The 69,285-nt window shown below is 55.7% G+C and overlaps 2 protein-coding genes across 6 annotated transcripts in view; one reads left to right on the top strand and one right to left on the bottom strand.

Annotated features, from left to right (window-relative positions):
- The first annotated feature begins 13,718 nt into the window (after positions 1–13,718).
- Positions 13,719–43,284, top strand: Cep72 (centrosomal protein 72). 3 transcript variants are annotated; one of them, XM_078018648.1, is made up of 12 exons: positions 13,719–13,827; positions 17,671–17,798; positions 20,801–20,993; positions 23,827–23,935; positions 29,983–30,161; positions 31,529–31,738; positions 32,684–32,988; positions 36,300–36,438; positions 37,382–37,578; positions 38,794–38,920; positions 41,260–41,371; positions 42,576–43,284. In XM_078018648.1, the coding sequence occupies exons 2-12, from the start codon at positions 17,739–17,741 to the stop codon at positions 42,739–42,741; spliced, it is 1,797 nt and encodes a 598-aa protein (XP_077874774.1). In that variant the 5' UTR covers positions 13,719–13,827; positions 17,671–17,738; the 3' UTR covers positions 42,742–43,284. The 3 variants fall into 3 exon arrangements, with proteins under 3 accessions (XP_077874774.1, XP_077874772.1, XP_077874768.1); XM_078018646.1 differs by having other exon boundaries at positions 13,739–13,867; positions 37,415–37,578; XM_078018642.1 differs by having other exon boundaries at positions 13,739–13,867.
- A 3,629-nt stretch (positions 43,285–46,913) lies between these two features.
- The window catches only part of Tppp (tubulin polymerization promoting protein), a 36,516-nt gene continuing 14,144 nt past the window's right edge, over positions 46,914–69,285 (bottom strand). For all 3 annotated transcript variants that reach the window (XM_005340736.5, XM_078018658.1, XM_078018656.1), the window contains exons 2-4: positions 60,076–60,393; positions 51,852–52,005; positions 46,914–51,481 (exon numbers count right to left, since the gene is read on the bottom strand). In XM_005340736.5, the coding sequence (XP_005340793.1) occupies positions 51,287–51,481; positions 51,852–52,005; positions 60,076–60,393 (667 nt within the window). In that variant the 3' untranslated portion in view covers positions 46,914–51,286. The remainder of the gene's footprint in view (positions 51,482–51,851; positions 52,006–60,075; positions 60,394–69,285) is intronic.

The following is a 69,285-nucleotide window of genomic DNA, read 5'->3' as shown; positions in this document are numbered from 1 at the left end:
CGCAGGGACCTGCAGCTGGGCTCCAGAGCCCTGCCACAGCCCACCTGCCGCCCTTTCCTCTGGCTGTCTGCTGCCCGCACGCTTCGGCCAGGGGGTGCTCTGTGTGTGCACCCCCATGCTGCTGGAGCGCCTCTGCATGACACGGGTCAGCAGACATTGCCTGGTCAGGCTGTCCCCCAGGAGGCCCCCCCAGTTGGGATTTCTCTGATTTGATCTGGTCTTGGGAATCTAGAATTGCCTGCAAATGTCATTGCTGCCTGACTCTCTGAGGGCAGCCAACCTATTTGGGTTGGTTAAACATCTAGGGGACCCAGTACGGCTCCTGCTGGAACTCTGCAGCAGACCAACTCACTCAGGCATGGCTGGATCCAGGTGTTAAGTGACAGACTCACAGAGCTCCCTGCCCAAACATTAGCCTAATTTCCTGCTGCCACTTTAGTAGCGGGTCTGCCCCTCCAGGAGGTGGCAATGCTGTCTGACCACAGCAGTCATAAAGTCTGCCTCTTTCCCAGGAATTCACAGGCTTAGAGCTCTCACTGCACATTTCCACCCCTGGCACCCTCTGAAGTGCACGGACTGAGAATGAGAGGAGCAGTCCCAAGGGAAAATCAAGGTGCTGGCTCCAGGTGAGGGGAACAGGTGCCGGACACATCACACACTGGGAGTGGTGAGCAAGGGCAAAGAGGAATGTGTCCCTGTGTCCCAAGCAATTTCCTGGTATGCCTGGAGGGGCAGATCAGGGGCTCCGCTGGAACAAGTAGGACGACACCTTGCAGATGGGGAGCTGGGACTGTCCCTGCAGGTGAAAGAGGCTGGGAGGGTTGCACAGGAGATGGCCAGACCTGCAGGTTAGTGAGGTCACCATGGAAGCCAGAGGCTTATGACATCAGCACTTGTACAGAGCCTGGCAACCATGATGGATGGAGGATGGGTGGATGGATGGATGGTGGATGGTGGATGGGTGAATGGTGGATGGGTGGATGGTGGATGGTGGATGGATGGATGGTGGATGGGTGGATGGGTGGATGATAGATGGGTGGATGGTGGATGGTGGATGGATGGATGGTGGATGGGTGGATGGTGGATGGTGAATGGTGGATGGTGGATGGGTGGATGGTGGATGGGTGGATGGATGGATGGTGAATGGTGGATGGTGGATGGGTGAATGGTGGATGGGTGGATGGTGGATGGTGGATGGGTGAATGGTGGATGGGTGGATGGTGGATGGTGGATGGTGGATGGGTGGATGGTGGATGGGTGGATGGATGGATGGTGGATGGTGGATGGTGGATGGAAGGATGGGTGGATGGTGGATGGTGGATGGAAGGATGGGTGGATGGTGGATGGGTGGATGGAAGGATGGGTGTATGGTGGATGGGTGGATGGTGGATGGGTGGGTGGTGGATGGGTGCATGGTGGATGGGTGGATGGTGGATGGATGGATGGTGGATGGGTGGGTGGATGGATGGGTGGATGGTGGATGGGTGGATGGAAGGATGGGTGGATGATGGATGGGTGGATGGTGGATGGGTGGATGATGGATGGGTGGATGGTAGATGGGTGGATGGAAGCATGGGTGGATGGTGGATGGGTGGGTGGGTGGATGGATGGTGGATGGATGTGTGGATGATGGATGGGTGGATGGTGGATGGGTGGATGATAGATGGGTGGATGGTGGATGGGTGGATGGTGGATGGGTGGATGGTGGATGGGTGGATGATAGATGGGTGAATGGTGGATGGGTGGATGGTGGATGAGTGGATGGATGGGTGGATGGTGGATGGGTGGATGGAAGGATGGGTGGATGATGGATGGGTGGATGGTGGATGGGTGGATGGTGGATGGGTGGATGATGGATGGGTGGATGGTGGATGGGTGGGTGGATGGATGGGTGGATGGTGGATTGGTGGATGGTGGATGGGTGGATGATGGATGGGTGGATGGTGGATGGGTAGATGGTGGATGGGTGGATGGTGGATGGGTGGATGGTGGATGGGTGGTTGGATGGATGGGTGGATGGTGGATGGGTTGATGGTGGATGGTGGATGGGTGGGTGGTGGATAGATGGGTGGATGGTGGATGGGTGGATGATGGATGGGTGAATGGTGGATGGGTGGATGGTGGATGGGTGCATGGATGGGTGGATGTTGGATGGATGGATGGGTGGATGGTGGATGGGTGGATGGTGGATGGTGGATGGGTGGGTGGTGGATAGATGGGTGGATGGTGGATGGGTGGATGGATGGGTGGATGGTGGCTGGGTTGATGGTGGATGGATGGATGGGTGGATGGTGGATAGATGGGTGGATGGTGGATGGGTGGATGATGGATGGGTGAATGGTGGATGGGTGGATGGTGGATGGGTGGATGGATGGGAGGATGGAAGGATGGGTGGATGATGGATGGGTGGATGGTGGATGGGTGGATGGTGGATGGGTGGATGATGGATGGGTGGATGGTGGATGGGTGGATGGAAGGATGGGTGGATGATGGATGGGTGGATGGTGGATGGGTGGATGGAAGGATGGGTGGATGGTGGATGGGTTGATGGTGGATGGGTGGGTGGATGGATGGGTGGGTGGTGGATGGGTACATGGTGGATGGGTGGATGGTGGATGGATGGATGGTGGATGGGTGGGTGGATGGATGGGTGGATGGTGGATGGGTGGATGGAAGGATGGGTGGATGATGGATGGGTGGATGGTGGATGGGTGGATGATGGATTGGTGGATGGTAGATGGGTGGATGGAAGCATGGGTGGATGGTGGATGGATGGTGGATGGATGGGTGGATGATGGATGGGTGGATGGTGGATGGGTGGATGATAGATGGGTGGATGGTGCATGGGTGGATGGTGGATGGGTGGATGGTGGATGGGTGGATGATAGATGGGGAATGGTGGATGGGTGGATGGTGGATGAGTGGATGGATGGGTGGATGGTGGATGGGTGGATGGAAGGATGGGTGGATGATGGATGGGTGGATGGTGGATGGGTGGATGGTGGATGGGTGGATGATGGATGGGTGGATGGTGGATGGGTGGGTGGATGGATGGGTGGATGGTGGATGGGTGGATGGTGGATGGGTGGATGATGGATGGGTGGATGGTGGATGGGTGGATGGTGGATGGGTGGATGATGGATGGGTGGATGGTGGATGGGTGGATGGTGGATGGGTGGATGATGGATGGGTGGATGGTGGATGGGTGGTTGGATGGATGGGTGGATGGTGGATGGGTTGATGGTGGATGGTGGATGGGTGGGTGGTGGATAGATGGGTGGATGGTGGATGGGTGGATGATGGATGGGTGAATGGTGGATGGGTGGATGGTGGATGGGTGGATGGATGGGTGGATGGTGGATGGGTGGATGGAAGGATGGGTGGATGATGGATGGGTGGATGGTGGATGGGTGGATGGTGGATGGGTGGATGATGGATGGGTGGATGGTGGATGGGTGGGTGGATGGATGGGTGGATGGTGGATTGGTGGATGGTGGATGGGTGGGTGATGGATGGGTGGATGGTGGATGGGTGTATGGTGGATGGGTGGGTGGATGGATGGGTGAATGGTGGATGGGTGGATGGTGGATGGGTGGATGGTAGATGGGTGGATGGTGAATGGTGGATGGAAGGATGGGTGGATGGTGGATGGGTGGATGGTGGATGGGTGGGTGGATGGGTGGATGGGTGGATGGAAGGATGGGTGGATGGTGGATGGGTGGGTGGATGGATGGGTGGATGGTGGATGGGTGCATGGTGGATGGGTGGATGATGGATGGGTGGATGGTGGATGGGTGGATGGTGGATGGGTGGATGATGGATGGGTGGATGGTGGATGGGTGGTTGGATGGATGGGTGGATGGTGGATGGGTTGATGGTGGATGGTGGATGGGTGGGTGGTGGATAGATGGGTGGATGGTGGATGGGTGGATGATGGATGGGTGAATGGTGGATGGGTGGATGGTGGATGGGTGGATGGATGGGTGGATGGTGGATGGGTGGATGGAAGGATGGGTGGATGATGGATGGGTGGATGGTGGATGGGTGGATGGTGGATGGGTGGATGATGGATGGGTGGATGGTGGATGGGTGGGTGGATGGATGGGTGAATGGTGGATGGGTGGATGGTGGATGGGTGGATGGTAGATGGGTGGATGGTGAATGGTGGATGGAAGGATGGGTGGATGGTGGATGGGTGGATGGTGGATGGGTGGGTGGATGGGTGGATGGGTGGATGGAAGGATGGGTGGATGGTGGATGGGTGGGTGGATGGATGGGTGGATGGTGGATGGGTGCATGGTGGATGGGTGGATGATGGATGGGTGGATGGTGGATGGGTGGGTGGATGGGTGAGTGGATGGTGGATGGTGGATGGAAGGATGGGTGGATGGTGGATGGGTGGATGGAAGGATGGGTGGATGGTGGATGGGTGGATGGAAGGATGGGTGGATGGTGGATGGGTGGGTGGATGGATGGTGGATGGATGGGTGGATGGAAGGATGGGTGGATGATAGATGGGTGGATGGTGGATGGGTGTATGGTGGATGGGTGTATGGTGGATGGGCGGATGGTGGATGGGCGGATGATAGATGGGTGGATGGTGGATGGGTGGATGGTGGATGGTGGATGGGTGGATGGTGGATGGGTGGATGGTGGATGGGTGGATGTTGGATGGATGGATGGGTGGATGGTGGATGGGTTGATGGTGGATGGTGGATGGGTGGGTGGTGGATAGATGGGTGGATGGTGGATGGGTTGATGGTGGATGGTGGATGGGTGGATGGTGGATGGGTGGATGGATGAGTCCCAGTTACAGGGCGTCCTCTATGTCACACTGTCACAAGTGTCCTGTGATCATTCATTGCTGTTGACCTCTCACCGTGCCTAATTGCAGATTAAACCTCGTCCCCGGTGCACATAGGTAGGAGGAAACTCGTATTTGATTGAGCGCTGTCCAGTTTCAGGCATCCACGGGCTCCTGGGAAGTGCCAGGGATTAGGTGCAACTGGGTATTGGGTCTCCTGTCTTGCTACAGGAGCTGGGCTTACAGAGGGGCCCTGGGGGACACAATTAGGTAGTGACAGAGCTGTCCCCAGGATCTGTCTCCAGCTCCAGTTTCTATTTCATCCCAGCCCCAAAGAAACAGTCCCTTGCCTGTAGGAACCTGAAAATGTCCTTGGGAAGATAAGTGCCTCTGGAATGGGCGGGTGAATGGATGGAGACTCGTGGGCTTGGTATCAAACCAGTCAGAGAAGTTGCCAGCAGTGGTCAGATGCGCCCCTGGTACCCCAAAGAGCAATTTCCTCATGAAGAATGTTGCTTTGCTTTAATGCATTGTGATGAAATCTTAATTTATATTTAAAATTATGGTGCTATGGTTTGGATATGCAGTGCCTCCCCAAAGCTCCTGTGTTCAGTGAGAAATGATCAGAGGTGACATAGTCAGATTCTGAGAGCTATAGCCTAATCGGTGGATTAATCCATGGATGCATTAATAATTTGTTGAACTAACTGGAGGAGCTGCAGGCAAGTGGGGCGTGGCAGGAGGAGGCGGGTCTCTGGGGGCTTCTGTAGGGTTTGTAGTCTGTCCCTGGGCCTGGCCCTCTCTCTGCCTCCCATCTGTCATGAGCTGCGCTGCTTTCCTGCGACACACCCATGCACCACCACGTGCTGCCCCACCTCAAGCCCAGAGCCAGGGGCCACCATGGACTGGGCCTCTGACACTGGGGGCCAGATGACCCTTCCTCCTGGCCTTGTTGTCAGGGTGGGGTCAGAGAAGTGCAGAGGGGAGGACTCTGGTTCCACCTGGGTGAGGAGTGCAGGGCAAGTGCTAGATCACCAGCTCTCGGAGGACGCAGCACAGGACACGTGCAGGCGGCTCAGAATGCAGCGCCATTGCCGTCACTCCACAGAAGTGAGACCCTGGTGCCCCGACACACAGGAGGTGGGCCAGGGCACGAGGCTTGAGCCACGCACTCTCAAGAGGAGCACGAGAAGCGGCTGGAGGAGTAGGCACTGAAGCTACCACTGATGTCACCCAGCTCAGGGGTCAGAGTGCAAAAGAGAGCAAAGCCGGAGCACAGAGGGAGGGCTGGCAGGGGCCCAGTGACTGCCACACTGCAGGTGGGTCACAAAGGGCACAGTGCCCGGCAAAGAGGCAGAGGACCTGGCCACGCCGTCCAGCCAACCCTGCCTGGACACTTGCCCTGGAAAACTGGTCTTGTAGCAGAATTTGCCCACCGTGCACAGCAGCTCTGCTTCAAGCATATGAAGAGCGACTCATATGAGTCCCGTTAACACCCACACAACAATAACCCAGCCTGCGTGTGCAAAGAACCCAGCCGTGAGCCACTGAGTACGGAAAACACCTGCTTACGAATCTCAGGGACATGTCCGCTCTGCCTTGGCCCCCCAGTCCCTGTGGCTCTTCTATTCAGTGGCATTAAACTAGCCACTTTCCATATTAAATTGTGGATAAGATTTCTTAAAACACAACTCTAAAGGGGCTGGGGCTGGGGCTCAGTGGTAGAGCACTTGCCTGGCATGTGTGAGGCACTGGGTTCGAGTCTCAGCACCACGTAAAAATAAATACAATAAAGGTCCACTGATAACTAAGAAAATATTTTTAAAAAACCTTAAAACTAAATTGAGTGAATTATGTACAATAGCCACCATGTGGTCTGGCATTGGGCAGGTCTGTGCGAAGGCAGACAGAGACCAGGGAAAGATAGGTAAGGAAATGGATCTGGTGGACACCAGCAGGTCAAGAAGAGATGAAAGCCGAGTGGGTGAGAATGAAACCTTGTTGGGCATCCTGGTCAGTGCAGGCTCCCCTGGCCACCAGCTCTTTCTCTGCTGGAGTGCTCCCAGCCTCCGTCTGTGCTGCCCGACCCTGACAACGGCAGTAGCAGCGAGCCAGGCCAGGGCTCCTGGTGTGTCATCTGCCCTTCCTCAGGCCTCAGCTGCTCTGTGTCTGGCACTGAGGGCAGGACCTGCAGCGCGGGGCACCCAGTGGGTGTTCCCCAAGTGGGCAAGCCATGAACAAGCTCCAGAGCACTGGCCTCGTGCCCCGGCCTTGCCATGGACACAGGAAGCTGGAGAGATAGCAGCTGGAGCAAGGCCAGCCGTGGGCTAAAGGTCAAGGCTGCATCAGGACACTGGACAGGGCGGAGAGAGCTGGGGAGCAGGAGGAGCGGGCAGGAGGGGGTCTGGACGGAGGAGCGAGCCGCGGGGGACTCCCTCCTCCTGGTGCTGCCTGGTTCCTCTGGTACTTTGCTCCCGGCCCACAGCCCAGTGCACGTCCTGCCTGGAGATTCCGAGAAGAGGGTCGGCAGATGAAAAGCTGGTTTCCAAACATGCCTTGGTGTTGGTGAGAGCTCAGGGTGTGCACCTGGCTCCACCCTGGGCCAGGTGCGGCCTCAGGACTTCAAAGGTCCTGAGGAAGAAAGAGGCTCCGAGCTGCAGGTAGGTGAGGCAGCCCATTGTTCTGCTGACCTGAAAAATCAATTGGGCTCAAGGGAAAACATTTATTTAAGGAGCAGAAACCTGTGGCTAATTGTTTTATAAAATGATATTGTTTCCTGTGTCTTAGAAAAAGTCATCTGCAGGAACTGAGCTCTGAAAATGGTCATTTGAGGCTAGATAAGTACAGAAAAGAGCAGAGTGTCTCTCGGGGCAAGACAGCCCCAGGGGGAGAAGGAAACATGCAGGCCAGCAAAGGGGCGCAGCCCTGGCAGTGGGAGGGGACGGTCAGAACCAGGCAGATCATGGGTTTCTGGGAGTCTCCCTTCACCCCGTAAAATGGGCTCCAGAGGGTGGGGGCCCCCTGGCCCCTGACTGAGATAATACCCACAGCCTGGGAAAGACACACTCAAGTGTCTGCAGGCCTGCTGTCTCATGGAGCATCCCCAGGCACAGGCTCTGGACCCACAGGGTGTGCAGGTTCAGTGCCCGACTCTGGGTCAGTCTGGAGGCTCTGGGGTGGAGCAGGAGGAGACACTGCTGAACCAGAAGGGAGGAGCACGGGGTCTGGCACCCCTGCCTGGGTGCACGCTGGGCTGGTGGCAGCTCTTGAGAGGCAAAGGGGACCAGGACTCTGAAGCCATGTGTCCGTCCTCACAGCAGGCTCCGGGCTCCGATGCAGTTGGTGCATGACCAGAGCTCTGCAGAGCAGCAGCCCTTGCAACCAAACTGCCCTAACCAGCCACCCCTGGAGCTTAAGTGGGACAGCCGCCCTCCACCCTCGACGAACACTCTTCTGAGCTGGGTTGATGAAGGCCGTCCCCTATCTGCCTCCACCACCTGGGGGCCCTGGGAGTCTGAACATGGGAAAGTTTTGAGAGTCAATCTAGGGTCTCCTGTCTCAGACCTAACAAAAACAGGTTTTAAAAGCTGGAGGGTATGGAAAGGGGGGTCTTGATGTTTGTGCCTCACAACAAGAGACATGGGATCCTCTGGCAGAACTACAGCCCTGCACATAAGGCCCTCCTGAAGAGGCATCTGCCTGCATCCTACTGAACAGGAGGATGGTGCCTGCTCTTCCTCCTGGCCCAGGTCAGGTCTACCTGGCGCAGCCCTCAGCACGTGAGCTTGAGGCCTGGCTGAGCTGCCCTCGGACCAAAGTTCCTCCTCAGCCACACACTTGACAAGAGACCTTCATCTCAGTGCTCCAAGTGTCCTACCTGCACAATGCCCACTTCTAGTGGACAGAACCAGAGGCCCTGGCTGCTCCCATCATGCCCATGGAGCATTGGCCCAGGATGGCTCCCACAGGGAACAGCGTTCCAGCAGAGCAGGGCAGATGCTGGCATCCCCAGGCCAGGGAGTGCAGCTCAGGAGGAGGTACTGGGTATGGAGAGCTGGTGGGGTGGAGGGAGCTAGGTGGTGTGGCAGGACCAGGTGGGGTGGAGGAGGCTTCAAAGCCTGGCCACTCCCTGCCTGGTACCGGGTGACCCTGAGCCCCAGGCTCTCTGGTGCTCTGGAGAGGAGAAGCAGGCTGCACTGGACAGAGCTCTGCCCTCAGAAGGGCCTGAACTCCACAGAGGACGCCTGGCTCCATCTGAGGCTGGGCCCCTGGTGCCTGCACCTCTGCATGGTCTGCCAGGCCAGGTCAGACGCTGGTGCATGAGCAGGTGGGGGAGACAGTGGGGGGATCGGCCTTCTTCCCCCTCCACAGGATGAACTTCAGCTCCTGCTCCGCAGATCCGCTGTCCCGTGAAGCAGCGCTGGCCTTTCTGTTATGGGTGAACACTCCTCAGGGTGACTTGTGGGCAGTATTCCTGGGGAGGGGGAGCAGTTTTAAGGAGATTTATCTGAAAACAACTTTATCTGGGTGTCAGGTAAAGGATGGGAGTGGCCCGCCTGGGCCTCCCAGCCTTCTCTGGGGCCAGGTCCTGCTGACCCATGGCTGTTCATCCCCAGAGAGACCTGGCCTCTCAGTGCTGCTAGAGGAGGGCCTGACTGTGACTGTCCTCAGCACGGGGACGGGAGGGGAGGCTGTAGTAATCCCCACTTTGTACACAAAATAAATTTCTCTCTGTGATAGCTGTCCCTGGGTTCTGTTCTGATTCAATCCCAACCAAGAGGGGGATCCACGGAGTCTGTCGACACCTGCAGCTTGGGGCTCACAGGCTGGGGGATCCAGGCTGGGCACATGGGAGCCTCCATGGAAGAAGGTTCTAGAAAGCTGAGTGAGGCACCAGCTGGAAAAAGCAGCACTCAGGAAGCCCCTCCCACTCATGTCCAGCACCCATCTTGGCGTGGTCCAGTAGTAGAGCCCTACTAGAAAGGGCAAGGCCTCCGTCAGCTCCTGAAAGCCTGTGGCCTGGGCTTCAGCAGTGACTGCGATTCTCCAACAGACACCAGGTCCAGGTGGGCTGGGTCCAGAGACCTTCCGACCGCAGGGCTTCAGGGTGGAGAGAGGAGGAGCAGCAGGCAGGGCTGGGGCTGCCCTGCCTTCCTGACACCCGCAGCTCAGGCAGGATGCCAGCGAGTGGCCACCCAGGGGCAGCCCCTTCTCTCTCTGCATCCCTCTGAGCCCCAGGGACTCATTCAGGGTGACTCAGAGACATGGACGAAGAATCAGCCCTGAAAATGGAGCCCCTGGGATGCCAGAAACATCCAGAAGGCTCTTCCACAGGTGCTGTGGCGAGGCCACCGGGCAGAGGCCTGTCTGGAGACGGCTGTGCCCAGCCCCGAGTCACTCCATCTCACACAGCAGCAGTGTGCCTGAGCACTCCACCCAGAGCAAGCGCAGAGGCAGAGTGACTTGGTGACTGTGAGCACACTGGCATCTGCCAGATGTTGGACCCACAGAAGGTACAGGAGAGTGGCTGCAGCCATGGAGCCCAGCCACCAGAGAAGACGGATCTGGAAAGTCCCCAAAAGCCCACGCACGAAAGCAGAGCCCCAGGGCAGCAGGTTCCAGGTGGGGCTTTGGATCAGGAGCTCTGACCTCATCACGGGGTTAATCCAGGTGGCTGGGGGGACTCCTGGGGGTGGACCTAGTCGGAGGACGTAGGTCCCTGGTCATGCCTTGCAAGGGTCACCTTCTCCCGGGCCCTTCCTCTTTCATTCTGTCTCCTGGCTGCCAGGAGCTAAGAAGCTTTTCTCCTCCATGCCCTCTGCCATGGTGCCCTGGAGCCAGCTGACCCTGGAGCCAGCTGACCCTGGAGCCAGCTGACCCTGGACTGAGTCCTCTGAAGCTGAGCCCAGATAAGTTTTTCCTCCTCTCAGTTGTTCTTGTCAGGTACTCGGTCACTGTGAGGAAAGGAAGCCTAGCACACCTAGGAACTTGTCAAATCAGATCACATGCACAGGGCTGCACAAGACTCCAGGCCCGTGAGCTCTTCAGACCCAGCAGACAGGGCTGGAGCAAGCCCCGCACCAAGACCATAAGGTGAAGGGCACCCAAGAAGCGGTAAGTGGCACACACCAACCTGTGGTCTTGTCAGACCGTCCAGTGAACCAGTCTGCAGTCCACTTGCCAGGAATTCTGACTCTGTCCCTGGGCTTCAGCATAGCTCCAGCTCCCTGCTTGACATGGTGCACTGGGAGACTGCCTGTGCTCTGACCCTGGACCAGCGTGAGTTCTGCCTGTTCTTCCTCTTATCTGACTACCTTCAGCATCTGCCTTTGCTCTCATTCTGCCTCTTTAAAAACCTGTGGTGGTGTATACCTGTAATCCCAACAGCTGGGAGGCTGAAGCAGAAGGATTGAAAGCCAGCCTCAGAAAAAAGCAAAGCGCTAAGCAACTCTTGGACACCCTGCCTCTAAATAAAACACAAAATAGGGGCTGGGATTATGGCTCAGCGGTAGAGTGCTCGCCTAGCACGGGCAGGACCCGGGTTCGGTCCTCAGCACCACATAAAAAAAGAAAAAATAAAAGCATTGTGTTGTGTACATCTATACCTAAAAAATAAATATTTTTTAAAAAATAAAATACAAAATAGGGCTGGAGGTGTGGCTCAGTGGTTAAGTGCCTCTGAGTGCAATCCCCAGCCCCCCCCTCCCGCCAAAAAAACCCAAAAACAAAACCCAGAAAAACCCAAACCCGCCACTGTCAACCCTTTCTTAGCCCCCAAAGCACTGTGTGAAGGGTGATGCTGGCTCAGGTGACAAGACACTGGTGAGTAAGACGGAAATGGAACAAAGGACCGCGAAGGCCTGAGGCCACACAGTGGGCCACGAGTGGAGAGTGTGGTGGACAGTGAGGTGGCCTGTGACCCTGTCAGTCAATACCGCCCCACACCTGGGAGGACACAGCATGTCCTGTCCATGTCAATGGCCTGGGACCCACTAAGTGAGAACTGGACCCTCCTCCAGAACATCCAGCACTTCCTGCCCCTGGTGGCTGGAGGTGAGGGAGCCTCTGGCCTGCGGACAGCATTCTTCCTGCCAAGGAGACCTAGGGGCAAGGGGCAGTCCCCGGAAGGGGCCCCGCCTGAGTACTGCGTGCCGCCTCCACTGCACCCATCAGCCTTGCTCTGTGCTCTCAGGGCCTGACTCCAGGCTGCAGAGCTGCTGCCACTCACTCACAGCACACCAAACAGAACTTGGGGATGTTCTCCAGCCAGACTTTGCAGTGGGGAAGTAGAGGCAGGCACTGTCTAGAACTAGAAGATGGCTTATATAAACTTAGGTTGGGTTCAGGGTTTTTTTTGCAGATGGTGTTTAATGAAAGATATTAAGAAAGCTAGGAGCAGGTATCTGTATGATGATGTTCAGCACAGTCTGTTGAAAAACATGCACAGAGTGTACAAACCACTGAGGATGTAGGTGAACATGTGACCTCTGGGGGACACAGAGCAGATCTCCGTCCTGCAGGGATCACTTGGCAAAAAACATTATTTCCAAAGTTTCTGTAGAGTAGAAAAGCTGGCTCCCACAGTGCCACCGCAGACATCCCTGAGGTCCCCCTGGGGCTCTGACTTTGTGGGGCCTGTGCAAGAGGAATGAGCATGTCTAGAGTCTGGCTCAGGCCCTGGGGTGCTACTCCTCCTGGGTACCAGTGGAGTGGCCCCTTGCTGGCCTTACTTGCTTCTGAGAAGCTAGAGTCTCTGCTCACTGCATCCAGGTCTCCGACTGCACAACAGTCTACTCAGTGACACCAGGACAACGAAGGGACTCAGAACCCAGCTACCCTGAATTCCCTGGACCTTCTGGCCTTGCCAGAGACGGGGAACATGGTGCAGTTCTGCTCTGTGGCCATCCCTGCTGGGGTTCAGGCACAGCCAGGAGTTCTATGAGTGCCCAGGTCCACAGGAAGACATGCTGTTGCATGGGGCCTCTCATGCTGGATGGGCCATATCTGGTTGGAAGCTCTGTTCTCCTCACCCAGATATTCTGTGCAGCCACCCTGTAAACACCTCCTTAAACACTTCTGCTTAAACGTCCTCGTGTACACCTCTGCACCCACTGTGCACACTCCCTGTACACCACCTCTGCACACACCCCTGAAACCACCTGCTCTCACTCTGCACACACCCCTGTAACCACCTGCCTCCACTCTGCCCACTCTGTCCACTCTGCAGGCCCACTGTGCACACATTCCTGGCCCCACTCTGCACACATCTCTGTGCGAACACCCTGCACACACCTCTGCACACACCAGCACCTACCACTGCGTGTTTATCCTGCTCTGTGCTGTACCACCCGGCTGTCACCAATAGGCCAGTCGAATCTGTACCTCCAGACACCAGGAGAGGGTCATCCCAGGGCCCCCCACACATGCTCTCGATCGGGAGAGCCGCTGGGATACCTGGGCGTCCTGATCAGAATGGGCTCTTCCTGCTAAACAGCCCAACTCTTTCGCCTTTTCTGGAAGGATGCAAAGGGACAAACCTCTGCATCAGGACAGGCCGCAAAGGCGCTCCACGTTGGAACAGAGGATTCCCAGTCTATCCAGAAGAGAAGGACGACAAAAGGAGGACCTGCTGGACCGCCCCGCCCTCGGTGGACGTGGGGGTCCCGGGGGTCGCAGCTCACCGGCTGCGGTGCCAGGCCGGGACCACCCCTACCCTGACCCCGCCTCTGTTGACTCCAGCCCCCGCCCACGGTCTGGCCCCGCCCCGTCCCCACAGGCGAGTCTGCCCCGCCCCCGCGCGAGCTCGCCCCGCCCGAGTCCCGCCCCTCCGCACCAGGCCCCGCCCCTCCGCACCAGGCCCCGCCCCTCCGCACCAGGCCCCGCCCCGCACTGCTGTCCCGCCCAGGTCCCGCCCCTCGGCTTTGGCCCCGCCTGCTGGTCCTGTCCCCCTGCGCAGGCGCGGCGCGAGCGGTTCGTTTGAAATCATGGCGCCGGGTCCGAGGCTGGTGCTGTCTGAGGAGAAGGTCCGGGAGCGCAGCGGCCTGGGGCCTCACCGCGATCTGGGTGCGCCGCGGGCTGGCGGGCGGGCGCCGGAGCTCCCCGGAGGCGGCCCGACGGTTCCCCCGCGGCGCCAAAGCCTTGACTGCCCAACGGTCCTGCCTGGGCGGGCGGGGGCGGGGGAGGTGGGTCAGGTGTGTGTCCAGTGGGTGCAGCGTGTGTCCAGTGTGGGTCCAATGTGTCAGGTAGAAGCCCAGGGGTGCAGAATGTGTTCAGTGTGTGGCCACTTTGTGTCCAGTGGATGTGGTGTCCAGTGGATACAGCATGTGTCCAACATGGGTCCAGTGTGTGTCCAGTAGATGCTGTGTGGTTCCAATGTGGGTTGCAGTATGTGTCCAGTGGGCACAGTATGGGTGCAGTGTGGGTTCAGGGGTGCAGTGTGTGTCCATGTGAGTCCAATGGGTGTGGTGTGGGTCCAGTGGGTGCATTGTGTGTCCAGTGTGTGTCCAGTGGGCACAGTATGGGTCCAGTGTGGGTCCAGGGGTTGCAGTGTGGGTCTAGTGGGTGCAGCATGTGTCCAACATGGGTCCAGTGTGTGTCCAGTAGATGCTGTGTGGTTCCAATGTGGGTCGCAGTATGTGTCCAGTGGGCACAGTATGGGTGCTATGTGGGTTCAGGGGGTGCAGCCTGTGTCCAGTGTGAGTCCAATGGGTGTGGTGTGGGTCCAGTGGGTGCATTGTGTATCCAGTGTGGGTCTAGTGGGCACAGTATGGGTCCAGTGTGGGTCCAGGGGTTGCAGTTGGGTCCAGTGGGTGCAGCATGTATCCAACATGGGTCCAGTGTGTGTCCAGTGGATGCCATGTGGTTCCCATGTGGGTTGCAATATGTGGCTAGTGGGCACAGTGGGCTCAGGGGGTGCAGTGTGGGTCCAGTGTGGCAGGTGTGGGTCCAGTGTGGATCTGGTGGCTGCCTGGCTGCCAGCACTGCCCTGTTGCCAGCTCCAGGAAGCAGGCCTGGGCCCTGCCGGTGCTGTGCAGGGCTCAGGGTGCTCTCTGCCTGGGTTGCACCTGCTGCTGGGTTGCTCAAGGCCTGCCGAGGACCTGCGTGCCTGGTCAGCAGGCATGAGGTGCTTTTGCATTCTTGTTCTGTTCTAGTTTGGGCTATCAGGCCTCCCTTTCTGTGTTTTAGAAGAGGTTGGGCAGAATTTGTTGTAATTCTTTGAATGTTTCAGCAAAACCATGTGGATGCGGAGATCTCTGTTTTGAAGTTTTTAAATTAGAGATTCAGTTTCTCTGTTAGAAAACTATTTACTTTATGAATTTCACCTTCAGTGAGTTTTGGTTGTCTGGGTTTTGCAAAGTTGATTCATTTTCCGAAGTTGTCAAATGTGTGTGTGTGTAGTTTTGTTCATGGCACCCTCTTACTAGCCTCTTGATGTTGGTGGGGTCTACAGGATAGCCCCTGTTTCATGCATGACATTGATGGTCTTTTTTTAAGTCTTGCTTCAGGTTTATAAATGTTATTGATCTTTTCAAAGGGCCAGCTTTGGGATGGTTGAGTTTTCTGCAGTATTTTTCTAATTTCAGATTTCAGTGACTTTATTCTTTATTATTTCCTTCTTTTCACTTATTTTGCTCTTTTTCTAGATTTTTAGATGCAAACACAGTGAATATTGATTTGAAACTCTTGTTTTTCATTTAAGTAACTTTAGTGATGTATATTTCTCTCTGAGCATAACTTTAGCTGCATCCAGTTTCATTTTTGTTTAGTTTAATGTGTTTTAAATTTTTCTTGAGACTTCTTTGAACTATGGATTATTTAGGATTATTTTTAAAATTTTGTGTTTGGAGATGTTTCTATTTTCCTGTTATTGATTTTAGTGTGCTTACATTATAGTTGAAGAACATATTCTGTACAATTTAAATTATTTTGAATTTGTGAAGGTTTCATGGTCCAGTATCTCATCTGTACTAGTGAATGTTCCACTTGAAAAGAACGTGTGTTCTGTTGAGGGAGTGCCAAATCAGTGTTGGTGTTGGTGAGATCCTGCCGGCTGATGTTTCTCTGCTCAACCAGCAGGATTTTCTGTTCAGCGATTCTGTTAACTACCGAGGGAGTTTTGAAATGCCTTACTACGACTTGAATTTGTTGGTTTCTCTTTTCGTGTGATTTGAAATTCTGTGGTTTGGCACCCTGCATTTTTAGGACGTTTATCTTTTGGTGGACTGAATTTTTAGCATATGTAGGGTTCCTGTTTGTCCCTGGGGAGGCCATTTACGTTTACTGTAATTATTAATATAGCGGAACTCTAAAGGGCCATTTTAATTGTTTTGTGATTGTTCCTATTATGGTTTTTTTAACCCAAAGCCTGGGTTCTTTCTCCCTCCAAGTGTTGGGGCCAGGGGACGCCACTGAGCCCTGGTGGAGCAGTGAAGAAGATTTTTATTCTTGGGCTGAGGCTGTGGCTCAGTGGTGGAGCCCTCACCTAGCATGTGTGAGGTGCTGGCTTCGATCCTCAGCACCACATAAAAATAAATAAATATGGGCTGGGGATGTGGCTGAAGCAGTAGCACGCTCGCCTAGCATGTGTGCGGCCCGGGTTCGATCCTCAGCACCACATATAAGCAAAGATGTTGTGTCCTCCGAAAACTAAAAAATAATATTTAAAAAATTCTCTCTCTCTCTCTCTTTAAAAAATAAATAAATAAATAAATAAAGGTATTGTGTCCAACTTAAAAATATATATATATATATATATATTTTAAAAAGATGTTCTTGGCTAAGAACAGGAGACATGGGAGATAAACATGCAGATCATCTTCCCCCACCTCTTGGAATCAGAAATTTATAGACATAGGGGAGGATAAAGAGGGAAGGGATGGAGTATGGAGGGGGATTATGAAGTCCTGCACTGTAATGAGTGGAAGTGGCCCTCAGTCAGGTTCAGCACCTGCAGAGGATGGACTCCTGGCCTTCAGCAGGCCGTGCTCAGAGATGAAGGGGGTTAGAGTGAGTAAGGTTCAGCACGGCCAGCCAGGCAGCCCAGGACCAGGGCAGGTAACCAACCCTGAGTGACTCTATCCGTTTAGGAGGTTACTGTATCCCCTATAAGAAAATATGGAAATACATAAATACCTAAAGAGATGAATAAAGGAACTTTTATTTAACATAGTGGGATAAATATATTAAGCATTTTATGCCTTTCCTTTCAGTCTTTTTGTGTATGGTTAAAGAAAAATATTGTTTGGTGACACTTGTTAAAGAATAGTATGGAATACTATCCAGGACCTTTGAGGGAGGTACTGGGTATTTTGCAGTGGTATTTTGCAAGGGTATTTTTCATTGAGGGGAAAGATTGGATTCAACTCTGAGTAGTGTGGGCAAGTGAGAATTTATGGCCAAAGAATAGGGTGGGCATCAGTGGATGGGAATTACTAAGAAGAAACAAGAGGGACCAAAGGGGTTCTTGCCGAAGGTGGGCCAGTATCAGAGCTCACCTGGGAAGGGTGGAAGGTAAGGGACCTGAGGTGCTGAGGGTGAGGGATGTGGAGGGCAGGAGGTTCTTCTAGCGTGAAATGTGCAGATGGGCCTAGGACAGGGTTTAGGAACCTGAACTCAAGTTTGGTCAGGCAGAGATACCTTGTTATTACCTACTGTGTTTACTTTACCTTATTTTGAGACAGAGTCTGCTAAGTTGCCCAGACTTACCTGGAAGTTTTCATCCTCCTGCCTCGGTCTCCTGAGTAGCTGGGATTATAGGCATACCAGCTATCTGTTATATTTCTAAAAACTAAGAATGGGAACACTTTTTATCATAATATTATTTTCAATTAGAAAAGGATTAAAATCTCATAACTTTCTGCACTTAGCTGAGCTTCGGTCACTGTCTATCCCTGGAACGTACCAAGAGAAGATCACCCACCTTGGAAACTCTCTGATGCGTCTGACAGTCCTGAAGTCTTTGGATCTCTCACGCAACTCCTTGGTTAGTCTAGAGGTGAGTTAGGTTTGTTTCTTAAAAGAAAACTTATTACTATGAGTATGAATGGAAAGTATTTCATTTAAAAAATGTAATGCGTGTTTTAACCAAGCACGTCATACTTGTAAACCATTCTCTTGGAGTTCAGGACACTTAAACTGAACCCTGAAGCACTGCATTGTCACTGTGTTTACTGTGAGCTAGACCTCTCACACTTCACTGTATACCCTTAATGCTCTGAAGACCAAGGACTTAGCTCTCTGAGGATGGATTGTGGTTTTAGTCAGCTTTTTTGTTGCTGTGACTGACAAGAACAATTTTAAGGAGGAAAAGTTTATTTGGGGGCTCATGGTTTCAGAGGTTGTAGTCCATAGAGGGCCGGCTCCATTTCTCAGGGCTCAATGAGGCGGAACATCGTGGCAGAAGGGTGTGAGGGAGGAAAGCAGTCAGGACATGGCCACCAAGAAGCAGAGAGAGTGACTCCTCTTGCCAGGGACAAGACGCATTCCAAAGGCACCCCCAGATGACCCACTTCCTCCAGCCAACCTCACCTGCCTTCAGTTACCACGCAGGTAACCTGTCGGGATTAGCTCACTGATTGCAATAAGGCTTTCGTGACAATCTTTTCACCCCTAAATTCCTTGCAATGTCCATGAGCTTTTGGGGGACACCTAATATCTAAATTATCATATCTTTAAAAGGAATGAAGAACGATTCCACAGACAAGTGTGGGTGCCTGTCCCACGGTGTCCCCTCAGGAGGTTTGTTTTCGCCACTTTCTGCACTCATGTCTGCCCTTACGGCCTGACTTGGTCTCTGCCCTCCTGGGCAGTGCCTTGAGCTCTGTTCCTGGCAGTGTGACCAACAGGGACTAAGAAGCCACCCAGATGTGAAAGACCTCTACAGTGAAAACTACGGACCAACGGGAGGATGGAAGGACCTCCCGTGCTCCTGGACAGGCAGAATCACTATTGTCAAAATGGCACACTACCAAAAGCGTTATACAGATTTAATGCAATTCCTATTAAAATTCCAACGATGTTCTTCATAGAAATAGAAGAAACAGTTATGAAATTTATATGGAAAAACGAGAGGCCGGAAATAGCCCCGACAATCCTTAGTGAGAAAAGCTAAGGGGGTGGGGGTGGGCATCCCAACACCAACCTTTGACTATACCACAGAGCCAGAGTGACAGACACGGCATGGACTGGCCCACAACAGACAGGGGACCAGGGGACAGCGTGCGAGACACAGAGACACCCACGTGAATACCGTTACCTGACATGAGACAAAGGGGCCACAAACATACCCTGGACAGCCTCCTCAACAAATGGTGCTGGGAGACTGGAAACCCACAGGTAGCAGAATAAAGCTGAATCCCTGTCTCTCACCCTGCACAGAACTCAAAGAGGCCAGGACCAGAGGCCTGTGCCTCCCAGAGGGAATGTAGGCCCAGCTCTCCATCACGCTGGCTTAGGAACCGACTTCCTAGACGAGACCCCTAAGGCACAAGGAAGGAAACCAAGAATCAATAAATGGGATGGTATCAAACTTCTTCTCAGCAGCGAAGGAAACAGTAACATGAAGAGAAAATCTTTCTACCTGCACCTCAGGTAGAGCATTAATCTCCAGGATGTATAAAAGGCTCAAAAAATGTCATACCAAAAAACCAAATTCCCAATCAAAATAAATGGGCAAAGGAACGGAACAGGCACTTCACAGAAGAATAAATACAATCGATCAACAAACATGAAAAATGTTTAACATCTCTAGCAATTAGAGAAATGCAAATCAAAACTTCTCTAAGATTTTCTCTCTCTCCAGTCAGAATGGCAATTATCAAGAATACAAGGAACAGTAAATGTTGGCAAGGATAAGGGGGGAAAGGTGCACTCATACATTGCTGGAGGGACTGTAAATTGGTGTAATCACTCTGGAAAGCAGTATGGAGATTCCTCAGAAAACTTGGAATGAAACCACCATTTGACCCAGCTATCTCACTCCTCAGTTTATACCCAAAGGACTTAAAATCAGCATACTACAGTGACACAGCCACATCAGTGTTTCTAGCAGCTCAATTCACAGTAGCTAAGCTATGGAACCAACCTAGATGCCCTTCAACAGAGGAATGGATAAAATGGTCTGTGTACTCAATGGAATATTACTCAGCCATAGAAAAGAATGACTGACTTTTGGTGGTAAATGGATGGATCTAGAGACTATCATGCTAAGTGAAATAAGCCAATCCCCAAAACCAAGGGCTGAATGTTCTCTCTGATGTATGGATGCTGACCCACAACAAGTGGGGGAGGAGAAGAATAGAGGTTCAGGGGATTAGACAAAGGGAATAAGGAGAACGGAAAGGAAAGACAGTGGAACGAGTTGGACCTAACTTTTCTGTGTTTATATGTGAATACATGACAGTGAAGCTCCACATCACGTGCAACCACAAAACGGGGTCTTAATTAGAATAAGTTATGCTCCCTGTATGTGTAAGACCTCATAATACGTTCTGTCATCACCCAGGTGAGACAGGGAGAGGGATGTGTGAACACTGCTCTGGATTCGATTCAGAGAAGGGGTTTTTGCCCTAAAAGACATACGGGACATTACATGTACTTTTGGAGACCACATCTGACCTAGGACTTCAGAACCCGACCCAGGGCTTCAGAGCCTATCTCAGCCAGATGCTGCACCCTGTCCTGGCTCGTCTCCTGACCACCCTAGCCTCAGTTTCCAAATCTGTAGAATGGGGCACAAATCATTCTGACCCTGTTGGGTTGTGCACAGAGTAAATGAAATTGTGCGAATCTCTCAGCTTGGGTCTTCCCGAGAGCTTGGGCAGTGCCAGCTGGGCTCAGTGCCGGGGGACTGGCAGACCCATGTGGTCGTCCACTGTGGGAACACCTCACTTTTGTGCTCTCCTTGCCTCTGTGTGTCAGTTGGTTGACCAGTTCCTGCCCTGGTCTGTTTGTCTGTTTGCTTTCTGGGACGTAAACAGGCTGTGCCTTCTGTTCCAGGGCATCCAGTACCTGGTCTCCTTGGAGAGTCTCAACCTCTACTACAACTGCATCGCGTCCTTGGCGGAGGTGTTTCGGCTGCACTCCCTCACGGAGCTCCAGGACCTGGACCTCCGGCTGAACCCTGTCGTGAAGAATGAGTCTGACTACCGCCTGTTCGTGGTGCACATGCTCCCCAAGCTGCGGCAGCTGGGTAGGCCTGGGGCCGCCCTGCTGGTACCCTGTACCCTGGTACCCTCATCGGCGCAGCCCAGGCGGGCAGTTTGTGCTCGGGGTGGCTCATGCTGTTGATTCCTTCTGGGAAGGGAAGTTGATTTTCTACATCGATGGCCTGAGTCTTGTAGGCCCTTGGCTCTGGTGTCCCAGTGTCCTGACAGGGTGGGTATGGGGGGAGATTCTTGGGCAGAGCCACGGGGTATTGTCCTGGACCCTGGTCTGCATTCCTGTGTCCCGAGGTATCTCTGGAGGTGGCTGGAGGAGCTGTCTGTCAGCATGAAGTGCACGCTCCTTTGTGCCAGCCCCTTGGTAGTCGTGCACGTTCATGTTGTGGTTGGACTGTCCAGCTGTCCTGTGGTGAGGGTGTGAGTGTGCCACTGTGTGCTTCTTGCCAGAAACCCACCTGTTTTGTACTTGTCAAACCATTTTCTCCAGCCCCCAGCCCTGGCTGGCTTCCCCAACCCAGCAGGAGCTGCTAGGCAGTGAGGGTGGTGCTGGGGAGGGCGCGACAGGCACATCCGATCGGTGGCCAGAGCCTCTCTGCTCTCGTAGCGTTGACCATGTATCTCCCATGTATCCCCCACGTATCCTAAAGGCAAACCCATTCTTAGTGAGGCTGGAGGGCACTGGGCCTCCGCATCTCCTCTGTACTGACCTCACAGCACCCAGTGAGCCCAGCTCTGGCGCACTGTGAGCACTGACACTGAATCTCCACTGCCCACATGGCAGGTGCCAGGCCAAGGGCACCCCAAGGGATGGCCAGCGTCTGGAGATATCAGGGCAGGTGTGTGGCGCTGGCCTCCCGAGAGTGCAGCCACCTCTGAGGTCCCAGGGCCTGGCTGGGCAGGTGGGCTGTCTGAAACCCACCTAGCATGAGATTGAGAGTCGGCCGTGGCGCACTGTGATTTGTTTCTCAGTCCTTTGGTGTGTTGTCTAAGATTAGGCCATTTTCCTGGCCCAGGGGAAGTGTACGGAGCAGATGTAGGTAGTGTCTCGCCTGGGTCTGTCACAGGGTAAGAAAAGAGGGTGGGCAGATTGGCTGGGACTGAAGTGACTGAACTCTTGGGGTTTGTTAGATGGGGTGGGAGCCTGTGGTGGCAGGAAACCTTGGCCACGCCTCTTGGCCTGGTGCCTGGAGCAGCTGCTGCCTGCTGGGGGAAGTCACTTGCCTGTGCTGCTGACACTGAGAGCCTGCCCCCCTGGGCCATTTTACCCCTGTGGCCCAGCTCTACTGGTGGAAGGCCAATGGTAGCCACCTGACCCTTGGAACAGCTTGTGGGAATGTGATATGTCCAGAGGAGACAGTGCCGGGCTCCTTATGGAAGGTGGCGGAAGACTGGTACCTCTGGGTGAGCGCCAGGTTAGAGGATCTTCCATCACTGCCCCTCCCCACCTTTCCCTCTCCCAGCTCTTCTCTAGCTCACCGCCACGTTTAATTTGAACATGTGGGAAGATGAGCAAGTGACTTACACATGTCCAGCTCCCCTCCTTTAAAGCCGCATCCCAGTCACTATAGGTGATTCTGGGATCTTCCATTTTAAATCATGGGTTTCCCTTTGTCATTAGTGGGTTAGATGCTGAGTCTCACACTGTTTATGTAGAGAAGGAAAGATACTTCCAGAGATAATCCAGGAGCATCCTTGAAGTTGAGTCTCGTCCAGGGCTGGCCTTGCCCAGCAGGTGCCTGAGGAGAGAACGGAGGCCTGGCTGTAGTGGGTAGCAAAGACCTGGGGGGGTGTGCAGGAGAAGCTGGGAGGTGGCCATGGGGGGTATGGGGAGGGAGCAGTGGGGTCCAGAGTGTGCTGCTGTGAGCAGAGGCTGTGGTCTGGGGAGTGGGGAGCCGCATCTGCTTTGGACACCTGAGTTTGCTGTGTAATGGAGAGGGCCAGGTGTGCATTTTTGCAGTGGGGATCTGGAACTGATCCTGAGGGGAGAGGTGCAGTGAGAAGAGGTATTATTTCAAGAGGAGCCACACCCCCATGAGTGTTTGGGCTTTGGTGGAGACAGACCTGGGGACCAGAGGAGGGGATTAGGAGAGCAGGAGGAGTGGGCGCCTGTCTCCTGAGCATGGCTTGGGGAGTGAGAGGAGCCCCACGTGCAGAGGCCTCGGACGCGGCTCTTGTGCATGACCTTCACAACTGGTTTTCTGCTTAAAAGTACACTGCACAGTTACTTATTTCTTATTTCTTACTGTTTCTATAATTTTCAAGGTGTTCCACAGAGTGAATGCTCTTAGGGAGGTAGCATAGAGCTTGACTCTGAGACAGACATATGGCAATTTCCAATGAGTGGGACCGTCTCATCCCCAGGTGTCTGCGTAGAGGTGCCAGGAACTCTTGGTAGAACCCTTCTGAGGCCCCAGCCACATGTGAGGCCGTTCAGCTCCTCCTCGGTCACTGTGGTTCATCCCTGGGGGGCCTTGGGGAGCATACTCTAAGGGCACACTCACAGGTCAAGTGCTCCCAGTGTGTTCAGGGTCCTCCTCCAGGGAGACTCCTCAGTGGGCCATGTGATGAGAGTCTCATCCAGCACCTGGCGTCCACGTTTAGGAATGGGCGCGTGTGCACCTCGTGCATGTGCTCCTTTGCCATGGCAGCAGCTGTCCCCATGGTGGCGTCTGAGCAGTGAACCGCCAGAGCAGGCTGGCCTCGTGGCACTGCAGCAGCACCCCTGGGCAGCCAGGCGTGGCGAGGGGTCAGGGGCCCTCCTGTGCAGGTGTGCTCTGGGATGGGGCCTGGCACCTCTGCTCCTCCACGGACCTGGCCGTCACCACTCTGCTGTCTTCTGCAGTCTCTGCAACTTTCTCCTAGATGACCGTCCTGTCAGAGACAGTGAGCGGAAGGCCTCCCTGCTGCATTTTGCCTCAGAGGACTCACTGGACTCCAAGGAGAGCTTCCCAGCTGCCTTGAAGGTCGGAAGGTATGGGCAGACATGGTTGGGACACTGAGGCCACCTCTCAGGTTGGTTGCTGGGTGTCCAGCCACATCACAATCACCTGCACTTCAGCTGCCCTCAGGTGCACAGGAACGGAGGGAAGAGGTGCCCAGCGCCAACTGGGGCCAAATTAGGTGGTGGGACAGCGTCTCCCTCCCACTGTCTGCATTTCCTGAAGGTTACTGTTATTTTCATACTTAAAGTGCTCATGGAGTGGCCTGTGCAGTCAGGGAGTGCAGAGGGCTGGTGGGAAGAAAGCAGCCTCAGCTGCTCCCTCCCACAGCGGCTGCTCTCAGGTTCTCCTCTCAGGCCGCCACTCCCGCTTCTGGATGGGAATGCGTCTGCAGGACCCCTGCCTGCCTGGAGGAGGTTCGAGTCCTCCTCATCCCCTCCTCCACCAGTCCCACAAGGCGATCCACAGAGTGCGTTCTCTCTGTGCTCCTCTAGGGCCAGTGCTCCCAGCTCTGCCATGGTCAGCGCTGGGTCCTGCACCCTCTGGTGCCCTGCTTCCCCCTGCTGCCTCCAGCTCTGGCTGCCTGCTGCCCTTCACTTAGGCGGTATCCTTGTGGTCAGTCAGGCTGACAGTGTGTGCTGAATCTGGAGACCTAGAGAACTGTCGTGCTTTGTGCATGGGTTGCTTCTAAAGAGCAGGATCCGTGAGCTTGTTTAAATTGCTGGATGAAGAGCTTGGACTTAGTCTTCTTTCTTGTGCTCCATTTTGTTTTGTCTGATACTTTTACTTTCTTTTTTCTTTTTCTTGCATTATATGCCTTACCTCATCCTAATGAGCAATCTAATGCAGGGTTCAGCCTTTATTTATTCTTTTTGTGAACAGCTGTGAGAGAAGATTTAGTTCCAAGAAGCCTAAATCTTCTTGGAACCATGTCATCCCTGTCTCAGCTTCTCCAGCTGCTGTAGGCAATCTGTCAGTGAACGAGTCTTCCATTAAAACCACTGTGGCCCTAGCTGCAGACTTGGCCTGTGCAGATCTCACCTGGAGCTCTGAGGACTGTGAGCAAGTAAGGCCAAGTTCCAGGCACAACCCCCTGGGTTGCTGGCCAGTTCTCACAGTGTCTCCACATGGTGGCAGTGGGAGGGAGTTTGCTGGGGATTCCTTTTGTGAAGGCACTAGTACCATTCATGAGAACCTCACCTGTGACCTGATTAGCTCCTATAGGCCCCATCTCCCAACACCATCACATTGGAGTTAGGATTTCAACATATGAACCTGGGAGGCATGCAAATGCTCAGTCTTTTGCAATAATCTTGTATTTAGAGCAGCTTTAGGTTTCTAGAAAAAATGAGTGAAGTGTGCAGAGAGTTCCCATATACTCCTGCACGGTACATCTTGCATTAGTTATAATTGATGAGTTAGTATTGATGTGTTATCTTTGAGTGGTATGTCCTGCAGATTTTGACCAGTGCCTACTGTTGTGTATTCGTCCTCATACAGAATAATTTTACTGCCCTGAACACCTCCAGTGTTCTACCATTCATTTCTCCTTCTTGCCCAGGCCTCTCTGTTCTCTCACATCCTTTGTTTTTTGGTACCAGGAATTGAACCCGGGGCACTTAATTACTGAGCCACATCCCCAGCCCTTTTTAATATTTTATTAGAGACAGGGTCTTGTTGAGTTGCTCAGTGCCTCACTAAGTTGCTCCGGCTGGCTTTGAACTCCCAATCCTCCTGCCTCAGCCTCCTGAGCCGCTGGGATTGCACACGTGTGCCAGTGTGCCCGGCCAGCTTCTGTTCTTTTCCCTGTCTGTGGTTTTCTCTGCTCCAACGCATCACCTAGTTGCAGTCTGCAGTGGTTGGGGCGTGGTCTGCGTGTGTCCTGTGATCCTCTGTGTGTTGAAAGCTTGCTCCCTGCTGTGGCAGTGTGTGGGGAGGCAGTGAGACTTTCAACAGGTGGGCCTGTGGGAGTCATTAGGTCATCAGGTGCTGTCCTCAGAAGGGCTGAAGGTAGTTTTGTTAGGTCCCTTAGTTCTTATGGAATGAGCTGCTCTAGTGAGCCTGACCCCGGGCTTGCTCTCTGGCTTCTCGTCTTGCCATGTGACCATTCCCTGTCCCTGGCACTCCCACCATGGTGCACATCGGCTGCAATGTGACACAGCCAAGGGGGACCTCACCAGGGGCCAGCTTCATGTATGGACCATCATGTTCTAAAATTTTGAACTGAAAAACCTCTTCTTTATGAAGCACCCAGCCTTAGATGTTTCGGTATAGTGACAGAAAATGAGTTAGTGTAGAATTATATGATATTTAGCCTTTTTAGATGACAATATGTATTTAAGGTTTTATTTAATATGTATTTAAGGTTTCTCTGTCTTTTTGTGTCATGATAGTTCCTTTATTAGTATTATTGAATAAGTCACTGTGTGGATGTACCATGGTTTATCTGTTCCCCTGCTTAGGGATGACTTGACTGCTCCTAATACCTGGCAGGTGTGAGTGAAGCTACTCTAAGTGAGCACGTTTCCACATGGATGTGAGTTTTGAGTTCCTTTGGAGGCACACTCGGAGCTGGGTGGTGAGTCGTGTGGCAGTGGTACGGGGGTTCTGAGGCAGGTACCCCACGTCTTCCCCAGCAGTGACGAGTGTTCCTGTTGCTCCACATCCCCGTAACTGCCGTGGTGGTGTTAGGTGGGGGACTTTGGCCATTCCGGTGGGTGGAGTGTGTCTTAGGAGGTTCATGATTAGGGGGTTCCTGATGGTAATGGTAGGGAGCTTCTGGACGGTAGCTTCTTCTCCTGGGCTTACTTGCCACTGGGGTGTCTTCTTCCTTTTTCCTTCTTCCTTCTTTCTTCTTCTTCTTCTTCTTTGAGAGAGAGAGAGAGAGAAAATTTTTTAATATTTATTTTTCAGTTTTCGGTGGACACAACATCTTTATTTTATTTTTATGTGGTGCTGAGGATGGAACCCAGCGCCCCACGCATGCCAGGGGAGTGCGTTACCGCTTGATCCACATCCCCAGCACAGGGGTGTCTCCTTTGGTGGGAGATCCGCTCAGGTCTTTCCCGTTTGTGACTGGGTTGCTCCTTTTCTCACTGCTGAGTCCCAGGAGCTCCTGCGTATTTGGGGAGGTAGTGCTTTGCTGGATCCCTGTTTTATGGTATTTTCTTTTCTGTTTCTGCAGTCTACCACTGAGCTATCTCCCTGGCCCACAGAACATCTTCTCCCACCTATGGTTGTTGTTTCCCTCTCTTTAACAGTGTCTTCATGGAGCAAAAGTTCTTAATGTTAACAAAACCCAGCGAATCAGCTTTCGTAGACGCACTTTCATTGTTGCATTTAAAAAGTCACAGGAAAGCCCGTCCCTGCATTTGACTCCCATGCCACCTCTGGGAGCTATTTAAAGCTTTCATTTTGTAATTAGGTCCATGGTCTGTTCTGAGTGAAGTTTTGTGAAAGGTGTAAGTCTGTGTCTGGGTTATGATAGGGTGTTTGGGTGTCCAGCACGGTTTGTTCCCCTCCTTCTGCATGGAGTCTCCGCGGTGTCTTTTCAGAGGTGAGTCCGCTGCACGTGTGGGTGTGTCCGGGCTCTCCGCTCTGCTCACGGTCCCTGGCCTCTTGTTTCCCAGTGCCTTGCTGCCCTGGTTGTTTGGCTTTAGAGCAGGTGTCAGCCTTTGGCTCTGCTCTTCTCCTCAGTCTTGTGGGACAGCACTCGGGCTTTCTGGTTTGTTTCACATCCTGCCACAAAGGGCACAGCTGAAGAGACGTGTAGGACGAGGAGTGGGGAAGGGGTGAGGGGTGTGGGGCTTCCTTGGGCACCACTCCCGGGTGCCCCACGTTTAGGGCTGTCTGGCACCCCGCCGAGCCCCTTTTGGTCTTAATGTCACAGACTGAGTGTCATGTTATGGATCACTGATGGTCAACTGAACCACTGGCCCCTCCCTCCCTGCAGTCCAGTGCCTGGTTCTCAGCCCGCCCTCTGGGCTTGCTTGGGTCCCCAGGACAGGCCCTCCTGGGGCGACCAAGGCCCAGCCTTCATTCTGCTCACTGGCACGTACAAGACACTGGTGTGCAGGAAGCGGGAGGTAGAACAAACTGGGAGCTCCCGTGTGTGGCCGTCTCAGCCCTATTCCTGCAGATGCTCCTGGGACTCCCGCCTCAGGCCCATCCTGTGATGCAGCTCTGCTTGGTGTTCCATAGCCTTGAGACCTGTTGCTGCTCTCTTTCTGCTCCGGAGGCTGGACAGTCAGCTGCCCCATCCTCCAATGCACACATGCCTGCTGTAGGTCCCCCACTCTGCGCTTCAGTGAGCTCCCTCAGGCCACATCTGGCCCCCATGCCAGCTTGCCCGCTTAGGCTCTGTCTCCTTCATCTTCCACGGTTCATGAGACTAGTTCTCGTATTCCCTTCTCCCATGTGAAGGCTTGCTCTTGCTTGCTGAGTGAATGGAAAATCACTGATTTATGTGGATTGCAGAGGCTAAGGTCTGGACTTCCTCAGGTGTGGTTTCGGCTTTCTGTGTTTGGCCTCCACCTTTTCATTTCTTTGAATCCCTTCTAATTTTTGTTTATATCTGTACATTTTGAGCATTGTAACATGACAACTCTGGAAATCAGATTCTCTTTGCTCCCCTGGATTTGATGTGCTTGCTGGTTGTAGTGGTCATTGTTTGGTGACTTTTCTGAACAGTTTTCTTTGATGTACATGGCCCTTGAGGTCTCTGTTCTGTTAGCTTATCGATGAGCTAGTGATTGGGCAGGGATTCCCTTCCTGTCCCGAACCAGAGAGTGAGCTAGTCTTTGCCTGGCTGTGTTCTGGGCACGCTCTGTCCCTCCGCTTGGCAGTGTGCACCGCTAGGTGAACCTTGCTTCCTGCTTAGCGGAGCTGCAAGCCCAGCGGGTGCACGCAGGCGTAGGGCCTTCTTGGGGTGAGAGAGCCCAGAAGGTCAGACGTGCACACAGAGGATGGCTTGGCTGCCCAGGACGGCGGGCATGGCAGTGGTCCTGTGACCCTAAGTTAGCCGAGCAGTCCCCACCACTGAGCAGTGTCAAGCAGTCCCAGGTCGTATGAGAGCACTTGACATTCGGCATCTGTGAAATGATGGCATATGGTGACTTTGCCGCCTGTGTCCTCCTTGTTAAGTGACACATGACCATGGTTGCCTCTTTCCAAACCCTGTGGACATCTGATTCCCAGCCGTTTTCCCCAGGCTCTGTGCTCTTGTCTACTACAGCTGCCCTCTGAGGCTTTGGTTGGCAGCAGCCAGGACCTCAGCCTGAGTGCTCAATGTCCTCACCCCAAGCAGGTCGGGCCTGGCTGTGAGTTGGGGGGGGGTGGGACAGGCCTTGGAGCTGATCCTTGGGGCAGGTCGGAACAGCAACTCCACCCTGCTCCCTAGGGCACCTCGAAGGCACCTTGGTTGTTCCACTGCTGCTGCTGCTGCTGCCGCCGAGAGTTGTGCAGGGGTGGGGCTGGGCAGGTCCCTGGCCGTTCTTGCTGGAGATCAACATCTTCCTGCAACAGCTGCTGCATGGGCTGCTGCAGTCTTGCCTCATTTCCAGGGTTCCCAATTTTCCCTTTTTTTCTTTTATGAAGGGACAGAATGTGAAATTCTTTCTCTGCCTCGCCTTGCTGACATCATTAGACACATCTGTTATGTTCTGATTTATAGGAAGTGTTTCAGATTCTTTTCTCTTTTGTCGTGACATACACCGAAGATAAAGGAAGCACTTATTCACCATGGTTGGGAATAGTGTATTCTAATCTACAAATATAAATACTTTGCAATTCTTATAGATTGACTTGTTTAAACACTGCAACACTTAGTTGTTACAGAAGCTGCAAAAATTGTAGAAATTGAGGAAAGAATGAAGAGTGTTCCTTAAACCACCGCGTGGGGTGGAGGACCTCTTTGAGAGGGTTTGCCTTTGGGTAGATGGTTCAGGACCTCACTGTGGTCCTCTGGGCTGAGCTCCTCCTCCAGTCACTTGCTGCTGAGGCACACTGCTCCAGGAGCAGTGCAGACAGGCCTGCGCTGGCCATAGGCTGACGATGCTGACCAGTCTGCTCTCCCTTGCAGAGCACACCACTCCAGGGCCAGGTGCACTGACCCCTCAGCCAGGAAGTGCTTGGTCATGGATGCAGATGACGAGGCGGTCCTGACCCTCATTGCTGAGTGCGAGTGGGACCTAAGCAACCCCCCTGGGAGCTTGAGCACCAGCCAGAAGGAACGCGAGGCTGACCACCACCACACCCAAGGTAGGCTGTCTAGTCTGCAGTGAAGGCCCGGCAGACCCACAGTCACGGGCTTCGGCCTACACAATCATGCTTCTGTGAGAATACCAGGGCTGGGCTGCTCGGTGCTGAGCACTTGCCTCGCATGCACAGGCCCTGGGTTCCATTCCCAGCACCAAAAAACAGCAGCACAACACTGACCTCTAAGACAGGATCTTCAGCACGTCTTTGTGCACTCTGAGAGCCAGCAGTGAGACCGCAGAGCTCTGAAAGGGAGCACTGGTGTCCCAGCACCGTCCTGCTGCAGGTGGTCTAGCTGCACTTTTCCTCACCCGAGAAAGTAGCACCTAAGGTAGATAAGAAAGGCAGGTGCCTTGTGGCTAGTGGAGCTGATGTCCACAGCTGCTGTGGTCACTGAGCTTAGAGAGGCCCCGAGCACAGGCTGCCACGTTGAGGCTCTGTCAGGGACAGCAGAACATTGTGCTCAGGGCACAACCTCACACGCTTTGCCTGAGGACTCTGCCGCCCACTAGGGCTTGTTTATGAGCTGAGGCTTCTGAGAGGTTCAGGCAAACAGCGCGGGGAGTCCATCAGCCTGGGTTGAAATGCGAGTGTGCCTGCTGCCCGAGGAGCGGCCCCAAGTGCCACCTCATGCCGCCACCTCGGCTGGGCCGCTCCTGTGGAGGGTAGCACTTCATCCTAGTTTTTGTTTCGTTTTTCTGAAGCAGACCCGATTGAAACGCTGGCCTTTGTGTCTCTTCTGGGACACTAGCCAGCTCTGCCCACCCTGTGTCAGGGCCTGTTCCTCCTGGTCGGGGTGAGAGCCCAGGCCCTTCCTTCTCCCCTCCTGGCCCCACCTCTTCACTTTCCTGGCGGCACTTTGAAGAGCAGCTGTTCCAACTCCAGGGAAGACGGGTTGTCTTGGTCATCTTTTTCCTTCCGTGGCTCACGCTCTCTTGTCCACCCCATGCTGGAGCTTCTGTTCCTCACAGATCTCCTGCGGGGCAGGTACAGGAGAGTGGGCCCTCGTTGGCTCTGGTTTCTGTGGGTGTGGGTGGGTCGACTCCCCTGCCACCCTGGTACCTCCAGTGGTTCTGATGCCAAGACTCCTGTTGAGCTGCCGTGGCGCGCCTGTGAAGTCAGCTGCCTGTGCCACTTGTCACTCGACCTTCTGGTCATGGGTCCATGACTGCTGCCCCCTATGGTCCTGGGGTCTGCCCTCGCCTCCCTGGAGAGCTGTGTGGAGTCCACTCAGTACCCTTGTACTGAGGCATCTTTTTGTTACTTAATCAATTTAAGGGAAGCATGCTTAACAGATGCCAGACACTGTCATAGACTTAAAATGTAATTTTGAATGAAATTAAGCTTTTAAAGTGTTCTTAATAAAATAGAATCCAGATGTCTGTTGAACCCTCCGTCCATCCAGCACCAGTGTGGGGACTCTGCAAGAAGGGGCCACGAGAAAAAGAAAGGCAGCTCCAGAGGCTGCTGTCCAGAGCAGCCTCCTCAGGACCAGCACTGTGGGGAGTTCCCCCCATCGCACGGAGACCCCGAGGCCTGCCACACACACGGGCTGCACGCCCACTTCACCCCGCACCCAGGTAACCCCACGCCTGTTTTTACCATTTCCTCGGTGTCTGCTGCTGCCATGAAGCTTCTCCTGTGACCTTTATGTGTTTGCTTACCTGCGGAGCCTTCTGAAATACTTTAGGAAAGAATTGAGTACATTGCAATTTATAATCCTTGCTTATTCAGGATTCTGGTGTGCACACACTTAGGTACTTCTTCGCTCACGCACAAACACACTCATTCCCTCCTTGCTTCTCCCACGTGCCCACATTTCTTCTAAATGTGTAGGATAGGTAGACAGCAGCTATGGTTTTAATATTAAAGTTGAGCACATTTGACTGAGAGTGTCACGTGCATCTGTGTGGCATAAGTGCCTGAAAACCTCTGGCATGAATGCATTTGGCACTCTGGAGGCTCATTCAGGCTGAGTTCAGGGGGCCTCCAGAGCCAGGGCGGTCAGCAGTGACCTGGCCAGATGGACTGTTTGCTGCTGCGGGGCATGGCTGTGGTTCCAGTTCTAGGGCCATGGTTGAGGGCAGGGTCGTGCTTCTGCCCACGCCTCCTGCTCTCATGGCCCTTCCCTGCGTGAGGTGCCCTGTGTCCTGCACCCTCATGGCACCTTGGTCAGCAGAGTGCACAGTCCCCACCTTTCCGTCAGCTGTTGAATGCCTCTCTTGGAGAAGGCATACGTGCCACCTGTCTGCTGGAGCCCCCGGAAGTGTGCATGGAATCCCTGCAGCTGAGCACTCGTGGAAATGCCCAGCATGCTGAGGTTTCCTTCTGCTGGCCCAGGTGCCCGAGGTCCTGTCTGACCACGTTTGCTCCACTGTGCCCCCCCAGCTCCCCCGACTCCTGTGTGTGTGCTTGTGTGTGTGTGTGCACATCTATGTGCACACACACACACCTTCTAGAAATCAAGATATTGGCCACTAGGCCCCCGAGAATCTGGTGCAGTGAGCTCTCCCTCTCTGTTGCAGCCTCCACAGATATCGAGGGCTCTGTCTCCTCTTCTCAGAAGTCGGCTCTGTCCTCACAGAAAACATTAGATTCTTTGCCTGTTGCTGACAAGTTCAGGAAGAGGAGGGTGCCTGGCGGGAGGTTCCAAGCGCCTTCCGACTGGGAGTGTCTGAGCTACCTGGAGAGGGCCAGTGGGCCCTGCAGCCTGGAGGAGGGTCCCAGCGGACAGGACAGCTCTGAGGGCAGGAGCCAGAGTGCCTTTCCCCATTCTGAGGCCTCGGAGGCAGAAGAGCAGGCACCTCGCGGCACAGGCGACGCTGGAGTGGTGAGCTGGGGCACGAGGGTGTGCAGCCACGCTGTGCCTGGTGGTCGGGGGGCCCTGGTGGTCGGGGTCTGGCGTGCGCGCAGGGCCCTGACTCCCAGGGAAGGCAGCCTTAGGCCTTCTTTTCCTTGGCACTGGTTCCCATGCTCTGCACTGTTCCCACGGTGCCCAGTGTGGTCGGGTGGAAACGCAGCCACATATTAGAGGTGTTTTGGTCAGCCTTTTGGGTGCTGCAACTAAAAGATCCAACCAGAACCACTGTAGAGGAGGAGAAGCCTATTTGAGGGGTCATGGTTTCAGAGGTCTTAGTCCACAGCCAGCCAGCTGAGTTCCTCAGGACTTGAGGTGAGGCAGAACGTCATGGCAGAAGAGTGTGGCAGCTCACATGATGATCAGGAAGCAGAGGGTTTCTACTCTCCAGGTACAAAATATTTACCCAAAGCCACGCCCCAATGCCCCACCTTCTCCAGCCACACCCGCCTGCCTTCAGATGCCATCCATTGAATCCCATGGGTGATTAATTAACTGATTGGGTGACATTTCATAACCCAATCATTTCTCCTCCAAACCTCCTTGCATTGTCTTACACATGATCTTCTGGGGGACATCTCACATTCAAACCATAACATTCCTCCCCTGGCCCCCAAATGCTCAAACTCATCTGACAATGCACAATACACTTAGTCCATTCCCATGGGTCCCCATAGTCTCAACAGTTCCGAGATGGCTCAAAGTTCAAGTCCAAGGTCTACTCTGAGGCTCAAGGCAATATTGCCTTGTGAGCTCCTGCAAAATTAAAAGCCATTTACAAGTATCCAATATGAAATGGGACAGAGTAAAGACTTGCACTCAGAAAAATAGGGGCATAGGAAGAAGGGATGGGACCAAAGCCAGACCGAAACTCCGCGTCCATCATCTGGTTCTCTCCAGGGCTGTGTGGCTCTGCCCTGAGGCCATGTGGGTGCAGCCCAAGTGGCCTTCCTGTCTCTGCTCGACTCCTGCAGCTTTCCTGGGACAGTGTCCCTCGTCACTGCATTTCTTAATCTCGGGGGTCTGTTCTGATCTGTTCTTCAGATGTCCTTTTAGTTCACTGAATGTTTTGATAATCATTTTTTATAATTTTTCTATGAATTCCATCCTCTTTCATATCTGTGGGATCTTTGTTGGGAATCATGAGTTCTGGGAGGATTGTTTGCCTGCTTCCTCATGTTTTTGGAGGCCTTGGACTTGCACACCCATTCAGATGGACTCCTTCCTCTTTTTTATTTTTTAAATATTTTGGTTTTTAGTTGTAGTTGGACACAGAACCTTTATTTTATTTCATGTGGAGCTGAGGATGGAACCCAGCGCCCCACGCTGCTGGATGAGCGCTCTACCCCAGCCCCCCTTTCCTCTTTTTATACCGTGACTTTTGCAGGCAGACTCTGTTTGCTGTGGCACTTCTGTTTCTGATATGTGAGCAGTGTCGTTCCTGCCTGGTCCTGGTGGTCTCAGGCCTGGGTGTTGAAGCGCGTGTGCCGTGAGGGTTACTACTGCCGCTTGGCTGAGATGTGGGTATTGCTTGGCAGCGGGGTCTCTGTTCTGTGAAGTGGCCCGGTCACCTTCCTGCCCCTGTTAGAAGAAGAGGGAGCCAGGAAGAGCCCTAATGTCACAAGAAGATGAAACATGGAACTGGCTCTGAGTGGGGAAGGGAGTGAAGAAGCAGCTATTCGAGGCACAAACCAAGGTGCAGACAGGCCAGCGTCAGGTGTATGAGGGTATGGGACGAAAGCAAAAGTGTGCTTGTGTGAGTGTGTGGGTGTGTGTGTGCAGGCACACGCACTTGTATACACATCCGTGCAGTGAGAATACACACACATACTGTGTGTGGAATGGAAAAGAGTAAAAAGTAACAAAATATGATGCAGTGATATTTGGAAAAATTTTAAAGTTAATATGTAAAGTTAAAAATTTTTAAAGTAAAAAAATGGGGAGAAAATGTCTGTTTTAGTCAGCTTTTTCCTTGCTATGACTAAAGGACCTGATGATCAGAACAATTTTAGAGGAGGAGAAATTTATCTGGGGGCTCACGGATTCAGAGGTCTCAGTCCACACACACAGACTGCATTCCTCAGGGCTCAAGGTGAGGCCGACCTTATGGCAGAAGAGTGTGGCAGAGGGAAGCGGCTCACTTAACCATTAAGAGGCTGCAAGAGAGACTGCACTCACCAGAGGCAAATATATACCCCACCAAAGCCTCGCCCCAGGGGCCCTCCTCCTCCCGCTACACCCCACCTGCCTCCAGCTGCCACCAGTTAATCCCATCAGGGGATCACGTCACTGACTGCGCTAAGGCTCCCTAACCCGGTCACTTCTCCTCTGAGCCGTCCTGCATTGCCTCACATGTGAGCTGTTGGGGGACCCTCGCATCCAAACCATAGCAATGGAGAAAAAACAGAGTTCTACATTGGAAGCTCCCAGAGTTGGGGTTTAGTCTTGAGCTTGGAACTCTGTCGGTGGGTGTCTGAGGTGTGATCCCCAGCCTCTGTCTCTGCCGGAGGCCGGATCTCTGGAGCCTCAGGTTAAATCAGTCCACTTTTAGGACGTGGGTCCTAACCCCGTGGGTCTCACTCACTGCTGTCATGTGGATCAAAGGCATGGCCCTGAGTGCCCCGGGTGTGGTACTCAACTTGACAAAGGGAGGCCTCTCCTTTCATCCGGCCTGCATGCTCCAGCCACCGTTTTCCTGGCCTCCATTCCAGCCACTTTGGTTCAGACACACTCTGGGGGTCATAGTAGGCAGCTGCTGGGTCCTCTGGCAGCTTCCTCTGTCTCTTCTCACTGTGTGACCCCATGCTGGTGACCACCTCCCACGCAGCCATCTGCCCGTGGCCAGGGATTTGGGTTGGTTGTCCCTTAAGCACATCCCACCCCGCACTGACTCTGGGTCTGTTAAGGTCAGCCTCCTGCTAGCCCACAGGGCTCCACAGGTCAGTGTTTTATCTGCCAAGGTTTCCTCTCTCTCTGCTTGTGTTCCCCCATCCTCTCAGCGGCCACTGCTGCCAGCCGAGCTGGCGCATCTCTAAGTGTGTTTGAAGTTTCAGACTTTCTGTGTCTGGTTTCTCTTACTGTCCAGTACTGTTTCAGTGGGCTCCCTTCATCACCCACTTCAGCACTGAGGAGATGTCTTCCTGCTTTTTAAGTCTGGTGCCGAGGAGCTGCTGGGTAGTGCCACCTTGCTGTAACCCGCCATCTTCTCTCCTGAGACCTGGTTCTTGCCGTGACCTGCCGGCCATGGCTGAACAGCCAGTTTCATGATCTTGTTTCCTTCACAGCCGTCTCCCAGACCACACTCAGTAGCTCCCCCTGGGAAAAGGGCTGTGCTGGAGTGGGCGCTCCTGGAAGCGCTCCTGGACCTGGTGGACAGGCACTGGAGTGGCTGCAAGTCCCTGCACAGCAACCAGGGCTTCCTCGGTGAGTCTAGGTGGGTGCTGGCCTTCAGTCCAGGCAGCAGCTCACCCGCCACTTGGGTCCTCCGCATCCACACCCTATGGAGCTCTGGAGAGTCCCCAGGTGGCCCCAGTACCAGACAGTGGGCATCCTCCTGTGAGTGGAAGGCGGTCCCTTGCTGTGGCTGTGCTCCGATTTCCCTGTCTTCAAGCAGGGGTTTGGAGGCTGAGAGAAGGGCTTCTGCCTTCTCCAGATCCTCTTTGTGTGCTTGCGTGGGCACAGGCCAGATTTGCAGAGCATCTGGCAGAAATGACCTGGGGCCCAGCAGGAGGCCCCTACTAGAGAGGGTTTGGGTCTGTTTGTGTCTGTGAACTGGTGACCAGTCAGTGCAGGAGCGTTCAGGGGCTCCCACGATACAGCGTGGTGCCTGCAGCCCAGACAGCTGCCTTCTCTCTTACAGCATGGGCGTCCTGTTAGTGTCCTGTTAGCGAGGCTTGCTAGCTGGCAGACCCTGGGCGCTCTGAGCTGCCTCCACTGCAGGCTCTGACCCCTCTTCTCAGTGTCCTGTCATGGCCTTTAGCTCCTCCTGTGTCAGGGTGCCCTGAGCCCATGCCTCCACACCTCTTCCTTGTGGCAGTGGGGTGGGTCCATGGTACCCAGGCTGCTGCCCCTGTGAAGAGAGCTGCCAGGCTCTTTGCAGGATGAGCTTCCCCGGCACTCACCACGCTGCTCCAGATGTGGCTGCCAGGATATGCAGCCTCTGCTGGCGAGTCACCTTTTTTCTAGAATACAAGCTGTTGAGAATCAACATGGCTGCATGTAGAGAATCCAAGCAAAGTGGCCCTGAAGCCTGCCGTCCCTCTGTGCCTCACCATTCTCTAGGCACAGGGTCACGTGCTGGGCATGTTCTGTTGGTGCTCCACGCTGTAGCTGTGAACTCTGTAATAGAATTCCCTTTTCACTCCAGCTCAGGCAAGGCACATTTTGTCATCTGTTCAAGAGTTTGCAGCAGCTCAGGACAGTTCAGAACTTGGGAATGAAGAAATTAGCTACCTGGCCCTTGAAAATAAATCCCTGCAAAACCGCCTGGCTGAGCACCAGCAGCAGTACACCACAACGCTGAACGAGGTGACGTCGGAGCTCAGCAACACACGCAGAGAGATGGTGAGTGGGGCCCTGTGCCGTTTCCTTTGTTCCTGGGACAGGGAGATGGAGCTTGTTCACAGCCCCAGCTGCAGTTCTTGTCTCCCGTCCTGCTCCTCCAGGGCCACAAAGTCCTTCCTTTCCCAGTGATTGCTTCTCTCTCAGGGGCCCAGACCCCATGGAAACGGTGAATTGGCAATGGCAGGCTCTCTGGCTGTCCCTGTTCTGCCTACCAGCTGCTGTCTCTTCTTAGAGGGTCTGGTGGGATATGGGGACGAGGGGTCAAATCCAGGCTCCAAGCAGAGTCTTCTGTCCCTGATGACTGAGATACCAGTTACTGGGTGATTCTGTGGCCTGTCCTGCCACCTCAGCCAGGAAGTAGATGGCCCAGGGTGAGTGTCAGGAACCCTTCACCACCAGGTGGCGCCTAAGAGCAGCTAGAGCCACAAGCTTGGCCCTTGAGCGACACACAGACAGGGCTGAGCTCACCCTGTGTGGGTCCCGCTGTGTTTGAGAGTACAGGGGTGTTTGCCTGTCTCAAGGTGGAGGGTGCAGGCTGCAGAGCTTCCAGCCAGGCCACAGGGCAACCACTGACCCTCTGAGTGAGCTCTATGGCGTGCATCACCCCTGGTGAGCCCCTGGGTTTAGCATGCAGCCTCTGCAGGTGAGCCAAGCTGGCTCAGCTGCCCATCATCTGAAGGCCTGGTGAGTCAGCTCCTCTCCCAGGCTCCCTCACAGGTGTCCTCCAGAGGCCCCTTCAGGCTTTTGGAGTCCTTACGACATGGGCAGTGCTTAGGGAAGTCCCCTGCTCATGTGGGCCCAGGGCCCACAGGGGGAGACAAACCTACGGTGTGCTTGCCTGGGGGCCATGGGGCCATGGCAGCAGTTGCCTGACCTGTCCACTGCCTCAGTCGCCCCTTTGTAAAATGGTGGAAACCACAGAACTGCTGGGACAAAGATGTGGAACTACTTGGCAAATAATGTCTATTTTATGAGAGCTTACATGAGAAATCCCACACAAAGCTTCTCTTTTCGAGAAAAAAAGATTGAACCCAGTGCCTCACACATGCAAGGTAAGCTCTCTGCCACTGAGCTACAGCCCCAGCCCCTTGAGAGAAAAAGAAAACAGCAAAACCACACAGGCAGCCCCTGGTGTTGCTGTGCAGATTGCTGTTCTTGCAGGGCCCCCAGGTGAGAAGACACCCTGGGCGCTATGTGTCTCTTCTGTTCCCTTAGGACACCTTGAGACAACATTTGGACAAGTCTTTGGAGGAGAATAGTAGCTTGAAATCTCTCTTATCCAGCATGAAAAAAGAAGTAAAGAGTGCAGATGCTTCAGCTGCACTGAATTTGCAGATCTCTGGTGAGTTTGCAGGTCTTTTGCTGACACTACTTTTTGATTTGATTCTCTAAATGTGCCTGAGTAGACTTCATTCTGAGTCATTTCTGCCAGAATTTGGAAGCAGAACGTGCTCTCTCTGACTGGAGTGGGAGCCCCTGCCCCAGTGGCCATGGTGTGGGTGGCCTTGACTGTGCTCCTTGGAGCGCATGGTGGCAGTGGAGGGCAAGCGGCAGTGGGGGGCAAGCCCCACTCAGCACCTGGGGGCTTGACTGTGGGGGAAGCAGAGGTTCGTGGTGGGCATCTGATAGGGCGTTTGACTCCCTAAATCCAAACACAGGATGCAAACAAATCTATGCCCGACCGCGAGGCCGAGCGATGTCACAGGCAATAAGAAAGCCAGAGCAGAAAGCTGCTCACGGTTTTCTCGACTTACTCTACAACCTTCTCTGATGAGGAACTTGTCGGCCCTCCCCTGGGGTGTCTTGGGCTCTGGTTCATGGCTGCCTTCAGAGCAGGTCAGTGTTTTCTCCAGGTCCAGGTAACTTTCCCTTCCCTCTCTTCTCTTTCTGTGATTCTGTGTTGCCCTTTAGGAAAAGTACATCAGCTATTTCAAGTTCAGACATCTGGGTTGTAGGAAGAAGTGTTGGTGGCGGTGTCTGTTTCTATGGTAACCTGTCGGGGGTTTGCATTCCATGGACTTTCCTCTTCTCAGGAGAAGCCCTCCTTGGAGGTAGGAGGTGGCCATTCCTGGCTGGCACCTTCCTACCCAGCCCTCAGCTGTGACCTGTGCAGCCCGAGGCAGCGCAGAGGATGTCCCTCGGCTTAACTTTTTGGGCGAGGTGTCCGCTCAGACCTTTTGTTCCTTTACTTGGGTTGGGGTTTTACCTTGAATGATCAGAGTCCTTTCTTTCTTTTTCCTTTTGCAGGTGCAAATTTTTCCTCTTTTTACTTCTGTTTCTAAGCGTTGGCCTGGTTGGCTTGCACTTGGTTCTTTTGGGTTTGGCCTTCATTTCCGTGTGACTCTGCTCTTGCCGATTCTGTTCTGAATTTCCTGACCTTTCCTGGCTCTGACTTGGGTTGTCTGTGATTTCTTACATTTCTCCTTTTGTGCTGGTCTTGAAATGGTGCCTGGTGGTTTGACCTGCCCTTGGTCTGACTGTTGGTGTCTGTGGGGACACTCTTGCACTGGCCATGGGACTTGACGGCAGTGCTTTTCTGTTGTTGGTTTCACATGAAATTTGTTCTCCTGGATCCCTAGAGGCAGGGCCAGGGCAGCTTTTCTGACTTTGTGGATAAATATATGGCAGCCTCCTTGGAGGATTTTCAGGCCTGTTTTCTCCGCAGCCTTCTCTCTGGTGTTCCTGCTCACACTTGCCTTGGAGCAGCCAGTTCTTCTAGAAGGGACCACGCTGATCAGCCCTCCAGGCTGCCTGGGACCCCCGGTCTCGCCCTCATTAGGAAGGTGGTGCCTCCCCTGCATCTGCCATGGTTCCCTCATTGGCCCAGGACAGCAGGGACACTTGCGGACACTCCCACCTCAGTCAGTCAGATGCCCGACTGCTGACCTCTGCTTCCCTGAAGACAAGCCCCCAGCTCCTACATGGGGCTTGCCCCAATTTCTGGCATTTGAGATTTTAAAGACACCTTCATTTCTTGTTCTGGGTTCAGGTGTTTTCTCTAGTGACTTTGGTGTCTGGGGGATCCTGAAACCATGCTACCCCTGTCCTGTACTCAGGCCCTTGAGAGAAATATGAGTGCACGGATTCTGGGTGGCGTATGAGATCTGGCACCTTATGGGCATGTGCCTGATGCCTTGGACTTGCTGGAGAGAAGAAAGTGCTGCCGCATCCTCGCCGACCTCCGCCATGACTCCCTCTCTGGGTCTCGGGTTGTGTTTAGTGGTAGTGCGTGCACTGCCTGTTCCCTGAGTTTGGACCTGGGGAGTCAAAAACCCTGTCTTCCTTTCCCTCTGAGTTGGAACAGAGACAGAGCTGTGTGGGAGGAAGCTGCACTCATCTCTGTCACTGGTGGCTGTGGAATTAGAGCCGTGGCCCGTGGTCCTCGCCAGCTTTCCAATGCCCCTTCTCCAGCCACAGACTCCCCTCAGGGCACAGCTTCCTTCCTGTGGGAGGGACGTCCACCAGCAGGCTGATCCAGCAAAAGGGACACTGCACGTCCTCTACGGGAGGACGTGGCTCTTCAGGGGTGTGTGCAGGGCTGACCCCCAGCTGCAAACCCACGGAGGGGAGGGAGAGGCAGAGCCTCAATGTCTGCCCACTGCCTGGAGGCCAAGAGCCAGTGTGCACTGGTGTTCCGGGTGTGAGTGCATCTCACTAAATACGCTGCCCCTTCCTGGTCAGGACTCCAGGCGAGTATGAAGCGGCTTTCTGGTGAGGTGGTGGAGCTGAAGCAGCACTTGGAGCACTATGACAAGATCCAGGAGCTCACCCAGATGCTGCAGGAGAGCCACAGGTGCCTGCCCAGGAGCCCTGGGGGGAGCTGAGGGGGGAGCCCAGGGGCCCGCTCAGGAGCCCTGGGGGGAGCTGAGGGGGGAGCCCAGGTGCCCGCCCAGGAGTCCTGGGGGGAGCTGAGGGGGGAGCCCAGGTGCCTGCCCAGGAGTCCTGGGGGGAACTGAGGGGGGAACCCAGGTGCCCGCCCAGGAGTCCTGGGGGGAGCTGAGGGGGGAGCCCAGGTGCCCGCCCAGGAGTCCTGGGGGGAGCTGAGGGGGGAGCCCAGGTGCCCGCCCAGGAGTCCTGGGGGGAGCTGAGGGGGGAGCCCAGGTGCCCGCCCAGGAGCCCTGGGGGGAGCTGAGGGGGGAGCCCAGGTGCCTGCCCAGGAGTCCTGGGGGGAACTGAGGGGGGAACCCAGGTGCCCGCCCAGGAGTCCTGGGGGGAGCTGAAGGGGGAGCCCAGGTGCCTGCCCAAGAGCCCTGGGGAGAGCTGAGGGGGGAACCTGGTGCCCGCCCAGGAGCCCTGGGGGGAGCTGAGGGGGGTCCATGTCTCGAGGTCCATAGCTCAGGGTCCATAGCTCAGTTGTGGGCAGGGCAGGTGCAGAGCATCTAAATGCAGAGGGATGGGCTTTGCCTCGGGCTCATGCTGGCTGTCCAGGACCTACTCAGCGGATTGGTCAGTGGGGTACCCTCCTTGTGGTGAATGGCAGACGTCACCACAGCAGCTTGGAGGTGAAGAGCGGTGAAGTGTGCAGCACTTCCTGAGCCCTCTCCGGGAAGTGTGGTCACGGGTTTCCATCACCCCGTCGCCTGTCAGAATCAACACGCTGACTGGGGGTTGGAGGAGTGGCAGTCTGGGTCCTTGGTAGAGTTAGGCGTTATTCTGCTGGCCATAAAGGGCTTCCTAATCTTGTCAAAGACCCACACATGGCACATGTCGAAGGAGCCATTCATCTGCCCGTTGGCTGAGCCAGGGGTGAAGTGGGCACAGCTCATTCTGATCAGAAAGGGTAGAACAGATGGACAGTGGCCAGTAGGAAGTGGGAGATGACCAGGCCATGATCAGGTGGTGGACCTGGGTATTGTTGGGAAGAGAGAGAACCTGACTCAGAAAAGGCCAAGGGATGGGCTGTGGGCCAGGCAGTGGCTGAAGGACAGTGCTGCTGGGAGGGTGGCAGAGGCCCTGCGTTTGAGGAGCTTAGCAGGCCTCCCCCTGTTGTCCTGCAGCTCCCTGGTCAGCACCAACGAGCACCTGCTGCAGGAGTTGGGCCGGGTGCGGGCACAGCACAGGGCTGAGGTGGAACAGATGCACTGGAGCTTCCAGGAGCTCAAGAAGACCGCCGCCCTGTTCCCGCCCCGCAGCGCCAGTCTTGGTGGCCGCCAGTCCTGCTGATGCTTCTTTCACTGTCTGTCACAGCCTTATGGTTTGCACCTTGTCTTTCTCTACCTTCATCTGCTGGTGAGATCTGTCTCTTCTGTTTGTAATTACCTGATGAGTTTTGAAAGGTATTCAGGGTTTATAGTTCAGCTTTCTAAAATGTCCTAAAATGATAGGGTGAATCCTAGGCCTTTGCATGCTAGGAGATAAAAACCGTGTTTGCATCAAATATCCTAAGATGGAGTAAGTGCAGGTTTTCTTCCTAACATGAGATATCTGTGTATAATAATTAAAATGGTAGCCTTTTTTGTGACAAGCCTTCCTCATTGAACTCAATATTGTTCTGAAAAGTTAAGTTTTAAGTGGCTCTTTATAAATTACAAATTAGTTTCTCATGGAATTCTTTGGTGAAAACAGACTATATACCATGGAGAGGGAGTGGGAAATAATAAATTCCAAGACTTAATAAGAGTAATACTTGTAAGATGTGAGAAATACTTAAAAATTTGTTTTATGATACTAACATGTCATAGTAAAATCATCTACTCAAGACCTGAATTTTGCTTGCAGTGTATTTCTGAAAATTATATCAGGACATAAAAATAGGTTTTTAGTTTGGAGGCTTCTTCATATGTAATCCTTGCTTTGGTAAAACAAAGTGACTTTTTAAAAACTATGTTTGCTTTAGCAAGAAAGAGCAGGCAGACGAAGGTGCTCTGGGTTGGCTGGTGTGGCGTGGTGTGAGTGGGCAGAGGTGGGGGTGAGCCTCAGGTGCCCTTCCTGACACCTGTCATGGCTGGGTCCGTCAGCATCAGTGTCTGGACTTGCTGGAAAATGTCATGCCAGACTAGTTTTTGCATGGGGTGGGGTCCTGGAAGTCTCAGAAGATGTTAGCACTAGTCCATTTTAAGCCTGTAGAGAAGGACCACCATGCCAGCCTGTTCCTCGTGTTGGGGGTTCTTGGGGAACTTCACCTTTCCTGCCCTGCCCTGGTCTCTACATGCTCACGTTAGACCATGACGCTGCCACGTCCTCGAGCACCTTTGCCTTCCATCCTCTGCCTCATGCTTCCCTTAGGGCTGTTCTGCTGGTCGGCTGCAGGTGCTGAGCTCTTCTTCTTCATGCTTGATCCAGCTTAGGCCTGGGCAGTTAGTTTTTATCATCACGATTGTGTGTATTTTAGCTTTTAGATGCGATTTGTCCTTAAGGTTTTGTTTCCCACTGTGTTCCTGTTCCCTTAACTCCTTGACCATGCCCAGGACAGCTCACCAGGTAATGCAAACTGTTCACGAAGTGAACCACCAGCAGCCCGTAAGACCATCTCTAGAAGGCGTGCAGTGCACTTCCCGGGGTATACGGGTCATCTGGATTTCTTTTTCTGCAGTGACTGTTCAAGTCCTTTCCTTGTTTTCTGTTGGATAGTCTGTTTCCTGTTTATTTGCAAGACTTAGTCATAGGCTGAGCTTCTCTGATTGGAAAATCCAGAGTGCTCCAAAATCTGAAAACTTTTCAGTATATCAGGGTCCAGATGTGCTTCCGTGATTAGTGTACACCTGGCATGTGTGAGGCCCTGGGTTCATCCCCAGCACTGCATGAAAAAAGTTGAATTTTTGGATTAGGGATACTCAGCCAGTAACATCTAGGCAAATATTCCCAAATCTGAAATACTGTGGTCCAGGCACTGTGGTTGAGGAACGCTTAGCCTGTATTCTGAGCTTGGTGCTTTGCCGGTTGCACTCATAATTGGCTGCTGCTTTTCATTTTTTAATAGCACTTCTTAAGAGGAATTTCAGACTTTGATATGGTCCCATTATCAGCCCAATTATCAGCATTTTGGATCTAATTGTAAAAAACCATTTCCATAGTCATTCTGATATTGTGAAATTCACATCCAGTCTCTGCCCACTTCCTGACACCCAGCTTCTAAAGCCCTTAGACCTCTCAAGGGTCTAAGGGCTTTAGAAGCCGTCTGCCCCTCGGTAGCTTCAGAATGGCAGGAGAGAGCAGAGTAGGTCTGAGGGTTTCAGCCTCCCCCACAGCCCCAGGGAGGGAGGAGGACCCTCAGCCATGTAGTCAGTCATGCCCGCCTAGCGAAGCTTCCACAGAAACCTGAAGAAACAGGGCCTGGGGACTTCTACGTGGAGGTTCCCAAGGGTGGCACAGAGAGTGCGTGGAGCCCTGCACCTTCCCACTTACCTGGCCCTGCGCCCCTCTTCACCTCCGCCTTTGCAGGGTGCACCATGATAAGCCAGTAGCATTTTCCCCAGTCCTGCCAGCGGCTCAGGCGAATGGCCTGACCCGAGACCCGGGCCTTGCTGCAGTGCTGCAGGGGGTGTGTTCCTGAGCCTGTGGGCTGCGGAGTGCCTGCCTGCGGGGGGAGGAGGCGGCTGGCACCTTGGGGGCTGGAGAGGAGTCAGTGAGAAGTCCCTGTGCTGTTCCTGGGCCCCAGCATGAGGTGCCCACAGCTCCCTTCCAAAGGAGTCTGCAGAGTGGACTTGGGTCCAGGGGTGCCTTTCACCTAGAGCGGACTTCTGTGCGGGCTGGGGTGGCTAGGGACCCATTTCTGTCGTTCTCAGCTGGGTCTAGGCACTTCCAACTCGGTGCTGAAGACCTCCGCGTCCGCCTTGCCCACCGGCCTCCACACCTTTCCCTTCCATCAGGAGGCCTGGCTGTTTTTGACCTTTTGCGTTTCACAGATTTACTGAGCCCTGATCTCCTCAGTGAGTGATATGATTAAGTTCTAGGACAGTACCTAACACACAGTAAGTGCTGGGTAAGCATGGCTTTGACAGCGATGATGACTTCCTGCTCCAGAGGTGACAGGGTCTTGGGATAGCCTAAGGTATCTGTTCCTTTTGGGATTTGCATAAGTACACTACCATGAGTCGGGCTGTGCGTCCCTTCTCTGTGTTCCAGAGTCTGTTCACAATTATAATCATTCCGCCCATGACACTTGGTGGCGCTAGCCAGTGAAGTCATTTGGGCCTGGACTGTGGTGTGGGGGGACAATTTGGACTAGTGAGGCACTTAAGTGTTTTCACAGAGAATCCAGCCACGTGACTAGCAGCAGTCTTTGAGAACTGGGGCGTGTCTTGTCAGAGCTGAGCAGAGAGAGGCTGTGGGCCGTTTGACAGCTGCCTTGTCCTCAGGGACCTTGGAAGCCACACCACAAGGACAGGGAGAACATTCTTGTTGAAAAGACCCCTCACTGAACCCAGGTGGGCCTGTGTGAGTGAGAACTCGATGCACCTCTCAGCCGCTGCGGGTTTCCAGCGGGGCAGGCAGCTACCACCCAGTCGGGGGGCCGGGCAGGCTTTCTGCTGCTCCTTGGTGGCCTAGGAATTGGCCCTTATGCTCTTAATTTTCAGGCATAACATATTTTCGATGGCATTTCAGTGGCTTCAGCCTTTGAAGTTGTGTCACGGTGGCAGATGTGGGGATATCCCCTTGTTCAAGCAAGACCTTGCCACACAAGGTGAGGGGTGTGGGGAGGAGAGGTCTAGCTGCTGTGCCACGTCCCAGCAGCTGCCAAGCAGGCTGTGCCTTACCCTCTGCCTCCTCGCCTCTGGTGGAAGGTGTGCTGACTCCAGGCTGCGCGCCTGCTCATCTCCTCAGCACCCTGCCGCCTCCCACCCCGGGCTCCCCAAGTATTTGCTGGACATGTTTAGTTTCACAGGAAATCTTCGTATGGTCACTGAGATTTGAATTACGGGCCTGTTTATTCTCTTTGTTCTGCTCTCTTCACATCCCAGATATTGCTTGGGTGACTCTTTCTGCTTTAGAATCTCCTTTATGTCTAATGGTGGCAAAATCTCTTTTGTTAACTAAAAATGCCTTTATCCTCTTTGGAAGCTGTTTTGTTGGGCTAGTGTTCTAGGTCGGCTTGGGTTTTGTGGCATCCTGCTGATGATGTCGTGCCCAGTTTGGAGGCTGGGTGGTTGGTGGTGATAGACGGCTGGCTGTTCACCTGCCCTTGCGTGGTCAGCCCCAGCCAGGAAGCAAAAGGCTCCCTTGGGTAACGGTAACCCAGGCCTGTGTGCTGTGCACGCAGCGCAGAGGATCCTCCTGCCCCTCTGTGGTCTCTCTGGGGTGTTCCCTGGGGTGGATGTTAGGGTTGAATGTCAGGCCCACTTTGCCAGGAGGTGGCGCCAGCACAGGCAGTGTGCACTCTGAGGAAGGCAGGAGACCCATGTTGTAACACCTTTATTCATCACTTTACCAATGACACACGATGCTACGACAGCACACACACAGGAGAAATGTGCAGACAGACAGGAGCTGTTTCACTAAAAATTTACAAGCCGGGCCACAAAAGCAAGTCCAACAGGTGACATGGTGCCTTGCGCTCTGTGGGAGGGACAGCAGGGCCTCGGGACCCCAGAGACCTTCCTGGTGAGTGTGATTTAGACATCAGCAGAAGAGCCTTTCTGAGTCGGAACACCCAGACACCAACATTACCCATCACACTGATAAAGTGATACGCTCGGTTCTCCTTAACGTTAATAAAATCGTGTAAAAATATATTGCATATATATACATAAATTTGTTTCCATTTCTTGAAAAAACTTAGTACAAACTAGTAGTATATTATCCCTTTCAAGTTTCTTTTAGGTTGTGCAAGTTTCCTTTGTCGTTTGGCTTGGTTTAGTTGTTAAGAGGTCTAAAGGAAGAGGGATGGTTAACGTAAGAAGGCCTGTCCCGCCCGACTCCATCCCGTCCCAGGGACAGGTCGTGCCCTGAAACACAGAGCTCACGACTCCTCAGTGGTCAGCCAGTGGAGGGAGGGTAGCAGTACAGTGTTTATGGACGTCTGGCCTCTCGATAACTTCACAGTAGAGCTGAGTTGTCACCCTTATTGTACTGAGCAGTGACAACAGGTTGTCCTCATGTGGCGGGCGCTGCAGGGCAGAGGAGCAGCGGGCTTGAGTGTGCCCTGGGAGGAAGTAGCCGACAGGCAGACACGCTTCCCCGTAAAGGGACAGGTGTAAATGCTATAGGTGTCCAAGCCCTGGCACCCTCCAGCCACACTCCCTCCAGTCCTGCCACGGTGCCAGGGCAGCTGTGGCCAGTACTGAGCGCACCGTGTGGCCATGGGAGGCAGCTGCAGCCACCCAGGCTGCCCAGTGCCTGCCCCAAGCTGCCAGCCACTCAGACCCTGAAGGGGTGACAAACAGGTGGGGGCGGCAGGAATCATGCAGATTGAACCACTAAGGTGCCTTTTCAAATGTCCCTGCATCTGCTGTCATTGTCAAACATAAGGCCAAGGGTATCAAAGGTGTAAGAATACTCCAGTATAAATATATATCTTTTGCTATAATATTTTTAAACATCACTTGAACTTTGATTTTGGTAGAGCTGACCACTACGACCCTCACAGAGCGCTTACTAGGTGCTTACCCTAAAGCAGTAAAGAAGCCTCTGCTAGGACCAGCGTTCCCCACCACTCTCCTACGCCTCCTTCCCTGAGGGTGACACACCGTCAGCTCCGTCCACCTCGACAACCTGCCCCTCTTGGGTGTCACCTGACAGAACCTGACTTGTCACCAGTGTCTCCTTATAATTCATCCCTGTCTCCTGGATGTTACCTCCCGACAGAATGTCACCTGAGAGAACCTGTCCTTGTCTCCTGGGAGTCACCTCCTGACAGAACGTGTCCCCGTGTCTGGGGTTGCATGCTGTGCAGTTTCCCTTACTCACAGATGCGTCCGCCCTGTGAACCGTGGTTAGTAGAAGTTACTTGGCAAAGAGAAACCATGCGACACAGGCAGGACCTGCCCACAGCTCACGGCGTCCAGCCAGAGACTGAGGAAACGCACCACTCTGTGCAGAGTCCCAGCCCACTCTGCGTTTGGGGGGCGCACAGGTTCAGTGCCCAGTTCTAAAGTGTGATGACCACGAAGTCTCCTGGGTTGGTTTTTACTGCCCTTTCCTTGCTAGGGACACAGGGGGGAAGGGAGGGTGTGTTTCAAAGCTACAGTTTGAAACTGACCAGAGGAGGATATGGTCCTTACCCACTTGTGTCTGAGGAAGCCCTTGGAACCTGTTGGGGACAAAATGGGAACCACTCGTCTGACGCAGTGCTGTGTGCCACGAGTACCTTGTGATGGGACAGCCTGGTGCATTGGGCTCTCCTGCCCCAAGCCCGAGGGCTTACCAGGCTAGGATGTGGAGGGCCACCAAGGTTTTTCTTCACTAAAACCCAAGGATTCGTCATGGTGACCAGGAATGCATCCTCCAGTTCTCATGAGAAGTGAGAGGACTGGTCTGGCAAGGGGCGCACCTTCAGGAGCCAGAGCTGGCTGGGGCTGGCACTCTGCAGCCTGGGACGTGTGGCCCTGCCAGTCTGTGCTTCTCTGTCCAGTTCTGGGCAGTGATATCATGAGGTGTGGGCTGCGTGGACAGGGTGCCCAGTCAAGAGGGATTGAGGTCCCCTGAGGATGGCACTGAGATGGCTGCTTCTGCGTGGGTCCAACTTTCTGTGTGTTCCTGCAGCAGGCCAGCCCACCACTTGGTCGGAGTCGTTCTTGTTCGACAGTGACCCACTGACCAGCAGACAGTGTCCTGGTGCTCCACACAGACTGTGGGGTCCCAGGGAGCATCCATACCTGATAATGTGGCACAGGACCCGTTGGGTGCCCCCCTGCCCCATCCCTCTACCCTGGCCCAGGGCACGTGCCTGTAGGGACTGTTGCCCAGCTTGGCCATGATGATGGGAACTCAGCTTCACAGGGAGAAGAGCAGCCTCAGACCAAGAGACGGCCAGCCACGGGGGCCCCTGGGAAGCAGGGGTGCTGGAGAGGGCAAGAGCCAGGAGGGGGTGGGTGTTCCGGGGCCCTGGGGAGACCATGATGAATACTGCTGCTGGTCTGAATACAGGGCTGTGGGGTAGTGCACAGAGCTGGTGTCCAACACTGCCCACGTGGTTGTGGCCTCTAATCTCTTCTCACAAAAGACCAGCTTGAAGTCTGGTCCTGGGGTTGGGCACCTGCAGCTCCTCCCCAGACCAGCGAGATGACACCCACAGGGAGTCCCAAAGCCTCAGACCCAGTTCCCCTTGTCATCCGTGCCAGGCACCTGGTCTCCCAGGACCTCAGAAGGGTGCTGTCTGCTGGGTCCACCCATCCTCCATTGAGGCCATCGGTGTTGGGGACTCAGGGAGCCTTCAGCTGGGACCCGAGGTCTCTGCTCTGCTCAGGGGCTGGGGGCTGGCCTCCACGGGGCTGCAGCTGTGACTGGGCACTCTTCAGGCTCAGGAGTGGTGGGTGGCATGTCCTCCTGCCATGGCAGGAAGAGGGCCTTACTGTCTGCCTGTGCTGTGGGCTGGGCTGAGAGTCCACCTGAACAGCCACCCGGACAGTTGGTGGCCAAGAACAAGCAGGTTCTTGGAAGCATTTCCCCAGACTACCATGGGCTCTTTCCAGGACGACTGCCCCACGGGTTGCTGTGGGCCCTGGTGACAGTCGTGGCGCACGCCTCTTAGCCTCAGCATGGCACAGGAACGCTCAGTCCCTGTGCCTGCACAATGCTGAGGAGGGGCTGCACGTGGCGGCCTGTGGTGTGGGTGGGCAGGGTCCTGGGCCAGCTCTGCACTGGCCCTGTGCACTCAGCTGCCCATGGCAGAAAAAGAAACCCCAGCAAATGCCACTGGCTCTGAAGGCTTGGTGTCCTGCCTTGGGGTGTCGGGAGGACCGGGAGCTGAGCTCGCTGCCTAGACCCTCCCTGAGGGAGGCTGCAAGCAAAGCCGGGCAGAGCCAGCACAGCCACGCAGCAAGCCCGGAGAGGCCCTCCCTCGCACCGAGGCCACCGCGTGGCTCTGCACCACACATGTCCCAGTCTGGCTGGTGACCCAGCAGGGCGAGCTGAGCCCCCTGGACCACTCTAAGCACAAGCGGTCACCATGGCTCATCACTGCTAGGACAGCAAAGGGGAGGGACTGCCCACTTCACGCCCAGGCCACGCCCTGGGCAGCCCAAGGTCCTGCTGTGGCTCCTTGGCCTGCCTCTCACACTGCCCTCAGCACAGACCTGTCCACAGGCACTGCATGTGTGGCCTGCCACACGCCCTGCCAGGAAAGCATGAAGGGCTGTGGCCTCTGCTCGTGGGGCACCTCGGACACTGCCTGCGTCCTGCTGGGGTAGCGGTTTCATTTGTGCTGCTGGTTAGTTGGTTAACTCCTACTGCCTCAGAGGCTCCTAGAAGGTGTCAGAAGGTCAGGAGGGCCTCCGACAGGGTCTGCCCCACTTGTTCCCACACCTAACAGCTCCCAGAATGCCCCTTTCCCTGCAAGCAGGTATCCAGTGTGGCACAGTCCTGGGAGACCATTTGAAAAGGACCATCCACTTCCCAGTTCTGGACGAGACAACTGTGTTAGGAAGGGTCAGTGAATCAGGACCCAAACCTGGGTCTGAGAGGTGTTGCCGGGCAGGAGGTAGCCTGGGTGTCCCCTTCCCAGCAGGCAAGGCCAAGGTCCACGAGTCCTGCCCAGTGTGCAAAGGAATGTGATGAAGTGGGACGGGGTGCCAGTCGGGCATGCGTCCCCAGCGTCCAGGGTGTCGTGCAGCTACTTGCCCCCCTGCACCTTCTGGTCATAGGTGCCTGCGTGCTTATAGCCAGGCACGTAGCCTGACTCATCCACCAGGTCCACGCGGCCAGCCTTGCCCTTGCCCTTGCCCGATGGATCGAAGCGCTCCTTGTGGGAGCCCGTAAACTTGGTCGTGTCCGTGAGCCGCGACACGGTGGGCGAGGACACGGCTTTCTGCAGGGGGAAAGTGGGGAGAAGAGCGTTACTGCGAGCTCAGCAAGGAGGCAGTTGAGGACAGCCAGTGGCCGGTGACTCAGCGGGGCCGAGGTCTGGACACAGCCACCTCCCCTGCGCCAGCTCAGTCCTGGGTGGGGGGTGACGGATCTGGCAGTCCTTCAAACTGCCCGATGTTCGAGGGTGGCACGCCTCTAACTGCAACCAGTGGCCACCCGAGAACAGGGGCTGCGGGAACCCCGGGCCCCGCCCGCGCCGGGCCCCGCCCGCGCCAGGCCCCGCCCGTGCCAGGCCCCGCCCACTCCAGGCCCCGCCCGCGCCGGGCCCCGCCCACTCCAGGCCCCGCCCAGCCAGACCCAATCCTGCTCACCGTGACCCCTGAGATGACGGGCGCACGGCCCTCAATGAGCCGGTGCACCTCGCGAACCGCCTCCTCGCTGCTCTTGTCCTTGAATCGCTTCTTGGCCAGCTCCTCCAGCGCCTCCTGGAACTGCTCGAAGGTGATGGTCCGGCAGGACTTCCCCCTGTGGATGCGGGCCCCATAAGCATGGGAGCAGACACCCCCAAGATGGCCCCTGCCCAGCCCGCGTGCGTCCCCACGCCGTGCTGTTTGGCAACCCGCGGCACGCAGTGGCCACGGGCAACCAGCACTGCACACAGCCACCAGCAGCCAGCCGCCCAGAAGGAGCCCGGCAACACTCGGTGGTGGCCGGTGGAGTCGCCTCCCCAACCCACACCTGCACCCAGGCCCTTCCCTGGGTCCCCTGTTTCCCCTGCCCGCATGGGGTACCGTCAGCCAGCTGGTGGCTCTAGGTTAGCACAGCCAGAGCCATGATGTGTCCAGACACAGTGTGCCCAAACCTATCCCAGTTTCACCACGTCCTCCCTCACGACAGCATCCAGGCAACTTGGAAATGTCCCAAAGGTTTCTTTACCTTAGAATTTTGCTTTAAAAACATTTTTCAACTTTGATAGGATCTGTCCCAACTAATCCAAATGAGTGAGTTTCTCAATGTCTGAACTCTGGACGAGGCTGAGGTCTGCAGAGGACCCTGTGAGGCACTGGGGAATACTAGTACACCAGCCAGAAACAGGCCACCTGGAGGGGCCAAGCAGCTGTGGCTGCCCACTTACCAGCCCCAAATGTCCAGGGCCCAAGAGACAACGGACAGTGAACACTGGCAAGGGTGAGAGGGGACCTAGCACAGTCAGATGGTTTAAAAACTGAGAACCAAGTCGCAGAACTGAATGCACAGTCCCCCAGGACTGGGGATGAGGCCGGCCAGGAGGACGGCATAGGCCTGCACATACCAGATCCCTCCCACCCACACCTGGCCCCACATGTGTCCACTCAGACACATCCCAGTGCCCCTGAAACTCGGCACACTGGGGGGAGGATGCGTGAGTCAGTGCAGGTTTCCCAGAAATAACTGCACACGCTGCATTGATGAGTGGGCTGCACTTGGTCCAAAGTCTAAAAGTCGACCTCTTTGAAAGACACCATTAAGGAAAGGCAGCCACAGACTGGGAGAAAATGTTTGCAAAACACAAACCCAACAAAGGACTCACACCTGAACATGCAGAGATCTCTCAACACTCAACAGTATGAAAAAGAAATCAGTGTCAAAAAGTGGGCCATGTATCCAAATATCAAACCGCCCCAGAGACACAGATGTCTATCAAGCCCGGAGTGTTGCCCTCCGCCCTCCACAGGGAAAGCCGGGCTGCACAGATGCCCAGTGTGCAGGGGCCTGCCTGCAGGAAGTACCAGGTACAGCACTGGGGTCTGGGGGGCTGCACAGGTGAGCACCATGGGTCCCACAGCCCCATCCCCGTTCTGGCCCCCAAGAGATGAAGATTTGGCCCTCACCTAGCCCCATGTGAATGCTGTCACAGTTTTAGTCACATTCACTCAAATCTAAAAACCCAAATGTCCTTCCACACTGGACTTGCAATACACTGTGGCATGTGGACACCAAATGAGTGATGCCCACAGGGACACTGGACCCCAAGTGGCCAGCCTGAGGAGCTGGACGTGGAGACGCCTCCACGTGGCTCCCCACAGAACCCGTGACTTCCAGAGCCTGGAGCGCGCACACTCTTCCCTGAAAACCTGGGACATCTGGATCCGACACCCTCAGGTCAAGAAAAGAGCTGAACTTGAGCGGGGAGATGTCCCACTGGGAGCCCCCAGATCCTGTAGCCAGGACCTTATGTCTCTCCTGGGAGGATCACTGAGACCCCACAACGGGACTGTGCCCCCCAACACATTCTAGAACTATCTGCTGGGGAAAGGGGCTCAGTGGTGTAGTGTGGGGAGGCCATAGCCCCCAGAAGCTCACAGCTTGCATGTGCCAGCTGTCCCCTGTGGTACTGGCTGAACCAGCCGCCCTGGGCTGCTGGACCCTGCAACCCAGTGCCTGGGTCTGACAGCCTTGCTGTCCTCTCTGGGCCCTGGGGGCCTCTCTGTTTGTCCCGGGCTGTCAAAGCCACTCTTGTCTCCTGCTCACTGCCCTGCTGGGGGGACATGTGAATGCCAGGCCTACGGCCAGCCTGGTGACCTACCACTGAGGCACACAGCCCTCTGCGGGTGGCCACCGCACCAGGCGCCACTAGCACGAGTCACGGGGGGGGGGGACGGGGGGCCCCCATCAGAGGCCACATTCAGATGGGGCTGGACGCCTGCTCTGCTGCACCAGGAGCCCCACAGTGCTGCTGAGGAGAGGGAGCCCCCGCCTCGGCCCCCAGGCTCACAGAGCTGTCCCCAGGGGACCCAGTGAGTCTAGGAACACAATGCCTGTCACTCCAGGGCTCTCTGGACACAGTGAGCCTGTCTTGCAGAGCCCTGGGACTGCGGGTCTCCCCGGAGCTCGGCTCCCCTGCCCCGGCCTCTCAGTCGGAGCCCTGCTCCAAAGCCAGCCCAGCGGGATGTGGCCTCTGCTCACACACAGGCTCCAGCCGCCTGCCTGGGTGTCCCAGGCTGACGGGGGGGGGCCTGGCAGGGGCTGCAGCCACCTCGCTTGGGCCAATGCTGAGCTCAGAGGCCTGCACCTCCAGGGCCCACACTCCAGCTCTGGGCGTATGCAAAGCCCCCAGCCCCTTCCACAGCCCCTTTGTGAGAGGATCCCTCTCTACAGGGATGGATGGATATCCCCGAGACAATCCGGGGTTCAGAGAAGGCTGCTGGCTCTCCTGGGCTCCCTGGCTCTGTGACAGTTTGGATCCCCCAGGGACCTCTGAGGAGGGGTTCACCAGCCAGATGCCACTCCCGGGAGAGAGTGGGCTGTGGTCAGGGCAGAGCTGCCCCTGCACTTGCGAGGGTCAGAGCCAGAATGCTGGTCATGCAGGCATGAAGCTCCAGGGCATGGCCCCTGGCCCTGGGCTGGGGTGGACCCTACCTGGGGCTTCTTCAGGGCTTGGGTGGACCGGATTTGGAAGCTGCCCACACTTCTGCTAGACTGTGAAGCAGCCCAAGCACTGGCCCAGGGCTCCCCCATGCCCACTGACTGCCCCTGCCTTCCCCAGGACCCAGCCCCAAGATCCACACCAAGATGAGGCTGAGGCTGAGGCTGAGGCTGGATCAGAGCTCTCCGAATCTCCAGGTGACCACGACAGCCAGACCACTTAGGAAACCCCTCAGGGGCAGGGAGATGACCTGGAAGGGCCTGGTGTCAGCAGCCTGTGAGGGCACCTCACACACACCGTATCTAGGAAACCAGAGCCTTCTTGCACCTCACTCAGGCTCAGCTGACCAGGGAAACCATCCACCAGCCAAGAGGTCAGCCATGACCCTGCTGAGGTCCCACCAGGACCCCAGGCCACTGGGCTGGGGCTGTACTGGGGCTGCTCAAGTTCAGAGATCTGACCGCCAGCCATCTCCAACCCGCCTCAGGGTCGCCTGGGTCCAAAACGTTGCTACCTCCCTCGGAAGAGGAAATAGCCATCCTTAAAGTGCCTCCTGGCCCCTGTGCCTGGCGCCTTCAAGGTCCTGACCAGGCCTGGGCACAGGGGCCCGCTCCGCCAGGAGGCCTGGGGCTCTGCCTCCGTCACGCCACCCGTGGCCTCGGGGGCCTGAGATGCACACACTGACAATTCTGGGTGTCTGGGGAAGGCCATTCCTTACATGGCCTGCATGCACTGTCCAGCTGGTTCACAAGGTAAGGTGGACACTTGTCACCAGATTGCCCCAGTCCCTCCTCTTTGACTCACCAGGGCACAGGACCACCAGCCCACAGACCCTGAGCCAAATATGCTGCACATGACTTTTCCAGTGCCCCCTGCCCCACAGGACTGTGGTGCCTCCCTTCAGGGAGAAGCCACGGTCCTGCACTGCCACAGGTGGCCTCTAGAGGGCGGCGCAGCCATGGGAAGGGAGGCACGCTCCTGGAACCCAGATCCTGGGTCTGGCCCCAGGCCCTGTGCTCACCCTCCCTTGGGACAGGTGGCTGTGTCAGCCCTGCCTGCTCCCCAGGCCCAGTAAGCAGAGCCAGAGGAAGGGGGCGCCCCAGGGTGGGTGCAGAGGTGAGCAGGGCGGGGTGTTTCCTGGATTTCCGGGACGTGTGGGCATGCCGAGAGCACCCAGCCTCTGCCCCTCCTGCAACACACCTGGCGGGGGCTCTCCTGGGGCCTGGGCCTGCTTCTGGGACCTGTGCCCAGCTGTCTGCAGACTTCGGACGATGTCCTTTAGGTCCAACTGGCCATGGCTGAGGGTTGGCATCAGGCAGCTACCCATCCTAGCAGCAGCCAGCAAGCCCTTGGGGCCCGACCCTGCTCTCTACAGTGGGCACTGGCCCTACAGAGGGCCAACTGGCCATCACACAGCCCCCACGTGGGTGTGGGTGGGAAGTGGTGAGCCCTGACTGCAGGCCACACACCCAGTCAACAAGTCTGGCCCTCGGCCTTCCTCTGGCCCTCGGCCTCCCCACCTGGCAGCACGGTGTTCACGGCAGGTGGCAGCAGACCCTGTGGCTCCCACGCACCCTGCCCAGGCACACGCAGGCACACACAGACCTGTGGTCCATGCCTCAGGGCCCAAGGACCCCACCCTGGGCCTGCCTGAGGTCTCCATTAACCATTGAGAGTCAGGCCAGCGAGCTCTGGGCAGGAGGGCGTCTAGGTTAACAGTGTCTTCAATAAAGCTGGCAGGGAGCTGAGAGAAACTTGTTTAAAATTTAACACATAGTAACATCAAAACAAACAAGCGCTGCCATGGCGACAGGGACCCAAACAAAGGCTGCAGATACCCCAGCTGGCGCCACGCCCGCGGAGCCATGGCAACCTGCCCTGAAAACAGAAATAGTGGACTTTTTCTCTCCCAAGCCCTGTCAGTCAGCAACTTCCTGGCGGTACCTAAGGGCTTCCTCGGGGTCGCCAGGCCCTGGAGGTGAAGGCTCCCAGCTGCCCTGGAGGGCTTGGACACCACTTCTCAGTGCCCAGCGCACACAGCCCATCAGCACCCGTGATTTGCGGGGAAACCCTGGCCACCCCCTGACCCCACTTCTCCAGCCTTTCTGCAAGACCCTAACACCCTGTCCTGGACATTCTTCCCCTGGCCTTGCTGTCCCCCCACAACCCTGCCAGGCCAGCCTCCCTCTCCCCAAGTTCAGGGAGAGAGGTTAGGTCTCTCAGTCCTGCACCCTGGGAGGGGAGGGGACCTGCCTGATATAGGGACAGGGACCTACTTGGTAGGCCCAGGTCACAGAGACCCAGCAGAATCCAGGCTGCAGGTGGGAAGGACAGTCCCAGGAGCATCCCAGGGAGACCCCATGATCCTCAGGCAGATCGGGAGCCAGAGCCCTGGGCCTAGCCAGCTCTTGCCCTGGCCCAGTCTGCTGAACCAGCTATGGAGGCACACAGTGTGCCCACGGGCCTGCGCACTGGCCGCCCAGCCACCTGGGGCCATGTCGGGACCTCGGCACTCTCTGGGCTTGGGCTGCATCTGGCCTTTCCCCAGACCCTGACCTCCAGGGCAGGGGCACCCTGAGTTCCCTGGGCAGCCTGGGGTCTATGGCAGCGTGGGACATGCCTTGGAGTAGGGCCCAGCCTCAGTCTGAAGTGGCCCCAGGGGCAGGAAGGCCGCATGTCCCTTCACACGGGGTGGCGGTGCCTAGCCTCTGGAGCCCTTTCCAGGGAATGAGGCACAAGCACCCTGGCCACCCCCGGGAGGCGGCCACGCTCCATGCCCGCATACGGGCACATGGGCAGCAACCGGGAGGCAGTTTCCCACAGAAGGACTGGATGCCCCCTGGAAAGGCCACTGCTTCCCACCTCTCACCTAGCCACCTGGAAGCTGCCCCCTGAGCACATCTCCGGCCTCCTTGCTCCTGGGTCTGCTCCCGACTACCCTGGACACGCTGGGCTCACTGAAGACACCAGAGGGCACATGAGTGGAGCACCGTGGGCCAGCTGGCCTGCCCCGAGGGGTTCTCGCACATCCACAGTCCAGGCCGGAGCAGGCTGCAGGGCCTGGGGGAGCGGAGGGGGGCTTCAAAAGACAGCTGCCAGCGGAGGAGCACTGGGGACAGGGGCCTCGCCATGCTCAGGAGCCAGCCCTGCCTGGCCCGGCTGGGCGCTCCAGCCACAGCAAGCCCCACGGGAGGCAGCTGCCCCTCTTCACAGCTGACCCCGTCCCTCCCTGGGCTGGCATCACGGCACAGCCACTTGGCCAAGCAAGAGCTCTGGGCACAGGATGAGGGCAGTGCCTGTGCCGGAGGCCCTAGCCCCAGATCATCTGGGCACAGTCCAGGTCAGTGCCCTTGCCCACAGCTAGCCCACCTGCCAGAGCAGACCTGGTGACCAGGACCTGCCTATCCCTGCCTGGGACCGTCCACTCAAACCCAACTGGCGAGTCCAGTTGCTACAAGGAGGCCGCATGTTGCCTCCAGGGAACAGACAGACCCAAGCCCCTGACAAGCCCCAGGAAACACAGGAGCCCAAGAGCCCAGGGAAGTCTCCCCAGCTGAGGCTCGTGGGGAGCCTGTCCCCTGGCCTTGCTGGGATCCAAGGGAACCAGGGGGCAGCAAGCACCGAGCACCCAAATCGGCCTCAAAGGAGCTGCAGCTGTGGGCAGCTGGGGGGCCTGGGGGTCTCTAAATAAAATGCAAAATAGGGCTGGGATGTGCCTCAGTGGTCAAGTGCCCCTGAATTCAATCTCTGGTACCTCCCTCCACCCAAAAAAAGAGTTGGGAGAAGCACAGGGCTGCTGTCCAGGATGCACAGGGGGTCCCAGTGAGGCCTTTCCCAAGCAGGGCTGGGTGCCTCTGGGGCTGGTGCCGTCAGAGGGTAGGCCTAGGCCTGGAGCAGTGAGTGGGCCTGTGGCCAGACAGAAGTCGGGGTCTGGGAAGGTGGGGCTGGACCCAGAGGCTCCTTGGTGGGTGGCAGGGCAGAATGACCGCAGGCCCAGGAGCTGCCACAGCCTCCTCACATGGCCCGAGACCACCAGAGCCCAGGAGGAAACAAGCCTGAGCTGCCATGGAGGAGCCTCGACTCCCATCAGAGAGACCTGCTCACCAGGGGGGCTCCGTCTCCACGAGGAGGCTGGTGCTTCACCAGCTTCTCCTTCTGGGTCAGATTGTCCTGTGCAGCCCCTGGAGCTGGGGGAGACTGGAAAGAGGCCAGTCCACTGTAAGGGTTTGCAGGCCCTTTCTGGGGGCCTGGGCCTGGGCCATACGATCCCCAGTTGGCCTTTCCCCTCCAACCCTAGCCTAGTGCTGGAGCAGAGTCCCCGTGTCCCTGGGCCCGGAGCAATGGTGGCAAATGTGACCAGCTCCATCTTTTCTCACGGGGGCATGAGCCAACGACCCACCCAGCCGGGCCTCCTAATCGGGGAAGCCCCGGAGCCAGCAGCTGGACCACACGCACCCTGCCCTGCCCACTGCTCCTCCGAGCGGAGGCAGGACACAGCAGCATAGCCACTGAGCACTGGGCGTGTGAAGCCCTCAGCATCCACCCAGAGCTGGAGGGCAGTCCCAGCAAGCAGCACCCACGGAGACCCACAGGGCCACCCAGCAGGACCCCGGCGTCTGACAACCCTGCCTCAGTCACCAAGGCCGGCAGGAGGGAGGGCAGCAAAGTGGGAGGTGGGAGGAGGACCCTCGGCTGGACAGACTACCTGAAGCAGACGCGCTGGTCCAGGCTGGACCCGTGCAGGGCAGGAGGGTGGCCAGGGCATGCCGCTCTCCCTAGGGGGTGGCAGTGGGGAGGTGGCAGCCAGCCGTCATCCAGGTGCCTCAGAGATGCCCAAGGAAAGGGGAAGGGGCAAGGCGCCTCGGCACACTTCCCAGCGTCCTGAAAGGGTGCGTACCAGACGCACACGCCCACACATGCGTACGCACGCGGAGCACACGGAGCACGCAGCACGGTGCGCATGCGCTGTCTGCACAGCCGCCTGGGGCTCTGGGCTGGCTGGCCTGAGCCCCATCTGAGTTGTCCGCACTCAATGTGCAGCAGCTGTTTGTGACCGGCTCCAGGGCCAGATGCCCCAGAGGCCACATCCAAGCCCCCACCGTAGGACGGGTGGGGCCCCAGGTGGTGGGTCAGGAGCCGCGCTCTGGAGGCTGCGCAGCTGGGCTCCCTCTCGGTCCCGGTGCACTTACTTGATCTTACTGAAGACGATGTCCACATCTGTGACGGTCACGTTCTTCCCGTCAATCACATGACAGTCCTTGCACAGCTTGGACCAGTTCTTGCCGTGCATCTCCTTCCCAGTGGCCCGGGTGTCCCCATGGACCGCGAACCGCCGGAAGGCCTCCTCCAGCGCACTGAGCTCTGGGGCAGCGGCCGCCCCCTCGCTGGCGCCCTCTGATTCCAGTGACAGCCTCTTGGTCGCCTTGTCCCTGGCAGGGTCCCCTGGGGACTTGGGGGGTGTCCTGTTGGCTGCTTTGGCAGGCTTGGCCTTGCTGTCAGCCATGTTGCTGGGGAGGAAGGAGAGAAGAAGGTCACTTTGCCTCTCACAGGTGCCCAGCCACAGGACGGAGACTCCAGCAGGTGTGAGGGTGGAGCCCCCACTGTGGAGACTGTTGGTCCCCTGGGTGGCACCTGGTCAGTTCCAGCCCTGAGGAGCAGTGCCACAGGCTGACAGGCACTGAGAACGGGACACCGAGCCCTACAGACTGTGATCCTCCACACCAGCACGCCATGTCTAGGGGTCAGCACCAAGCTCGCCTCAGAACCTGGACGTTCACAGGCCCTTCCAGGCAGGAGCACCCTGAGCCAGCGTGGCCAAGGCTTGGCCATATCTCTTGGCCCCGAGATGGGACAGGGTGCAGCTCCTACCAGCTCAAGGTGCACCAATCCCCAACACGGAGCAACCCAGGTGAGGCTCAGCGGCCGGGCTGCAGACTGGCCAGGGCGGGTCCCCCAGCCTGCTCCTCCTGAGAACAATATGGCCATGCTGCGTGGAGATGCTCCCTGGAGGCACCAGGTCATTCCAAAATGGAGGACTTCCGGGGGCCGGAGCAGGGGTGGATGAGGAGACAGGGTCATTTGGAAGCTTTGCTAGAACTTGACCTGAAGTCTGAAACCCAGGGGTCCCCACATTCCTCCAGGGTTCGCCCTATGGCCAGTGACCATGCATTTGAGGTGGTCATCTGAGCCTCAACCACCCAGCCTTCAGTCTGTCCCCATGAGGAGGACAAACTGGCTCCTCACAGGGTCTCTCCCACTGGGACAGACAGGTGTGAGGTGACAGCATCAGGCAGTAAGTTAAAGCCCGTCAGAGGGTGGGCGCTGGGTTTCACCTGGATGGAAGAGGAAACGCAGCAGATGCAGGCCCCTGTGGACAGCACTGCACCAGGACAGTCCAGGGCTGGACCCACCAGACAGGCTCTGGCCACTCTCCTGCAGTAGAACCCACAAGATGGTGAGCAGATGGCAGGCTGAAGATGGGTTCCAAACAGGAAAGAGCAGGGAGACACAGGGATCTGGGCCAGGCTCTTGTGGGCAGCCCTGGGCACCTGGCCTTGCCCACTCTACAAAAGACTTCCCACTGAGGACTCCCACCCACGCTGCACTCAGGATAGAGAGCCAGGGTGTTTCAGACAGCTGGGCTTGGGAATCTGGCCATGCTACACGGAGGAGGAGTGGTCACAGGGAGCCTGGCTTCCACGAGGGACAGGGTGTCGGCACAGGCTGCAGGGCCCTGGGCAGGGGTCGGCAAAGTCCAGGGTTGATAGAGGACAGGAGCCACTGGGGTGTGGAAAGCTGCCTCTTGAACCTCAGCCCTGGGACCCTGGGCCTGACAGAGTGGCTGACGTCAGAGTAGTGCCTGCAGGGTGGACTGTCCCACCTGAGGTTCTCAGAAGGCCCGGGACAGGAGCAGACAGCGTGCAGACGGCAAGCCCGTGACCGTGACGGGGCTCTGCCAGGTGTGCATCTGGTCGTATTACCCGAACACATAGAAACCTGATAAAACATTGTTTTGCTGTTTAAACAAGAATAGAGACCCTAAGTGAGGCTGTGTGAAGACCCCCAAGTCTCTCCGTTCTGGCATGCAGAGGTGCCCTCTCCAGCCCGAGCCTGAGGCCGCAGCCTTCCCCTGCACCCCTGCCCACTGGCCCCCTATGCTGCTGGACCCAAGTGGCATCCTCCCTGCCTTTCCTGATGTGCGTCCTGCATCCAGGTGCGTGTCCTGAAACTCAGGTGTGTGTCCTGCACCCAGGTGTGTGTCCTGAAACTCTGGTGTGTGTCCTGTACCCAGGTGTGTGTCCTGCACCCAGGTGTGTGTCCTGAAACTCTGGTATGTGTCCTGTACCCAGGTGTGTGTCCTGCACCCAGGTGTGTGTCCTGTACCCAGGTGCGTGTCCTGAAACTCTGGTGTGTGTCCTGTACCCAGGTGCGTGTCCTGCACCCAGGTGCGTGTCCTGTACCCAGGTGCGTGTCCTGCACCCAGGTGCGTGTCCAGCACTTCAGGTGTGTGTCCTGCACCCAGGTGCGTGTCCTGAAACTCAGGTGTGTGTCCTGTACCCAGGTGTGTGTCCTGCACCCAGGTGCGTGTCCGGTACCCAGGTGTGTGTCCTGCACCCAGGTGTGTGTCCTGTACCCAGGTGAGTGTCCTGAAACTCAGGTGTGTGTCCTGTACCCAGGTGTGTGTCCTGCACCCAGGTGTGTGTCCGGTACCCAGGTGTGTGTCCGGAACCTCAGGTGTATGTCCTGCACCCAGGTGTGTGTCCAGCACCTCAGGTATGTGTGCTGCACCCAGGTGCGTGTCATGAAACTCAGGTGTGTCCTGCACCAAGGTGTGTGTCCTGTACCCATGTGTGTGTTCGGAATCTCAGGTGTGTGTCCTGCACTTCAGTTGTGTGTCCTGTACCCACGTGTGTGTCCTGCACCTCAGGTGTGTGTCCTGAGCCTCAGCTGTGTGTCCACACCTCAGGTGTGTGTCTTGCACCTCAGGTGTGTGTCCTGCACCCAGGTGTGTGTCCACACCTCAGGTGTGTGTCCTGAACCTCAGGGGTTTGTCCTGCACCCACCTAGGTGTGTGTCTTGTATTCCAAGTATGTTCTGTACCCCTAGGTGTGCACCCTGTACCCCTCTCCTACCAGTCTGCAACTCCAGGCAGGAGGAACATACACGAACTTTCCCCAGCATGTGTTCCCTGCCCTTCTCCAACTGAGCTCATTCCCAAATGCCTCTTTCTGTACCAGTCCCAAAACCATGCCACCAGGACCAGAGAAGAGCAGGTGAGCAACACGAGATGATGGCCCAGGCCAGGGCAGAAGGAGGCTGATCACATCCAACTTCCACACGGGCCTCTCTTGGGAGTCAGGGGGATGGGAGCTGGTAATGCATCTATGGGTGTGGGGCCGGACTATGTTACCAGATTTGCATCTGCAGAGGAGGGCAGAGGAGGCCAGATGACAGATGGAATTACAACCTCAAAGTGGGAGGAGACCCAGGGCAGCTGCCAGGCTGCTTGCTCTTCCCGCAGGGCCCAGGGACCCTCCTGCACCCAGGCAGGCTTTCTTACAACCTCCACCCGCAAGACCCCATGTCAAACACAAACAAGCCCAGAGTGCATCATCCAGACCCCCTTTTACAAAAGGAAAACACTGAAGCAAAACTATGTAAAAAAAATCATCCTGAAGCAAAAACCAAAAAAAGTGACAAGGGAACACCCAAAATTGGGGGAGAGTAACCAGGTGTGCTCATTGCAGACCCCTGTGAAAGAGAGAGGCGATGGAAGTGTCAGAGAGCTGTGGGGATCTAGAAAGAAGGGGTGAGGAGGGAAGGTATCAGTGAGTATGACCAGGTGCGTGGATCTAGAGCAGAAGGGGTGAGGAGGGCAGGTGTCAGTGAGTATGACCAGGTACCTGGATCTAGAGCAGGAGTGGTGAGGAGGACAGGTGTCAGTGAGTATGACCAGGTGCGTGGATCTAGAGTAGGAGAGGTGAGGAGGACAGGTGTCAGTGAGTATGACCAGGTGCGTGGATCTAGAGCAGGAGTGGTGAGGAGGGCAGGTGTCAGTGAGTATGGCCAGGTGCCTGGATCTAGAGCAGGAGGGGTGAGGAGGACAGGTGTCAGTGAGTATGACCAGGTGCCTGGATCTAGAGCAGGAGTGGTGAGGAGGACAGGTGTCAGTGACTATGACCAGGTGCCTGGATCTAGAGAAGGAGTGGTGAGGAGGACAGGTGTCAGTGAGTATGGCCAGGTGCGTGGATCTAGAGCAGGAGTGGTGAGAAGGACAGGTGTCAGTGAATATGACCAGGTGCCTGGATATAGAGCAGGAGTGGTGAGGAGGGCAGGTTTCAGTGAGTATGGCCAGGTGCGTGGATCTAGAGCAGGAGTGGTGAGGAGGACAGGTATCAGTGACTATGACCAGGTGCCTGGATCTAGAGCAGAAGGGGTGAGGAGGACAGGTGTCAGTGAGTATGACCAGGTGCATAAATCTAGAGCAGGAGTGGTGAGGAGGACAGGTTAAAGTGAGTATGACCAGGTGCGTGGATCTAGAGCAGGAGGGGTGAGGAAGGAAGGTGTCAGTGAGTATGACCAGTTGCCTGGATCTAGAGCAGGAGTGGAGAGGAGGACAGGTGTCAGTGAGTATGACCAGGTGCGTGGATCTAGAGCAGGAGTGGTGAGGAGTGCAGGTGTCAGTGAGTATGAACAGGTGCCTGGATCTAGAGCAGGAGTGGTGAGGAGTGCAGGTGTCAGTGAGTATGACCAGGTGCCTGGATCTAGAGCAGGAGTGGTGAGGAGTGCAGGTGACAGTGAGTCTGACCAGGTGCCTGGATCTAGAGCAGGAGTGATGAGGAGGGCAGGTGTCAGTGAGTATGACCAGGTGCCTGGATCTAGAGCAGGAGTGGTTAGGAGGACAGGTGTCAGTGAGTATGACCAGGTGCATGGATCTAGAGCAGGAGGGGTGAGGAGGACAGGTGTCAGTGACTATGACCAGGTGCCTGGATCTAGAGCCGGAGTGGTGAGGAGGACAGGTGTCAGTGAGTATGGCCAGGTACGTGGATCTAGAGCAGGAGGGGTGAGGAGGACAGGTGTCAGTGAGTATGACCAGGTACGTGGATCTAGAGCAGGAGTGGTGAGGAGGACAGGTATCAGTGAGTATGACCAGGTGCCTGGATCTAGAGCAGAAGTGGTGAGGTGGACAGGTGTCAGTGAGTATGACCAGGTGCGTGGATCTAGAGCAGGAGGGGTGAGGAGTGCAGGTGTCAGTGAGTATGACCAGGTACGTGGATCTAGAGCAGGAGGGGTGAGGAGGACAAGTGTCAGTGAGTATGGCCAGGTGCGTGGATCTAGAGCAGGAGGGGTGAGGAGGACAGGTGTCAGTGACTATGACCAGGTGCCTGGATCTAGAGCCGGAGTGGTGAGGAGGACAGGTGTCAGTGAGTATGGCCAGGTACGTGGATCTAGAGCAGGAGTAGTGAGGAGGACAGGTGTCAGTGAGTATGACCAGGTGCGTGGACCTAGAGCAGGAGGGGTGAGGAGGACAGGTGTCAGTGAGTATAACCAGGTGTCTGAATCTAGAGCAGGAGTGGTGAGAAGGGCAGGTGTGAGTGAGTATGACCAGGTTCCTGGATCTAGAGCAGGAGTGGTGAGGAGGGCAGGTGTCAGTGACTATGACCAGGTGCCGGGATCTAGAGCAGAAGGGGTGAGGAGGACAGGTGTCAGTGAGTATGGCCAGGTGCAAGGATCTAGAACAGAAGTGGTAAGGAGGACAGGTGTCAGTGAGTATGGCCAGATGCGTGGATCTAGAGCAGGATTGGTGAGGAGGACAGGTGTCAGTGACTATGACCAGGTGCCTGAATCTAGAGCCGGAGTGGTGAGGAGGACAGGTGTCAGTGACTATGACCAGGTGCCTGGATCTAGAGCCGGAGTGGTGAGGAGGACAGGTGCCAGTGAATATGACCAGGTGCCTGGATCTAGAGCAGGAGTGGTGAGGAGAGCAGGTGTCAGTGAGTATGACCAGGTGCGTGGATCTAGAGCAGGAGTGGTGAGGAGGACAGGTGTCAGTGAGTATGGCCAGGTGCGTGGATCTAGAGCAGGAGTGGTGAGGAGAACAGGTGTCAGTGAGTATGACCAGGTACGTGGATCTAGAACCGGAGTGGTGAGGAGGACAGGTGTCAGTGAGTATGACCAGGTGCGTGGATCTAGAGCAGGAGTGGTGAGGAGGACAGGTGTCAGTGAGTATGACCAGGTGCCTGGATCTAGAGCAGGAGTGGTGAGGAGGGCAGGTGTCAGTGAGTATGAGCAGGTGCGTGGATCTAGAGCAGGAGTGGTGAGGAGTACAGGTGTCAGTGAGTATGGCCGGGTGCGTGGATCTAGAGCAGGAGTGGTGAGGAGGAAAGGTGTCAGTGAGTATGACCAGGTGCCTGGATCTAGAGCAGGAGTGGTGAGGAGGGCAGGTGTCAGTGAGTATGACCAGGTGCGTGGATCTAGAGCCGGAGTGGTGAGGAGGACAGGTGTCAGTGAGTATGACCAGGTGTGTGGATCTAGAGCAGGAATGGTGAGGAGGGCAGGAGTCAGTGAATATTACCAGGTGCCTGGATCTAGAGCAGGAGTGGTGAGGACAGGTGTCAGTGAGTATGACCAGGTGGGTGGATCTAGAGCAGGAGTGGTGAGGATGACAGGTGTCTGTGAGTATGGCCAGGTGCGTGGATCTAAGCAGGAGTGGTGAGGAGGACAGGTGTCAGTGACTATGACCAGGTGCCTGGATCTAGAGCTGGAGGGGTAAGGAGTACAGGTGTCAGTGAATATGACCAGGTGCCTGGATCTAGAGCAGGAGTGGTGAGGAGAGCAGGTGTCAGTGAATATGACCAGGTGCCTGGATCTAGAGCAGGAGTGGTGAGGAGAGCAGGTGTCAGTGAGTATGACCAGGTGCGTGGATCTAGAGCAGGAGTGGTGAGGAGGACAGGTGTCAGTGAGTATGACCAGGTGCCTGGATCTAGAGCAGGAGTGGTGAGGATGACAGGTGTCTGTGAGTATGGCCTGGTGCGTGGGACTAAGCAGGAGTGGTGAGGAGGACAGGTGTCAGTGACTATGACCAGGTGCCTGGATCTAGAGCCGGAGTGGTGAAAAGGACAGGTGTCAGTGAATATGACCAGGTGCCTGGATCTAGAGCAGGAGTGGTGAGGAGAGCAGGTGTCAGTGAGTATGACCAGGTGCGTGGATCTAGAGCAGGAATGGTGAGGAGGACAGGTGTCAGTGAGTATGACCAGGTGCCTGGATCTAGAGCAGGAGTGGTGAGAAGGACAGGTGTCAGTGAGTTGACCAGGTGCGTGGATCTAGAGCAGGAGTGGTGAGAAGGACAGGTGTCAGTGAGTTGACCAGGTGCCTGGATCTAGAGCAGGAGTGGTGAGGAGGACAGGTGTCAGTGACTATGACCAGGTGCCTGGATCTAGAGCCAGAGTGGTGAGGAGGACAGGTGTCATGGAATATGACCAGGTACGTGGATCTAGAACCGGAGTGGTGAGGAGGACAGGTGTCAGTGAGTATGGCCAGGTGCATGGATCTAGAGCAGGAGGGGTGAGGAGGACAGGTGTCAGTGACTATGACCAGGTGCCTGGATCTAGAGCCGGAGTGGTGAGGAGGACAGATGCCAGTGAATATGACCAGGTGCCTGGATCTAGAGCAGGAGTGGTGATGAGAGCAGGTGTCAGTGAGTATGACCAGGTGCGTGGATCTAGAGGAGGAGTGGTGAGGAGGACAGGTGTCAGTGAGTATGGCCAGGTGCGTGGATCTAGAGCAGGAGTGGTGAGGAGGACAGGTGTCAGTGAATATGACCAGGTACGTGGATCTAGAACTGGAGTGGTGAGGAGGACAGGTGTCAGTGAGTATGACCAGGTGCGTGGATCGAGAGCAGGAGTGGTGAGGAGGACAGGTGTCAGTGAGTATGGCCAGGTGCGTGGATCTAGAGCAGGAGTGGTGAGGAGGAAAGGTGTCAGTGAGTATGACCAGGTGCCTGGATCTAGAGCAGGAGTGGTGAGGAGGGCAGGTGTCAGTGAGTATGACCAGGTGCGTGGATCTAGAGCCGGAGTGGTGAGGAGGACAGGTGTCAGTGAGTATGACCAGGTGTGTGGATCTAGAGCAGGAATGGTGAGGAGGGCAGGAGTCAGTGAATATTACCAGGTGCCTGGATCTAGAGCAGGAGTGGTGAGGACAGGTGTCAGTGAGTATGACCAGGTGGGTGGATCTAGAGCAGGAGTGGTGAGGATGACAGGTGTCTGTGAGTATGGCCAGGTGCGTGGATCTAAGCAGGAGTGGTGAGGAGGACAGGTGTCGGTGACTATGACCAGGTGCCTGGATCTAGAGCTGGAGGGGTGAGGAGTACAGGTGTCAGTGAATATGACCAGGTGCCTGGATCTAGAGCAGGAGTGGTGAGGAGAGCAGGTGTCAGTGAGTATGACCAGGTGCGTGGATCTAGAGCAGGAGTGGTGAGGAGGACAGGTGTCAGTGAGTATGACCAGGTGCCTGGATCTAGAGCAGGAGTGGTGAGGATGACAGGTGTCTGTGAGTATGGCCTGGTGCGTGGATCTAAGCAGGAGTGGTGAGGAGGACAGGTGTCAGTGACTATGACCAGGTGCCTGGATCTAGAGCCGGAGTGGTGAGGAGGACAGGTGTCAGTGAGTATGACCAGGTGCCTGGATCTAGAGCAGGAGTGGTGAGAAGGACAGGTGTCAGTGAGTTGACCAGGTGCGTGGATCTAGAGCAGGAGTGGTGAGAAGGACAGGTGTCAGTGAGTTGACCAGGTGCCTGGATCTAGAGCAGGAGTGGTGAGGAGGACAGGTGTCAGTGACTATGACCAGGTGCCTGGATCTAGAGCCAGAGTGGTGAGGAGGACAGGTGTCATTGAATATGACCAGGTACGTGGATCTAGAACCGGAGTGGTGAGGAGGACAGGTGTCAGTGAGTATGGCCAGGTGCGTGGATCTAGAGCAGGAGTGGTGAGGAGGGCAGGTGTCAGTGAGTATGACCAGGTGCCTGGATCTAGAGCAGGAGTGGTGAGGAGGGCAGGTGTCAGTGAGTATGACCAGGTGCATGGATCTAGAGCAGGAGTGGTGAGGAGGACAGGTGTCAGTGACTATGACCAGGTATGTGGATCTAGAGCAACAGGGGTGAGGAGGACAGGTGTCAGTGACTATGACCAGGTGCCTGGATCTAGAGCCGGAGTGGTGAGGAGGACAGATGCCAGTGAATATGACCAGGTGCCTGGATCTAGAGCAGGAGTGGTGAGGAGGACAGATGTCAGTGACTATGACCAGGTATGTGGATCTAGAGCAGGAGGGGTGAGGAGGACAGGTGTCAGTGAATATGACCAGGTACGTGGTTCTAGAGCAGGAGGTGTGAGGAGGACAGGTGTC

The sequence above is a fragment of the Ictidomys tridecemlineatus genome, chromosome 1 (genome assembly GCF_052094955.1).
Source record: "Ictidomys tridecemlineatus isolate mIctTri1 chromosome 1, mIctTri1.hap1, whole genome shotgun sequence".
Lineage (NCBI taxonomy): Eukaryota > Metazoa > Chordata > Mammalia > Rodentia > Sciuridae > Ictidomys > Ictidomys tridecemlineatus.
Note: the sequence above shows the minus strand (reverse complement) of the source record. Positions and strands in the feature narration are given on the sequence as shown.

Bases quoted from the DNA above. Each gene is read 5' to 3' on its own strand.
- Cep72 (XM_078018642.1), top strand. From the start codon at position 13,789: ATGGCGCCGGGTCCGAGGCTGGTGCTGTCTGAGGAGAAGGTCCGGGAG. The intron at 23,936-29,982 runs GTATGGGCAGAC...TCTCCCTTGCAG, and splicing joins GCTGCCTTGAAGGTCGGAAG to AGCACACCACTCCAGGGCCA. The intron at 38,921-41,259 runs GTGAGTTTGCAG...CTTCCTGGTCAG, and splicing joins ACTGAATTTGCAGATCTCTG to GACTCCAGGCGAGTATGAAG.